Here is a 67,062-nt window from a genome sequence, read left to right on the forward strand (position 1 = left end):
AAAGAAAATGTGCTGGAAATCTCAAACTCAAAAATGATGAAGTCAGGGATTGCTCCTGAAGTAGTTGACAATACCAGTATGAGTAGGCATAGTAACAATGAATCAGTTTCTCAATCAAGTGGATCTGTCATTGCAAAAAGGATCACATCAAAGGGAAAAGTTGATAATTTTGATACAACTGATCTAGAATGGACAGATAAAATTCCAGAATGTCCTGTGTTCAAGCCATCAAAGGAGGAGTTTGAGGATCCTTTGGTTTATCTGGAAAAGATTAGTCCAGAAGCTTCAAGATATGGTATATGATGATTAAAATTTCATGATCATTTGTTATATACCGAGGCTTACTACAGTTAGCCACAAAGATTAAACATGATTTCTTTGGTAAATTGGATTTCCACCGAAAATTGAATCAGTCCATTGTGATTAGGATTTTCTGTCCCACTGCTCCACATAATGAACTTTTACTTCTCTTCTGGCTATTGTAATGAACTTTTACTTCTCTTTTGGCTATTGTGATTAGGATTTTCTGTGCTATTGTCAGTTTCTTGGATTAAATGTTTATGAACAACAGGGATTTGCAAGATTGTTTCCCCACTGAATGCTTCTATTCCTGCTGGCGCCGTACTAGCTAAAGAGAACACTGGTTTCAAGTTTACTACTAGAGTGCAGCCCCTTTGGCTTCCTGATTGGAATGTGGATGATAAGGTCATATTTTTCATGAGAGGAAGGTAATTCTCATACAATCAGCAAAAATCATTCTTCTTCTTCAGTTTTTGCCCTGAATGTCAAGAAGGATACTATTGGGATGCTAGCCTTTTGATGCTTTGGGCTTTTTGTGACAATTTCTTTATCTTGTTTTGAGAATTATTTTTATCATTTTACAGAAATTATACACTCCATGACTTTGAAAATATGGCAAACAAGGAGTTTTCTAGTAAATATTGTTGTTCTGGATCCCTTCCTTCCATGTATTTGGAAAAGGAATTTTGGCATGAAATGGCTTCTGGAAGGAAAGGAACAGTCGAGTATGCAATCAACATTGATGGTAGTGCCTTTTCATGTGCTCCCAATGATCAGCTTGGCAAAAGCAAATGGAATTTAAAGGTTTTGAATCTTAATTCTGTTATCTTCTTTGTGTTTCTCGCTGTCCCGGTACATATAATGTTGTAAAAACCAATCTTTCTGGATCTAAAACCTTATCTTAGGTAACTAATCACCTTTCTGGCTTATTAACCAGCTCTGTTTTCATGACATCAATATGAACCTTCATGTGTCAAAATGCATATGCCTAGTTTTATTAGGTTTACCATATTTTCCCTTCAGTTGAATCTAGAATGTTGGATGTTAATATTTTTCTTTTTCTATTCTCCATTTTCTAGGTTGTTTATACTTTCTTACTTTAATTTCAGACTCTTCCACAGCTGCCCAAGTCCCCATTGCGCCTGTGTGAAACTTCAATTCCGGTATTTTGAGGATTACCTAGTTTAGAACTGGTCAACATACATCTAACTATCTGTATTGATCTTCCCTGCAACTTCAATTCATTTCAGGGAGTAACCGATCCCATGCTTTACATTGGTATGCTGTTTAGTATGTTTGCATGGCATGTAGAAGATCATTATTTGTACAGGTAACCTCATTTTATAATACCCTGAACTGTCTTTTTTTTTTTTGAGCTGATATATTCTTCTTGTTCCTTTTTCAGCATCAACTACCATCACTGTGGGGCACCCAAGACTTGGTATGGCGTTCCAGGTCATGCAGCTCCGGATTTTGAAAGGGTGGTACAGAATCATGTCTACACTGATCATATTCTACCATCAACTAAACGAGAGGATGGAGCTTTTGCTGTTCTTGCAGAGAAAACGACGATGTTTGCTCCATGTACTTTGCTGCAACACAATGTACCTGTTTACAAGGCTGTGCAGATGCCAGGAGAGTTTGTCATCACCTTCCCAAAAGCATATCATGCAGGTTTCAGTCAAGGTTGCATACGTCTTCTACTAATCCCTCTGCTTTTCCAAAGGCTTGTTATCATTACCTTACCTATTTTCTTCATTGTGAAACTTCAGGCTTTACTTGTGGCGAGGCAGTAAACTTTGCAGTTGGTGATTGGTTTCCATTCGGGGCAGAAGCAAGCCAGAGGTATTCACGCCTTTGCAGGGTGCCAATCATTCCTTATGAGGAACTTCTCTGCAAAGAAGCAATGCTTCTCCATAATTCCCAAGAACAGGGGGGCTTAGCTCATTTGTCTGCAGACTTGGCCTCCTACCATTGTGCTAAGGTTTCCTTTATATGCCTAATACAATCCCATCACCATGCTTGCCAGTTCTTAAAGAAAATCAAAGGATCTCCAAGTGTGTCTCCAAATTCTCAAGGAACTATACTCTGCAGCCTCTGCAAGCGTGACTGTTATGTTGCATATATCAATTGCAATTGCTATTCCCGTCCTATTTGTCTATTCCATGGTACGAGAAACATCGCCTGAGCTCTTTTGCTACTCAATTTGGTTTTTCATTGCATTTGAAAATGAATACTCTTGTTTCTTTGGTACAGAGATTGAGGCTCTTAACTGTCCCTGTGGGAACAACCCCATTCTTTTTCTGAGGGAGGACTTGTCGAAAATGGAAAAAATAGCTAAAAAGTTTGAGCAGGACAAAGGAATCATGCGAGAAGTTCATCGATACAAAGATGACAAATGCCTGCAGAAGAATGAAACAACTTTGAAGGTCTCCAAACAGCAGGTGAAGTTTCAATGTTTTTTGTGATAAAATACTTGGAACTGTCCAATAATGGTGAGTCAAAGATGAACATGAACCATTGTTCATGGACAGGAGCTTAAACCCGGGTACAAGTTTCGCCGCCAAGGAATTGCAGGAACAAGGAATCCAAGGAGAAAGAATGATGTTGAGGAGAGAGTGGGAGAAACTGCAGAAACGAGAACAGAGTGCCATAAATTGAGAGGACCATCATTTTCCAGAGGAAGAAAGAGGAGGAAGATGAAGAGCAGACAACAGAAGTCTAAAAAGAGCTCTAGCAGACTCAAAACAGAAGAAAAGAAAGAAAGCCATATATTAAACATCCAAACAGAAAGCCTAAAAATAACTAGATTATACTAGAGGCCTCAAGTTCAAGTCTCTTATATGCGAATTATTTATTGAACTAATTTAACATTATGTGGTAGGAAATGACTGAATTTAAAACTTTCCTCTACAAAACATAGCATAATATATGTGAAAAGAGACAAAATTTTATTTATGTTCTATGAAAGTATTGTATAATGTAAAATTTCCTCAAATTTTCTTCATATTTTGTTTTAAAAATAATTTATTTTTAGACCAAATTAAAAAAAACCAAGATGTCTAAGACCTCAAATTAATAATCCACTATATGAGATAGTAATACATAGTTTTACTTAAATACTATTTCAGATTTACTCTTCAACACCAATATCATGATTCACGTCTACAACGCAATACCTTGAGTGCTCCCATTAATTTATGTTAGCTCCTGAGAAAATTTAGGTTTCTCCAATAACCAAAAATTCATTCACTGAATCTTTGAGAGAGCTTTTTAGGGATGGTAGGGTAAGTTAGGGTTTTTGATAGCATCAAACCCTAAAATACATTTAGATAGGGTATATATAGGCCTAAAAGCCTAAAGGATCGAAAATGAAATATTTTTAAAAAATAAAATCTCAAATTTCCAAACACCAAAATGCCAAAATTTGGCAGTTTTTAGATTAAGCACTTGAGTGCTTAAATTTGAGTGTTGGCTTTAGAGTTTGAGAGCTTTGGTCAACGCTTGAGTACTCCAATAATTTTCACTCACATAATTACATGTGTCTTGTATTGCAGTATTTACACATTCATGTGCCCTTTGTTATGAGTGTAGACTTCATCTTAATGGATGTCTGTCTATGATAGATATCGAGGGAGTGCATCATCACCTTTCAATCGAAAAGTTGCTTATTAAACGAGATATAACTCTTTTATAAGAGAGGGTTAATCCCTTTAAGGTTAAGCTCATGGATATATATAATATCATAAATTTAGTTGACACAAAATATAAACATAAACAAATAAATTAGAAAAGAGTTGAATATATTATAATAGAAATAAAGAAAATAAGAAAATAAAAAGTAGAAAAGAAGAGTTATGAAAAACTCTAAGGGGTGTATTTCATTTATTCAGGACGGAGTTGGAAAAATCATAATTAAATATTGTATTTAATTCTTTATTGGGAATATCATTCTTTATGGATAACTATGATGTCATTTACAATTATTTGTACATATTTATAACACTCCCCATTGAATGACCATTGCTACTAAAAAAGAATTAAGCAGACATCAATTGTTAGAATTGCCTCGTTAAAGACCTTACCAATAAAACCCAATGAGGCAAAACCTAGTTGAAGGAAAAAACAGTACAATATACTAACATTCTATAATGATGTTTGACCTCATAATGACATCATTATATTGTCTTTAATGGTTCAATGTTAAGATCCTTGAGTTGGCGCATTCTAATTTGATATACAAACTTCTCAAATGTTGGAGTAATTTTGTGAATGAGTCTACAAGATTATCACTTGATTTTAATTGTTAAACATCAATTTCACTCCTCTTCTAAAGCTTGTGAGTATAAAAGAACTTTGGTGAAATATGCTTGGCTCGATCACTTTTAATATATCTTCCCTTAATTTGTGCATTATTACATGTAACATTTTTTTTTTCATATAAAGTCGTCAAAGTGTCTTTGATAGAGGACAATTCACAGGACTCTTAAATATGCTTTATCATAGATTTTAAACATGCACATTCATGATAAACTTTATGAATTGCCAGTACTTTTAAATGATTTAAGGAAGTGGTGATCATTGTTTGGTTAATTGATCTCCATGATATTGCAACACTTCTCATAAGTAAAAACATATCCTATCTAAGATTGAGCTTTATGAGGGTCTGAAAGATATATTGCATCCGTATACCCAATCAATTACAATTTTGATTCTGTTGAATGATATAAGCCCATGTCTTTTGTTCCACAAAGATATTGCTATATATGTTTAATCCCATTCTAATGTCTTTTAGTTGGAGTAGAACTATATTTTGCTAGTAAATTGACAAAGAAGACTATGTCTAATTTAATACAATTTGCAAGATACATAAGTACACAAATTGCATTGAGATATTGTACTTCTAGATCAAGTAATTTTTTCATTTTCTTTTTTAGAATAAAACAGGTCTTAATTCACTTCAAGTGAACGAATAACCATCAGAGAATTGAGTGGATGCAATTTGTCCATATAAAAGCACTTTAATACGTTTTCTATATATGTCGACCGATTGATTAACACACCATTTTAACAATGTTTAATCTATAGGCCAAGTCAATATCTTGTTTTCCCAAATCTTTCATTTCAAATTCTTTTTTTAAATAATTAGTTGTTTTTGTGAGCTCTTCAAAATTTTCTATAAGATTCAAATCATCTACATATATTGCAATTATTGTAAACCCGATTTCTAATTTCTTAATGAAAACACATAGACAAATTGAATTATTCACACATCATTTTTTTAACAAATACTCATTCAAATGATTATACAACATGTGCTTGGATTGCTTTAATCCATGTAGAGATTTTTGCAATTTGATTAAGTACATGTTTCAAAGTTTTGAATTAGTTATTTTAGGATATTTGAATCCTTTAGAGATATTCATATATATGTTAGTATTTATAGTCTCATATAAATAAGTTGTAACAATATCCATGAGATGCATATCTCGTCTTCAATGACTATTAAGCTTATCAAGTATCAAAATATGATTGCATCCATTATGGGGGAATAAGTTTCCTCATAATCTATACCATGTCTTTGCAAGAAACCTTGAGCAACAAGTTGTTCTTTATATCTTCTGATTTCATTATTCTCATTATGTTTTCGCACAAAGACCCATTTATATTCAATAAGCTTTATGTTTTTAGGTGCTTGAACTACAAGTCCAAATACCTTTCGTTTTGTTAACGAGCTTAGTTATGTTTGGATTACTTCTTTTAAGTTTAGCCAATCGTTTTTTTTTCGACATTCATTCACAATTTATGGTTCTTAATCTTCATCATTTCCCATAATGTCCATAACCACTTGGAAAATAAATATACTGTCAATAATAGGGTTACTATAGTTCCATGTTTCTCCCATTTAACCAATTAAGATCTCTTTAGTTCTAAAGACATGTATTTTTTTTAGGGACACTTGACCAATTGGTGCCTTTTTAGAGGCTAATTATTTATCAAGTGGGGCCTCATCATTTGTTTTTATTAACTCTTTTGTATTTGTAAGCTCTTCAAGAGTACCAAGCTTTTCATATATTGTTTCTAGTGTTTTTCTTTTTTTTAGGAACTGTATCATTTGAGCCAATAGGTCTACCATGTTTTAGGCGTGTCTTAGATTCACTTGTCATGACATTCTCCAATTGTCCTACAGGGACACAATACATGTTGGGGTATTCACAATTGGTATATGTAACTTTGTTATTTTCTTTGTACTTATGAAGGCATCAAGTAACTGATTTGCAAGTTCTTGCAAATAAATAATCCTCTAAACTTTTTGTTCACACTACCTTGTATAGGGGTCAAAATGAGATAAGTAGGATACAATGTCTTGCCATTATTCTAGAATTGACTTACCCCCCCTCCCCTCTATTAATGGCATCGTAAAAACACTTTTATCAAAATGACAATCTACAAAGCGGGTTGTAAAAACACCACCAATTAAAGGTTTAAGATAATTAATAGTGCATAAAGAATTGAAGCTAACATATACACTAAGTCAATGTTGAAGACCCAACTTAGAACATTGAGGTAGAGCAAGGAAACATAGGCAACACAATAAAAAATATGTATATATGAAATATTTGGTTAGTAACCTAAAACAAGATGTAAAGGTGAGAATTCATAATTTGTTGTAGGACAAATTCAAATTAAAGTGACAACATGGAGAATAGCATGTTTCCAAGCAAACAAAAACAAATTTGTTCTTCAGAGTAATGGTCTTGTTATTAATTGCAAATGCTTAATAAGGGATTCAACTAATCCATTATGAGTATGAGTATGAGTATGAGCAACAAGATGCTCAACATCAATACTAACCAACATATAATAATCAAGGAATGTTTGAGAAGAGAATTCACTAGCATTATCAAAGTGAATTGTCTTAATAAGGTGGTTAGGGAATTATGCCTTAAATTATTTGAGCAAGTAACTCGACGAAGGCAACATTTATAATTAAAAGAAGATAAACATGGACCAACAAGTTGAGACATCAATTAAAACCATAAAATAACGAAAGGATCCACTAGGTGGATGAATTGGCCCACAAATGTCTCATTGAATGTGTTCTAGAGAGGTTGGTGATTTATATACAACCTTGGTGAATGATGGTCTAATAATTAATTTGTCTTGTAAACAAGCAAAATAATTTTAATCATTAGGCATTAGAATCTTATGGTTCTTCAAGGGATGCACAAAAAAATTATTGATAATACAACGCATCATAAAGAATCCCGGATGACCAAGGTGTTCATGCTAAATCATAAAAGTTTTTGAGTAAAAGAATTTTTAATTCATGATAACATATGACTTAATAGGTTTGATAATTGTTTGATATAGCCCACATGAGTAAAAATGAAGTTTTTTTAAAATATGTTTTGTTCCAAAAAAAACCATGTTTTGTTCCAAAAAAAACCAAAGTAATGAAAAGGTATTCACCACTACCATTATTCATAGTTTCAATATGATGTCCATTTCGGCAAATATCCTTTAAATTAAGAAAATTTCAATTGGATTTAGAAGAATAAAGAGCATCATTGATGTAGATTTTAGTTCCACTAGGTAAAATAATAATTGTTCTTTCGAAGCCTTGAATCAAGTCGAAAATACCTAATTTTGTATTAACATTAAACTTAGCTAGTGTTAACTTAGAAAAATATTTTTTACCATGAAGAATTGTGTGTATTGTGACACAATTTACAAGATATGCATCTTTATTGGATGTCATATGATTTATCAAGGCGTGAGAGGGATCCATATACTTTCAAATATAAATAAAGAAAAAAAAATAGATATGAAATGATCATATGTAAAAATAAAATTTGAAATAAATTGTAAAATATGTGTATTATAGATAATGTGTTCAAAAGAGGATAACATAGTAAAACTATTTGTAAGGAACTAAATAAGAACATAAATTTAAGCATAACAAACATTTCCATCACCAATTAGATGGTCAATTTTTCCACTAAGATTCTCAAAGAAATCTGAAACATCTAAATGGGTTAAGTCTACTACACCATCACCATCATTGAAGCTTATTTTAACATCCTTTCCTTTTACCTTTATTAAGGGTTAATAAAGGTCAACCAAATAATTTGAAGTACGAGAGGTATATGACCAGTGTTTTTTCATGCCATATCTATAACATTTATTCTCACGAATATGTTTATTTTGTGGTGATTTGAATTTTTTTTCTACTCTGAAAATGACTATAACCACCACGATGCCGAGAATTGTGTCTACCATGATGTGAGTGTGATCACTGATTAAAATATCGGTGTGTCGATACATATGGATATGATATTTTCAACTGATATATCGGGGGTTAAAGCTCAATAAAATGAGCTATTGTGCTATTGTCGAGAGTTGAACCCCCAACCAAAAGGTTGGGGCCAACATCCACTTACTATTAGGGCAAGTTTGTCCTTTGTTAATTATCATGCACCATACACACACACACACACACACACAATATTAAAACAATCCTTTAAACAACGAATTAATTATAATTATTTTATAAGTAAATAATTTTTTTTCATTTAATTAAGTAGCAATTTTTTTTAATGTCATTAATATATTAATTAAATATTAGAAAATTATACATTTATTATCATTTAATACAATTAAATTAAATATATCCTAATTTTATTATTAAATATATTTTAAAATTAAACATATTATAATCAAATATTACAATATTATTATTGAATAATATTTGATATAATTTAATAACCAATGTACACTTATATATATATATATATATATATATATATATATATATATATATTAATTTTTTCAACAAAACAACTTTAAAATGTCTATTATACTTCTAATTTTATTTGTAAGAGCTTTGTTTTATATTTTCATAAGTTTTGATTAATTTTAGGCCAATCGATATTTTGTATCAAAATATCCATTGATATATCTCCAATATATCTGATATATCTCCAATATATCTGATATATCTGTAAAATCGAACTACCGATATATTCATGATTACCAATATTTTTATCCTTGACCGTGACCATGTCCTCTACCTTAGCCTCGTCCATATCCACATCCTCATCCATGTCTAGGAGTTTGGATAAATGTGGCATTGGCTTCAGGCAAAAACACAGACCCAATAAGACAAGATTGGTGGTTTTTTTTTTATTTATAATAAAAGCTCATTATTATGTTCTACTACAAGAAAACATGAAATCAATTATGAATATTTGGTGAAACGACGTTCTCGATATTGCTACTGTAGGAGCACATTTGAGACATGAAAAATCACATTTTTTTTTCAAGCATATATTCTTTAATGACTTTTTCTCCACATAACTTTAATCGTGAGTTAGTTTTGAATAAAGTCGGCTACAGTCATTGACATACTTGAAATCTTGTAATCGTAAGTGCATCTAATCATAGTGGGCTTTTGGAAGAATTACAATCTTTTGGTGGTCATATCGATTATTCTAAAGGATGAAAAGATCTTTAATTATAAGGTATTCAACTTTTAATCCTTCATCAATGTGATGGTAAAAGAATATTAAAGCTTTGGTGCGATCCTACAAGGATGTGTCATTTCCTTCTTTAATTGCATTTCCAAGATTCATTGTATGTATATAATTAATTTTAGCATCAAGAACCCAAAATAAGTAGTTTTTGCTTAAAATAACAAAAACAACAAACTCAAGCTTTGCAAGGTTTGACATTATCTAAAAACTATATATGTAATAATTTAATTAGAAAACTATTTCAATTTATTGAAATAAATTATAAATAAATTACTAAAATTATTTAACAATATTTCATCAAGTAAATAATATTTAATGAATAAAAATATAATGATCTAATATTTTGCTATTGTTAATTATAAATATGGTAAAAATTCATGAACATTAGGTAGTATATATTAATGAAATAGAAATTAAGAACTCATAGTTTTTATAGCTTCAGGTTATTGATAATTTTGTCATAAGAAAAATGTGCAAATTTGTACATAGTTTTAGGTTATGAACTATTTATTTTATAGCTTTTGCCTATACATTTTTTTTTTTTGTATAACTTGTAGTTTTACAATATAATTAAAAAGAATTAGGAATTATGTGCATAACTTTTGACTATGTATTTTTAATTTTGTAGTTTCTCCCGTAACTTCTAGTTATGAGGAGTTTACATATTTTAAATATTTTTTGGTTATAATTTTTGTTCATAATTTTTTGCTAGAAAAAAAAAATTTCTAAATAATATTTGCACATGTTTATACATTTAAATAAAATAAATGAAATAAAAACTAAATTACATGAAATAGAAAATAAAAGGTAATTTTATCACATATCTTTTATGTGAGAAAGAAGAGATTTTTTGGTAACAAGTTTATATTTTCAGTGTTGTAGTCTTTTACAAACACTTTTCTTAGTGTTTTAGTCTTTCACAAATACTTTTCTCTGTATTTTAGTTTTCCACAAACACTTTTCTATAGACTAAAGTGATGTTTGTTTTTTGATCGAATAGAAAAAACCAAATGTTTTGGTTTTTTCTATTCAACTAAGAGTAATTTGTTGATATTAACCAACATAATTAAAGTGAATTTGTTAGTAATAAATTCAATCTAGTCATTATAATTCATATCAAAATCTTAGTTTTAGCTGAACAGAAAAAATCGATTTTTTTTTTCTTTTTCTTTTCAATAAAAAAAAACAAACACCGCCTAAGACTTTTCTCAGTGTTTCAGTCTTCTACAAACACTCTTCTACAAGAATTTTCTTTTTCAGAGACTCCTTGTTATCAGAGAGTTTTCTTTTGACTTAGAAATAAAGAAAAGAAGAAAAGAACTAGAAAAGAAGAGTTTCTTGTGTATTTCATTCATTCAAGTCTCCAATTTATCGGAGCTAGAAAAATTAGAATTAAATATTGTATTTAATTGTTTATGGGAAATATAAAAAATCTTTAAGGATAACTCTGAGGGCATATTTATAATATAATTGAATATCTTATTTTGCGGAAAAATCTATTTTTTGTTAAAGAAAAAACAAATTCTTACCTTACGAAATATAATTGGATTGGATATATATCAATATATTAAACTACTTACAATAGCTCTGCATCTGCAATTTTCTTGCTATTGATTATTGTTTGGGCCCGGCCCAACTCCTTACATTTCAGCCTAGGGTTCCAAGTCTGAGCCCAGCCCACCAGTACCATGACTTTCGTTATTGGGCTCAATACAACAATTTCTCACATTGAATGGGCTGCTTGGGCCTTTGTTTTTATACCAGCCCCCGCCCATTTGGGGAAATTTTCCATAATACATTTTATTATAGGAGAAAATGTTGTGCTCTCATTGGTTCATATTAGACTAATAAGAAGATCAAAACCCTATATTTATATTTTGTTCATTTGAAGCTTATGTCTAAAAAGAGCAAATCAAACCTAATTTTGCTTTTGAAAAAAATAAATTAAAATTCCAGAGAATTTGAAAATTTTTCTCTTCAAAGAGATATAGTGATTGAATGTTCTTAGCAAACGAAAAATTATATCATATTTCATTTTATTTATTAAGAAATATTAGGAAAATAAGTTTGGAAATTTTATCAACTTGTTTCAAAAATATATGCCATAAACTTTATCATTTTCATATCCAAGGAGAGGCAAGTCCCAAGAGTATTTAGGTCCATTTGGAAATGACATTTAGTATTTTTTTTTGTTTTAATTAAAGGCTAAATTTAAATAAAAACCATAATTTGCAAAAAGAAATATTAATATTGCAGAAGTTTTATATAATATAATTTTTTGCATAAATTAAAATATTTTTTTTTCAAAAAATAATATTTTCTTAACTTTCATATTAAAGTCTTTTTTTTTTTTTTACAAAATTATCTAAATAAAAAAAATATATTTTGAACTTTTCAAGAGTGATTCATATATAACATACAAACCCATGTTTAATCCCTTATAATTTTATTTTTTTTCCATTTGCAAAAAATCAAAGAAATACAAAAAATAAGAGGAAGGGTTATACATGTAGTTTTTGGCTAAATTTTTATCCACATGTCAAATGATGACCTTGGTTGTGTGAAACTTTGTATACCCTATGGTCACAACATGCATCCTCCAAAAGAATGAACCAAAAGAAGACCCACATATCTCTTCTAAAAGTGAAAAAGTAAAAGGGGAAAAGGAGGAGAAAAGAAAAAGAACACTGGGAGATATCAAATTGTAATGAAACCCACAAAATAAAATAAAATAAAATAATAATAAAAAATGTATGAAGAAAAAACAAATAAATAAAGTGTACCATGTCTCAAGGGTATCACATGACTATATACATATACACACACAAGACAAGGTTTTCTCAATACACAACTCTCATTTCTAGACATATCAAACCATTTTTTGAGGTTAGCTTCACATTTTTGCAGTATGGTTCAAGTGGGCTCTTGCTCAACTCCTTTGTCCTTAAGCCTATTTTGTGGCAAATGGACAATTTTGTTTTCCCAATTGTCTATTTTATAGGATGAAAATATTTCACCTATTTTAAAAAAATAATAAGCTTTAATTTCAAATTAATACTTTTCCAATTAATTTCTTCTAACAAATCCATACAATGAAATATTTTGTATTTATGTCTCAAGGTTTTAGCTTAATTAAAATTTTACTCTCTTTTTCTCTCTCTTTTGACTCTTTTATCTCGAAATTTATTTTGTGTGATACGAATAATTTTTTTTTCTTTTTAAATGCATGTTTCCCAAGATTTAAAAAAAAAAAAAAAAAAAAAAAAGAACCCTTTCTCAAAAAATGATAAACGTTTCAAATTAATATTTCTCTAAATTACTTTTTCCAAGAAATCAATTTAATCAATATGGTGACATGTTAGGTCTCAAGGTCCTTTCTTAAACTTTTGGTTTCGTATGCTCTCCTAGTGAACTCTTTTGCCTGCAAGCCTATTTTATGGGATATGAACAATTAGACTTAATTGACAGGCCTATAATTAAGCAACAATTGCAGCTTGAAAACAGTGTGTGAAATTTACTCAAGGGTGATTATTTTTATACCTAGAAAATTACCCTTGAACTTTCAACAAATTAATACTTATTCATGTACCAGTTGTCCTCAAACCCTCTAACATTTATTCATGTACAAGCCCTAACTTTCACTAAAATGGAGAGAACTTACCAAACTCAAAATTTATAGGCATTGTGCAAATTTGAATGCTCTTCCATAAATGAGATTCAGTATCAAGCATTTTTCTAGGTTTGAAATAATAGGTAGCTAACCCTAAAATCATGCATTTTATCTATATTTTCATGATACATACATGCACACCAATGTACTTACTGTACATCAATGGAGTATATTGGGAAATCTTGCTGTTTTAGAACCTCCTATAATGTGTAGGACTTCGAAGGGATCGTGCCTGGATATGTAACAATGTACCATGGCATGCCATTATTGAGCACATGGCCATTGCTGGCCTTTGAAGCATTGAGCTTGCGCGCAATCTTAAACTTTCATGAATGGAGTATATTTTGCAGATTTGTTACAGCAATCTGTCAACAAGCCAAAAGCAAGTTTTGATTCATGTATATATATATATATATATATATATATACATATGCTTTCTCTTCCATTCATTTCATGTCTAGTAATATAGGTTACATCAAAGCAAACACCAAAGTAGTGATTTGGACATACCTTTTAGGGCCTCTTTGGATGGGTGGCATTTTTTGTGACAATACTGAAAGAAATAACAAGCTTTTGCATGTGCCCACTTCTAGGGCTTATGGCATTGCTTGAGGCCCCATCAAGCTTGAGGTGCGGTTAGTCGCTGTGCCACTCCATGGGGACTCAGAAGTATGGGTGTGCAATACTTATTAATGGTGAAGAAGACATTATCTATGAATTTTGACAGAGAAAATGGCATTCAAGAATCTGTCTCTTCAACAAAAATGAAGAATTAATTTGAAGTGGTAGCTACTCTTTGGATAATGGGATGGAATATATACATATATGGTCATATGAAAGGGAAGTTATGGTTCTTGTGATGATTTTTGTGAAAGGTGATGTAGGGCCATGGGATGATCATGATATGTTTTTTTTGTTTATAAGTTTTAAAAAGAAAAAATAAAAATAAAACTTAAATCAATCTTGAAGATGAATATTGAAATTAAGGTTCTTGATCATCCTGGTTGTTCTTGTCCCAACAACCACTTGTTTCTATTAGTAGTACTGATTGGCATAAGAACCTCTCAAGCAGTAAAAACAAACAACTTCCAACCTTAGTTTTGATGTCTTATTTTCAAATTAGTATGTAACAAAATCAAATATATCTAAATGAAACTATGGTCTTTGTCAAGATGGCAAAACAAAATAATGAAAAAACATTGTTTTGACAAGGGTATTTCTTTTTTTTTTTTCTTCTTCATTTTTAAGGGAAATCGATAATGAGATGTCATGCTAGCTAGACCCATATAATGTAAATACATACAAACTCAATGAAGCTTATATACTCAACGACAAATGGAATTAGTAATGATGACGCATTGATCATATCGAGTTTCAAAAGCCCAGTATTACTTTCCAAATTCTTTTTAAGCTCATTTATGAATTATGTCTTATTACCAACAAATAGAAGGATATGGTAATGTCCTTGCATTGAGTTTCAAAAACCTAACATTGTTTTCTGAGTTAATTTTGAGTCCATTTATACATTATGTCTTACCTTTGACAAATAGAAAGATGTGGAGATGCATTTACATTGAGTTTTAGAATCCTAACAACATTTTCTAGGTTTATTTTGATTAAGTTCATTTATGTATTATGTTTTTATTAGAAAATATGATAAAAAAAATATAAAAATATGTCGGAGTTACTAGGCCATGGACTAGGGCAGCAATTTGATTCCTAGTCAAGGGTTGGCATCGGAGTCCGAGTTTAAAGCATGGTAATATGGTAACAAATAAAGGAATGTGGAGTGAAAGCGATATGGGACAAAAGGTACAAAAAAGATAGAAGAAAAATGGGAAGTGAAGGTGAAAAAAGAATTAGGGTTGGAATGATGAGAGTAATGTGTGATAAAAAAAGGGAAACGAAGAAAGGCAGAGCAGTGTAATTTAGGGTGCCATCAAGTCAAAACCCTAAAAATGGGGAATTAGGGTTTGGGGAAAGGAGCACCAACCAAACTTTAGAATTCAATGAAGAGAGGAAGGCATGGGAAGATGGTAAACATCCTAAAGTGGGTTGAGAGACAAACTCACACGTTAAAGCTTACACTAAAATTTTCCTTTCCTCGCCAAGGAAACAAGCAAAAAAGGAGTAAAAAGGAATCAAGTCTCAATTCAATTTCCTCTTTTTTCCTCTTTCTCTCCACCTCACGGTCCCTACCCCACGTCCACAATAAAGAAAGAAAGGAAAAAAAGACCATGTCTCTCCCTCTTTCTCTCTCCCCCATCTCTCTCTCCCCCTCACTCTCTCTCAAAATAGTGCCATTCCCCTCTATCTCTGTACCTCTCTCTCTCTCTCTCAAAATAGAGTGTCATTTTCTCACATATACTTCACACAAACAAGCAAGAGACTTAACTATTCACTTCTCACCTTTTCATCTCTCTCTTTCCATCTCTCTCTGCAACTACTCCCTCCCTTGATAAACTGTCTGAACAAAACCCAGAAATCTTACCAGAGAATTCATCACCAACACCACCAAAAACCCTCATACAAACAGCTTCACAACCAAACAAAGCCCAGAGAAGAAGGTAAGAGAAGAGAAGAATGGAGCTTTTTCCAGCACAACCTGATTTATCCCTCCAAATTAGCCCACCAAACACCAAACCCACATCAAGTTGGAGTAGAAGAGATCATCAAGAGGCGGATTTAGGGTTTTGGAGAAGTTCCATGGATTCCAACAAAGCCACTCCTTCTTCGCGAAAACCCGACACCGCCTCCGACCTCTCCCTCGCAAATCCAAAGGCCTTGGAGCCCTCCTCCAACCACATCCACCCACTCCACCCCAAGTATCACACACTCTTGGCTCCATCGCAACTACAACAGAAATATCATCATCATCAAGAAGGCCTTCACCAACAAATTGGCTTCCTTAGACCTATCAGAGGAATCCCCATATACCAAAGCACCCCTCCTTCATTCTCCTTCCCTCACCAACACTCATTGGACTCATCTCCATCTACAATATCCACCACCTGCTTCAACTCCAATGGACTCCAGCGATCGCGATTCATATCAAGATTTCCCACCAAGAGAAGCATGAGGGCTCCCCGAATGCGGTGGACTACCACCCTACATGCCCGCTTCGTCCACGCCGTCGAGCTCCTCGGTGGCCATGAAAGTATGTTAAATTTCCCACTCTTTGTTTCCTTAATTGATTTTGATTCTCAGTCTCCCCTCCAAACAGTAGTTGGTGAATTACCCAGCTTGAAGAAAACCAAGAAATGATTGTTTTTGTGGTTTAGGAGCTACACCCAAGTCAGTTCTTGAGCTCATGGATGTGAAGGATCTCACTTTGGCTCATGTGAAATCCCATTTACAGGTAAGAAAAATGAAAAATCAGTTCACTCCAAATGGGAAGCTTCTTCAAATTTGGTGCAATTTCCATTGTATTTTATTTTATTTATTTTTTATTTATTTGTTTATTTATTTTGGGTGTGTATGTGTGAAGTTGAACTTGCATTTACAAATCCCAATGATTTTCTCTGTGGGAAATCTCCTCAAAGCCTTCACCACCCCTTCTCTCCTTTCTCTTTTCTTTAGATCTGATGGTCCTGCAACACAACTATCAGCTTTTTGCTTGGTAGAAGGAAGCCACCAAAAATAGAAAAGAAAAAAAAAATAGAAATTCAAAAAAAAAATACAAACCCCAAGGAATTCCCAGATTAAAATACCCAAAAAAAAAGTACAACACTGCCATCATTTCACAATGATTTTCTCCTTCTTCTTCTTCTCATCCTTCTTCATTGAGTTCTGCTAACCACACTCCCTTAACCATGGTTAACTGCATACATCCATATATGTACCCATATCTACATGCCCATAAATGCATTTATGCTGTGTATACTGTCTACATACCTCACAGATGGACTCAGATTGTAGACTTTTCTTAACAGTGTGTATACATGTACCTTCACTTTGTCAGTAGGCCACAATGCCTCTATAAAGCAACATATCCATATTTAATTTCCATCTCCTCAACCTTCATCTTTTAATTTGATGCTTAATCTTCATGATAATCCAATTTTTGTAATCATTTTTTATTTTTTATTTTATTTTTCTAGATGTATCGGACCATTAAAACCACCGACAGGCCTCCAGCTTCGTCAGGTAAGAGAATTATAGGGTTTGTAGGACCATTTTTGCTCCATTATTAGTAGAGCATGAATCCGTCCTATCTACTTTGAAGCTAACAAGACAGATAAATTTAATTTTCGAGGAATTATACTTTTGTAGGACAATTGGATGGATTAGAAGGGAGGTTAGCAGGCGAGCTTTCGGAGGACAACATGGTGGATATCGAGAAGAACCCGCAAAGATGTGAGCTTGTTCATCAGAGCAGACTGGGTTTTGATCAAGATTTGGACTCCTGCAGCCTCTGGAAAAATTCTTCAAGGTGAGATTTATACTATGTAGCTTCCAGATTAGTCACCTAGTTATTAGTATATTTTTTCATGTAATACTTCCAACAAAAATTATTGGAAATGAAGACTTGGTTTCCATTTTCCACTAAAGTTGATATTTATTAATAGTTAAACCTTTTGTGAATATGGCATGTATGCTTAATATGTCCAATATTCCAATGATTACAAAAATTAATGGCTACAAAATTTATCATCTTGTGAAGTACAACTTTTTGTCATTTTTTTTTCCATTGTTAGGATGGGGAATTAACCATTTATAAACTCATCAATTCCCTATGGTTGTCTATATATAATTTGTCGTGCATTGCATAGTAACATAGGATTTAGTTTTTTCTTCTTTTAAAACCACATTAAATTCTTACCAAAAGAAAATTAAGTATGGTCCAAAGCTATATATATATATATATATTTAAGTTGGCATTTGAGCTACACATATCACCTTTCAAGAAACTAATACAAGCCAAAAACAATAATGTGAGGCTTCTATGTTTGCTTATGGATATGAAAACGACACATTACATGCAAGTGTGATCACGAAAAAGCGATGCATTGTTTCTTTTTTTCTTTTTTGGTTTGTTGAAGTTCATGTGATGACCATTGAAAACTAGGTAGCTCTATTATTGAAGGATGAATATCAAGATTTATATTTGTAAAGAATGTTGTAGGGAACAATGAAGCCCTACAAAGCCCTAAAAATTCAACGAAATGATCCTTTGGGGCATAAAAAAGCAAAGCAAAATGAGGGCCATGATGTTGAAAAATCTTGGTTCAAAAGCTGAGTCATTTGAAGCTTCCTTGTTGTTTCTTGTTATGGATAATGGGCTATCACATGGGATATGGTGAGATCTTCATCTATATATATATATATATATAAAAGCTAGCAATGGAGTTCTAAAGAAGTTATCAGTAAAAGATAGCTTTATTTTCTTAGTATATATGTATTTTATATTATGTTGCAGAGGGGCCTTTTCCTCTTCATGCATGGCCTTTACTGAGATAGAAAAAAATATTCTCTTCTTGTTGTTTCCTTTGTTGCAGGGATGATGCTTGGTTGCATGGAAAGCCTAGAGATTCTAGAGGAAGCACAACCCCTTTTGAGGTAGCTCTACTTGAAACTACTCATTTCTCTATATAAAGGAACTGCAGTGATAAGTGGTTGTTTGGCAATATATGCTTTTGTTTTTATCCTCAAACTTTAGATTTGTCCTAGTCTATGTTTCACCCAAACAAACCCCAATAATATTATTCCCTTTGGAATAAACCAAAATGAGGGCACTATAGTTCTATTACTTTCTTTATTAAGGATAACAACATGAGGAGGCAAAAGAGGATCCACTTTAAAAAATGTTATGCTTAATTTTGAAGCCTATCGTTATCCTCTTTTACCAATGTAATTAGCTTTTTAAGGGGCTTTTACCAATGTAATTAGCCTTTTAAGGGAAATTTTGAACATGGAATTAATTAACTATAGAAAACCAACATGAAATTAAATAACTAATCGAGTTGGCAATTGAGTTCTCTCCATTTCAATATACTGTTTTGATAGGATTTTATTTCTTGTTTTAACCAAAAGATAAAGTTTAAACTAAAGTTATGATTTTAAAACGACAATATCAGATTATATAAATATTCTTAAATATAGAATGACTTCCTGAATAAGATAAAACAAAGTTTTTACGAGAAGTAACATGTTTTTATTTTTATATTAAATTCTTTTAATGAAAATATCTATCTTAGAGCTTAATTTTTTCTTGAGATTAATAAAAACTTTTTGTCTTTTAAAATTATTTCAAACATAATTTCACTCGATTTCTTGAGATTAATAAAAACTTTTCGTCTTTTAGAATTATTTCAAATATAATTTCATTCAAAGGACAATCTTTTTATTTTAAAATAAAAGAGAAAAGTAATGAATCAAGTAACTTAAAATAGAAGTAATGTTACTCTAATTTAAAAAAGGAAAAAGAAAAGAAAAAAGGGAGACCCAAATTATTTCTTAAAAATCCCAAGCTATTTACCTATCCAACAATTATTTTGCCTTCATGATTTGATTTTTTTTTAATTTTAATATATTGTTTTATTTTGCAGGATACTGCAAGCCATGAAAGAGTAGTGATGGATGTGAACTCAACAAGCTTTTCAAGAATGAGCCCCAAGAAACCCAATTTGGAGTTCACTTTAGGGAGGTCACAATGAGCATATTTCCTAGGAACCCTAAGTACTCATTCCAAAATCATTATATTTATGATGTTTTGAAGAGAGTGATGGGAAATGGGAATCAGGTACCCTCTTAAAAATTGAAGAGAAAGAAAGAGAAAGAAGATGAAGAAAAGAAAAAGAAAAGAGAAGAAAGAAAAAGACAAGGAGACAAAAGAGACAGAAAGCAGATAAAGGAGTATCATTCTGTGACACCCAAATCATAATCTTATTATATTCATATATAGGTATATACATATATTTATATATATGAAATCTAATTGATTTTGTGTTTTTCTTTTCCATGGCACTTTAAGGGAGAGTGAAAGAGAAAAGAAAGAGAGAGAGAGAGAGAGAGAAAAGGAGATTGAACCTTGGTAATTGTGAATCTTCTGTTGTTTGGGCCCCCTTGTACCTAATACAACTTGTGAGTGTGTGACACCCATTATTTCATTTTCATTTTACACTAAGATGATGGTGGCATGCATCATCCCCATGGGTGAATATGAAATATAAAGTCACTTTACATGCTCATGAAAAAGATACAAAAGGCATAAAAATAAAATATAAAAAGTAGGTCTATATCACCTACTCTTGATTTTTTTTTTTCTCTTTTTTTTTTTCCTTCCTTTAATATATGTGGGTTTAAAAAAAAAAATGGTAATATTTTGTACCCATAAACTTGATCTTAAAGTCTTAAAATTTATATGGCTGTGATAGATTTGAAAAAATAAAAATCAAGGGTTAAGATTATTGGTCTAGCCAAAACTCATTGTAACAAGGCAAAAAGTAAGAGATTTATTTTTATGGGTGGAACTCAAATTTTAATTAAAGTCTTAAGAGATTTAATTTGATGGAAGGAAGTCAAAATTCAATGAAAGTGTAAAATAAATCACATTAAAAAATTCTAAGTAAATTCAGAACTTTTCATTTTATCAAACTCATAATGTTAATTCTAATTATTCATTACCCTAAATCCCTAGTTAAAGAGTTCAGACATTCTACATTAATAATAAATACCTTTGTCTAATAATTTTATTTGAATATGTGTAAAATAAGAATGGGGATTAAAGTAAAAATAAATAAATATAAATAATATAGTCGGAAACTTCGATGCTATATATTTAGTCTAGGATAAAATTTGAAGTAGAACCCATGAAAAATGTTTAAATTTTGCACCAAAAGACAAAGTAGGATACCAAAAAGATGTGTCCCTTTTCTTTTAAGGAATGATCCCCAATCCCATTAGGCAAAAAGAATAGACCCATCAATGTTGAATGAGCACCACTTATTGGCCATAGATGTGAACCCAAATTATCTCACAAATATATACAACAATCATTTTCATCAACAATTGCTCTACTATTCATGGCTGCATTTTTTCCATGTCCTTATCTGCAGGCCTCTTTCCCTCTATGGGGTGTCACTACAATCACTAGGATATATGTGTGGCTCTCCTTGCATGGGACTTAGACTTTGGTTCTCTATTAATTAAGCTTCTATATTGGGTCCATTTTTTCGAGGGAAGCATCGTCTCTAATTTATTGTGATGTTTGAAAGGTGGATAGAATGTCATTCTTGATGTGCCATATATTAGTTACATGCAAACCAAGTATATGTATCAATAATAAATGTTCTCTTTTATTTCTTTTGGTGTTCAATTTGAATGAAAACTACTAGAAATAGTCCCACAAGATTGATAGTTGAAATTCAATGAATGAACTACTCCATAAACAAATTAACAAGAATTAATGATCTCGTTTTAAATCTGCAATTGCTTGTATCGATTCTTAGGGTATGTTTAGTTTTCAAATGTTATTTTTGCTTTTTATAAAGTATTAATGATAGGAAAAAGACGATGAGGAAAACATTTTCTTATGTTTGATTTACTATGAAAGAAAATTAAAATTAATTAGAATAAGTTATAAATTTATGTATTTTTAAATTATTTAGTTTCTACATGGAAAATGAAAAAGAAGAATTGAATTGAAGATATATATATAAATAATTTATTAATTTTTATTTTTTAAATTTCTTTTCTTTCCTTTTTTTTCTATTTCCTTTCCTTCATATCTTTCCTCAAATTTTCAAAAGCTCGTGTGATAATGAAAGAGTGAAGAAAAGAAAATAACAAGGAAAATTATAAAGAAAGAAAAATATAAGAAAATTTTACAATGTTTCTCTCTTGTTTGGATATTGATGATAAAATTAAGAGAAAAATAAATAAATTATTATGAAATATACAACTTTTCTCACCTTTATTTGAAGAAATAAAGAAGGAAAATTTGTAACATTTCTCCTTCTCTTTTCTTTAATATTTTGTTCTTGACCCTTTTTTCGTGAATTCTAAAATAAGAAAATAATTCTTTTAAAACCTTTTTCCTTCCATTTCTTTAGTGTTTTTCAAAAACCAAACATAGTCTTATGATATATGATTCTTGAAAATTTTAAGAAAAAATGCAAAGAAAGAAAATAGGAAAAAAAAATTAAAAATAAAATATAAATTTAAAATTTATATAATTTTTTTACATATTTTTTTTAAATTCATTTCACTTTTTATATTAAAAATTAAATAATTTGACAATATATAAGTTTTTAATTAATTTTAGTTATATACTCACTATATTCCTTAAACCAAACATATTATTAGGGTTGGTGTATTATTTTATATCTAGCTTTAAAAATAAGTCATACTCCTATGTATTGTCCTTTTCATTCCTGGTTGGAATATACAGAAATCATTATTAAGTGGGATTTTACAGAAAAAAAGAAATTAATAATAATCATTAGAACTTGTTCGGTTGTTGCATGCCTCTTCATGGCAACGTTCTGTAAAATAATGACTATGAGAAGGAAAGATTAACCTTGAGCTTATTTTTGTTTTTGTTTTTTTTTTAATTTTCATTTTTGAGTTTATATAAAATTAATTTTAAGAGGGAAGTTTTTTGGTATAAGTTTTTTAAATAATTATCAAAAAATAATTTTTATATTGAATTCCTAAGAGATACTTCTTTATGAATTTATAAATGATTAATTTCAATATTTTATTTCTCTTCTTATTTTTATTTTTTTGCAAAATTAGCTCAATACAAAGTTCTTTAAAAGAGCTTTAAGACGCAAAATTTAAGTCATAAAAAGGTCCTTTGATATGTAAGTAAACATATAAAGTAGTACATCTAAAGTGGTGTTAATTTGGTTTGTTTCAAATAGAAAAAATCAAATATTTTCAACCAACATAACTAAATTGAAATTATTTTTATATTTAATATCTGATTTTTATTACATTTAATCAGCTTCTAACAAGTGAGCAAATATATATATATTAAATCAATGAAAATTAATATAATATTACTTTAGAACCAAATTAAATGTTTGATGTAATTTTGAAAATTATAGTTAAAATTTAAATAATTAGTTAAAGTGATTTTTGTATTTTTTTCTTTTTTTAGAAATTACCTTTTTTGTTGTAACACATTATAAAATTGTACCATGGATAAGAAATATTATAACAAGTAAATATTTAATATTGAAATATAAAAAATTTTACTTACTAATAAAATGAAGAAAAATTAGTGTAAAATATCAAACATAATTTTTATATTGAAGAAAATATGTTCTCTTTTATTTTCTATAACAAATAAATTAATGATAAAAAGACTTGATAAAACTAAAAGTTGAAGTCATTAACTATGATTTGAAGCAAAAGGTAAAAAAAAACACATTCAATGACCCATGTTCTTAAGGAAAAAAAGTTAAAACTAAGCGGATGTTTAATAAACCACCTTAGTAACTTAAAGTGGTTTAATAGCTTAATTTAAGTCATTAAATAAATTAAATATATTTAGTAAAATAACGTATAACTTAAAATAAAAAATAATTTTAAGTAATAAATGAAAATAATTAATTTATTATTAACTTCACGTCTTTATTTTACCATTTTATTCTTATTTGTTATAATTACCTCAACGATCTTTTTTACTATTTTACGACTTCTATTATTACTCGATCTTCTTTACTCTAATTATAATTTATGAGAATAAATATATCAATTTAATTATTTAAAATAAATTTTATTAAACAACCTTAATACTTAAATTAAGAAATAGATAATAAGTTTTAAGTCAATAACTTAAATATATTTAACTTAAAATTAAATTAAATTATTAAATATTAAGTTTTATTAAATACTCATAAAAATTATAATAAATAATTATAATTTTAACATAAAAAAAAGTTTAATTACACTAACAACTTTATAAATATTAAAAACACAACCAATCAAGTCTAACACATATATTTAGCTTTTATTTTTTCATATCAGGTCGGATGTCATTGATTTGTATCTTATTCATTTTCTATCTTCAGTGTCATTATCTGAATCATTATTATTAAATAAGATTTTCAAGTAGATATCATCCGTTGCGTGATTCACCGATTTATCCACCGTCACTATGGCTGCTACAAGCCTACGCTCTCTCGGATATTGAGTAGGTTGACCCGGGAAGAGAAGCTTACCCTCTCTTTGATGGGGAGTGGGTTGTATCGGAAACAGATCCAAATGAACCTCAAAAAAAAAAAAAAAAGGAATACGCTAATGAGACCAGGGGGACACTAATTTGATGGTTTTTTTTGTAAAATAACTTGATCTATTATTATTATTATTTATCAAAATAAACTACTGTTTTGCCAAATTCTAGGGAAAGAGGGGCCATTATGAATGAGAGGCCAGAGAGAGAGAGAGAGAGAGAGTGAGAGGCCGGAGAGAGAGGTCGTAAAAGAGAGATAGGGGGCCGTACGGAGATTGGTAGAGTTGCAGAGATGAATGGAGACAATGAAAGAGATGGATGGGAATGGTCAAAATATGTTGTTGTGTGTATTCATTCATTCTCTTATCATTTCACCTCTCATCTTCAAGACATTGACTTCTCCCCCCATTTCTACTCTGCCCTTTTTTTCTTCAATTCCCATGCCCTTGCATTTATTCTCACTCTACCTAACTCTTCTTTCTATTAAATGAAGTTAATTCAAATTATCCCATACTCTCTCTCTCTCTCTCTCTCTCAACCATTATTTTGAAAATTATTTTTTTAATATTAGTATTTTTACTATTTTAACATGTCCTTATATTTTTTCCATATGCCAGAAATACATTTTTTTTTTAAACACAAGAATCAATCCCACAACAATAATAACTATTTCTACTCCCCTCCCAAGTGGGCTCATATATCTTTAATGGAAAAATAAATTCATTGATGGTGATTAGCTTAATAACTATTCTCTTCATCACTCTTAACACAATATGATGATGATTAGACTTTGTATTTAATGTGTATTAATCACAACATTTTTTTTGTATTTATTGTTTATTGATCACTTTTTTAATGTATTTAATCACCATTTACCATGTGTAATTAAGCTAATGATAAGCAATAATAGCTTTGATAAAAAAATAATAATATTAAGGAATATGTTAAGGTACGGTAATGGTATCCTACCGAATAAAAAATCTGAATTTTCGAATTTGTATGAAAATGTTTAGATCGTGGAAAGAGTGTTCAAATAACGAGATTAAAGTACGATGATATAAACAAATAGAATTAGGATACAAACAATGAGACATAAAAATATATGTATGACACCACTTGATTGGTGGTATCTTTCCAATATCTATTGAAAAAGGTATATTTTTGTTTTATAGTTGAACCCTAATATTGATTTTGATAATTGAAATTATGTATTATTGTTATTTTTTGAAGAAAAATGCTATTTACATTTTCGAGAATATAAGTGCACTTAAGAAAATGCCCCTAGGATAATATTGGAATTGAGAAAATACTCTACAATAAAAGTATGACTGATTGTATAGAAAGCAGAAATTATGAGTATTTACATTTAGCATATACTTAAAATTACCATTAAGTATAAAAAGAATACTCTTTCAATTAATAATTATGAGTAATGAAGAAAATAACAAAGACTTCAAAATATGCTTTTGGAGGCCTAAACAATCCAAAATACATTTCTACCGTTTCCTTGGTTTGCTCTACCATTTTCATCATAATTTTTACCATTTTTTAGTGTGAGAGGCTCTAAAGAAGTGATAAATCATAAAAATAATATATTGGGCATATATTATTTCATTTATTATTATATCTTCATAATGTTTTAAGGAAAAATTAAAAGGAAAATGATAATAATTTTAAAAGACATAAGTTCTCTATTTGAGACGAATTCTTCAAACTTTCAAAAAAATTTCACTTCCCTATATATTTTATTAACACTTTAAAGAAGGCCCATATAATTCTCAAACATAATTTTATTTGTAGTATAATTTAAACGTTTTCTTTAATGTTTGGGAGAATTTTTCTTATTTGGAAAATTAAAAAAAATTAAAGGATCTAATACTTAATAGATCACTTTTTATAGAATTTTTAATACTTAATAGATCTAATACTTAATAGATTTTTCTTTTTTTTCAAAAATCACTTTTTATATGTAAAAAATCACTAAGAAGACTATTAAATACTTCTTTTTTTTTTTTTTTTTTTTCATATTTGAACATTTATGCCATGTTCGGCTCTTGAAAAATTTGAAGGAAAATGCAAGAGAAAGAAAATAGAGAGGAAAAGTAGAAAGAAATGAAAAATTAAAGAAAAAAATATATATAAAATCCATAAATTATTTTGATATATTGCCTAAAACATTTTTCATTTATTTAACTCTTCTATATAAAGATTAAATAATTTAAAAATATATAAATTTCTTAATAATTTTAATTATGTTTTACTTTATTTCACATTTTCCATAACAAAACTAAACATGGAAAAATAATTTTCGTTAGTATTTTTTTTTCTTTCCCTAGTACTTTCCAAAAACCAAATATAACCTAAGGTCATATTTAGTTTATGGAAAGTATTAAGGAAAAAAATGTTAAAGAAATATTTTTTTTTCTCATATTTGATTGTCTTATGAAAAATAAAATAATTTGTAATAAGATAATAATTTTATATCTTATATTATATAAATCCCTTCATTTTCTTTTTCCTTTTTAATAAAATTGAATAAAATTTTTGTTGATTGACATCAACAATAAAATAAGAAATTTTAAAAAAACTTAAAAAGCTAAAAATATAAAAACAAAACACTGACTTTCATTATGTTGTTAAAGTACACTAGTTAAAAATATGGATATCAAGAAAGAAAAATATAATAATAGTCAATAATTTAATTTTAAAATTTTTAAGTTTTTTATTTTATTTTAATTATATTTAATTTGTAAGTATTTTAGCTTTAATTATATTTTTAAATTTCTTATTTTATTGTTGGTTAATATTCTAAGAATGTTTATTTTCAAAGAGAAAAAAAAATTCTTAAATTAGGTCTTAGAGTGAAAAGAAAAAATAAAACTAAAAGGGAGATTCATTCTTTACAATTAAGTACTTACATTTCTATTTATTAATTTGTATTATTGACATAGTAAGTAAAATAATTATTTTAGGAAATAATTATATTACATATATTTTAAAATATTGATAAATGAATGAAGATAAAACTAATTTATAAAATTTTGAATTCTTTATATATATATATATATATATATATTTAAAAATTAGCAAGTCATAACTCATAACCCATTTTCCCTATTTTTTTCCCTGATTTTCCTTTTCTCCCATTTTCCTTCAAAACTTTCTAAACCAAACATGGGTGTAAGAAAATTCCTATTTTCTAAGCAATAATAAAATAAAATAAAGAAAAAAAAGAAGGAAAAAGTCCTAAACCACTTGGCCTACACCCACAATGAGGTTAATAATTAATGCATACATGCATATCAACCATTCTTGACATGCCATCAAACAATGCCCAAAACCAAAACAAACAAACAAGTCAAGAATATATATATTTGAAAATTCAGAAAAAAATACAGAGAGTGAGTCAGAGGAAATAAAAGCGAGAGTACGGAGGGAAAAGGTGGGGGAGAGAGAGAATGTATGAGGAAAGAGGAAAAAGAATAAAATGAAAAAAAAAAAAAGAGGAAAAGAGGAAACAGATAGATAGTAGATGCCCACCCACCAAAAACCCCCCAACACACCAATGATTTTGCACTCTATTACTCTATGATTGATTTGTGGTGCTTTCACTCCTCCTCAGTCCTCAGTCCGCGGCCCTCACATGTATTATTTATATATGTTATATATCATTTTTGATATTTTCCTTCTGGGCATGAATGAATAGAATGATGGGAGAGATGGTGGTTAAGGGAGAGAGAGAGAGAGAGAGAGAGAGCGAGAGAGAGAGAGAGAGGGGAAAGAAAGAATAAAGACGGCATTGGGAGGTGGGGAAGAGTGTAAGTTGATTGAGACGAGAGACTGCGGCAGCTGTCGCTGTCTCCTCGCCCGCGCCATTCAAGGCATACTTCACGGGCACTGTCTTCTTCCCCATTCTTCCATTGGGACCATTTTTCACCCTCCTCCCCCCACCTCATTTTTTTATTTAATAATTTTAAAATTTAATGAAAAATTATATAATAGTACCCGACTTAAGTGTTAAGGGAAAAAAAAAAAAAAATACTAAAAGAATGATTGATTAAAAAATTAAATATGATTAAAATAAGTTTAAAATTTATGAATTTTTAACTTATTTAATCTTTATATAAATAGTAAAAATAAGTCAAAAATAATAATAATAAAATTATTAATTTTTATTTTCATTTATTTTATTTCCTTTAAATTTTTTTGAACCAAAGGTGGGTCTATAACAAACTTAATTTTTTTTTAGATAAAAAAATATGTTTTGTAAAATAAAAAATTAATTTTTTAGGAACTTATTTTAAAAATATTTTAATTATTTTCACTTATGAATAAAAGTTCTCAAACTAACAAGCATTATAAAAAAAATATTATAGAATTAAAAACTGTTTTTAAAACCTCATTTTTCAAAATTGATTTCCAGAATGTCGGCATTTATTAAATGTTGGATCTCCACCATTGAAAATGCAAAAAAAAAATTAGGTTGTCAGATGAAAGTAAAAAAGAAAAAAGAAAGAAAGAAATAAGTGTGCAATATGATCTAAATGTATATATGATATGATCTGATCAATTATTTTTTTTTTATAGGTATATCTTTAATATTTAAGAAAAATTATCTCATATCTAATTATATGGTACGGTTTTAACTGACAAGATGGGTTGAATATTTAGTAAAAAATAATGTTAAAAATTATTCAAAATGTATAATTTTTCTTATAAATAATTTTTATTATGTTTGATTTTACTTGATACTTTTGGTGATAAACCAAACAAAAGTACATGATTCTTTTCTACCCTTTTTTTCCTCTGATCCAAACAAAGCTAAAGTGTTAAGCAATGGTTTGTTGGGCCTCAATAATAGAAGGCCCATTGAACCCAAAGATGGCCTAAATAGAGTAAAGGCCAGAGCTGGGCATAGATTAACATCAGGCCCAGAACCAAACCCAATCCTCGTTGGTGCAGCCCAAATCCATTCAAAAGATTTATTATTATTTTCTATGTTTCAAAAATAAAAATATAAAATATTTCAAAACGCCATCTTACTTATATTTTAAAAATCTTTTATCCAAATTTTCTATACATATATTTTTTAAATAATTTTTATTTTTTAGAAACTAAATTTTTAAGGAAAATCTTTACTATTTGTATTAGAGTTATATTTTATAGTGGAGTTACTATTATTTTAAGCCATGATTGAAATTTAGTTATGTCTAAAAAACTTTTGTAATGTCAAATTTGCCCCTTTAAAATTTCGACTTTGACTCTATTTAGGATCATTTTTTGCTCTATATTTTACTTCACAAGTTGAAGATGAAGTTAAAGTTATGATTTTTAAAGGACAATATTAATAGAATAAAAGTTTTATTAAACATAATATAACTTCTTGCATGAGTTAAAATAGAACTTTTACAAGGGGTAAAAATTCCAGACTTTTATATCAAACTCTTTTTAAAGGTATAAGCTTTTTATGAGAAACCACATAATTAAGTTTAAAATAAAAAGTCGTTAAGGTTTTAGAAGTCAATTCAGAATTCTCAACTTCTAATACATAGCTGAAACTAAAAAAAAGAAATTAAGGGGATGTTTAGTAAAACTTAATACTTATTACTTAATGACTTAAGTTAACTTTAAGTTAAATTATAATTAAGTTGTTGACTTAAAACTTCTTATTTTAACTATTAAGGTTGCTTAATAAAATTCATTTTAAATCATCAAATTAACATATTTATCCTCATAAATGACAAAGGAGGTCGAGTAATAATGGAGGTCATGAAGTAACAAAAAAGATTGTTAAGATAACTAGGATAAGTGAGGGTAAAATAAAAAAAACGAAGATATAGACTTAAGAATAAATTTATTATTTTTACTTATTACTTAAAGTTATTTTTAACTTTAAATCATTTTATTAAGTTATTTTACCAAACACCCTTAATTTACTTAATAACTTGAATTAAATTATTAAGTTACTTTAAGTTATTAAGTTGTTTACTAAAAACTCACTGAGTTAAATAAAAACTTATTTGAAAGTGATTTGGGAATATTAAAAGCAAGCCATTTTAGTGCTTGGATATAGAAGGCGTTTGACCACATTTTAGAAATTATTTTCAAACATTTAAAAAATCACTTTGTAGACCCCTTCTGTGGGGGGCCCCTTTTCTCCCGGGAAAGGGGCTGCATGGGCATGGCAGGGGCCATGCTGGTGGTAGAAAAAAACCATATTGGTTGATGCATGAACAGGAAGGTGGGTGATGGCTTGCTGAGGAAGGAAAAACAGAGAAGGAAGGACCAAGAGGGTAGGGGTTTTTTCTTTTTCTGGGAGGCTGATGAAGATAGAGGGGGGCAAAGGGGGGAGATACCGTGAAAAACGAGCAGAAAAAAAAGGAGATAACACAGGTATGGATTCTGAAAACCGGATTCATTCATTTATTTATTTTTTTGTTTGTTTTTGATGCCATGTTATGATAGTTTCTATGCATGAGGATTTTCATTTTTGATGTCTGAACATGCATATTGTGGATCCTTGTAATTTATTTATTTTCTTCTAGAATCTGAGCTTACTTACACCCACCATACTCATTCTCTCTCTCTCTACCTTCAACCTCATTCATGCCTGCCTAACCAAACCCACTACTCATTTCTCATGCGGACGTGGGCACCATGTATGGGAAATAATTAACCCATTCTCCATGTGCTTCCAGGCCTTTCTCATGCCCTACCCATTGCACTTAGCAGACGTATCCTCCTAGCCCCATGCACAAGGGCACCTCCATATCTTTTCACCTTTCATACCCATCTCCTCAAGCTCGCTGCTCATTCCTTTGCGTCCATGGAGGACCTACCGATCATCTCCGAAACCCCAATCTTAGAATCAGACTCTGATCCACGTCCACGTGTCCCAAGGTTCGCCGGAGCATCCTGCTGCCCGTGCGCTGAATCGAAAGCAACTGAGCTTCTTAGAGCTCTGAAGGTCGCGGAAAGAGACTCCGTAACCATCGCTGAGAGCTCCACTTCTCTCTTTGCTTCGCTGTGTTTGGCTCTCTCTGAGGTTACTGGCAGTCCTGTCGATCATATGCGGTGCTTCAGTGATGCTGCAGGCCGCCTCCAGGAATCAGCACTTGATGCAGCTACAGGGGGTAGCCGGTGAGGAAGATGGTTTTTTTTTTTTCTTTAGCCCGCCCATGTTAGTATCAGATATGGGCTTGTTTTTGGAGCCCAGCCCAAGTCCATAATAAGTGAGCCCATGTAGCTACCTCATGTCCTAACAAGTTTTAAATCTTTAATTTTAGTAAGTTATTAACTTATTCATGCATTTTCATTTCTTTTTTTTATTTTATCTTCACAAATTTAGTTAGCTCAAACTTAAAGACAAATTATTAATTATATTTTTATTTCAAAATTTATACTATTCAATTTCACTAGCTTAAACATTATGATCATTAATTATTATTATTATTTCGTATGAATCTATTTATCACCTTTTAAAAATCTCATTCGTTAAAACCTAATTCTAATTCTTCAAAAATCCAAAATCCCAAATTTAATTTTCAATCTCGGAATTTACACTATTCAATTTCGTTCATTTAAATACCGTGTTTGTCAATGAGTATTATTATTATTTCGTATGTATCTATTCATCATCTTTTAAAAATCTTAGTCATCAAAGTTAAATTCTAATCCTTGAAAAATCCCATATCCTAATATAATCTTTCAATAATCTATTTAAATCCCATTTTCATCAATTAAGAATTATTACCATATATTATCTACCTATTTAAAGTCTAAAGCTTTCAAAGAAATCATGTGTCTTAATTTAATTCTTCAATAATTAGTTCAAATCTCATCATCATCCATTAGAGTTAGTATCCCATATTTATTTACTAATTTAAAATCCAACCCTTCAGAAATCCGATGTCCTAACTTAATTTTCAAACCCCTAAAAATTCCACTATTCTTTTTATTCCGCTTTAAATGATTATTTTCGTTAATTAGTATTATCATCCTATATTAGTTTATTTATCCAAAATCCAATCCTTTAAAAAGATCCAATGTCATAATTTAATTTTCAATCCTAAAATTCTACTATTTGTCTAAATGTTATTTTCTTTAATTTGAATTAGTATCCTATATTCATTTACTTATTTAAAGTCTAATCTCTCAAAGATCTAACTCCCTAACTTAATTTTTCAATTCTAAAAATTCCACAATTCACTTAAATCTTATTTTCATTAGAATTATCATCCCCTATTTACCTATTTATTTAAAGTCTAATCCTTTGAAAATCCCATGCCTTAACTTAATTTTTCGATAATTTGTTTAAATCTTATTCTCATAAATCGAATCATTATCCTATATTTATTAGTTATTCAAAGTTTAATTCATCAAGAAAATCCCATGCCTTAATTTAGTTCTTCAAATATTCGTTTAAACCTTATGTTCATCAATTGGAATTATTATCCTATATTCATCCATCTATCTAGTCTAATCCTTCAAAAATCCTATGCTTTAATTTAATTCTTCAAATACTTGTTTAAATCTTATTCTCATAAATCGAATCATTATCCCATATTTATTATTTATTCAAAGTCTAATCCTTTAAAAATCCAACACCTTAATTTAATTCTTCAGGTATTCGTTTAAATCTCACGTTCATCAATTGGAATTATTATCCTATATTCATCTATCCATCTAGTCTAATCCTTCAAAAATCCTATGTTTTAATTTAATTCTTCAAATATTTTTTTAAACCTTATTTTCATCAATTAGAATTATGATCCCATGTTTATTTAGTTATTCAAAGTCTAATCCTTCAAAAATTCCCTGTCTTAATTTAATTTTTCAGTAATTCGTTTAAATCTTATTTTCATCAATCAGGATTATTATCCCATATTCATCTATTTATTTAAGACCTAGTTCTTCAAAAATCCCACGTCTTAATTTAATTTTTTAATCCTAAAAATTCTACAATTCATCTAAATTTTATCCTCATCCATTAGAATCATTATTTCATATCTATTCAAAGTCCAATATTTCGAAAACCCCTTGTCTCAATTCAACTTTCAATCCCAGAAATTCCATTATTCGTCTAAATTTTATTTTTGTTAATTAGGATTCTTGTTCCACATCTATTTATTTATATAGGATCCAATTCTTCAAAAATCCAATTTCTGAATTAAAATTTCAATCCCAAAAATTCTACTACCCATCTTTACTCGCCTAAATATTATTCTCGTTAATTAGTATTATAATCTCATACCTACCTATTTATTCAAAGTCTAATCATTTAAAAATCCAACGCCTTAATTCAAATTTTCAATTAGAAAAATTCCACATTTTTTTTATTCGTTTAAACATTATTTTTGTTAATAAGTATCAGTATTCCATATTTGTTTATTTATTTATTTAAATCATTAAAATTCAACTCTTCAAAACCGGATTTCCAAATTTAACCTTTAGACTAAAAAATTCCACCATTCACTTTTATTCATTTAAATATCATCTTTGTTATCATTATTATAAATTCCACGTTTACTTATTTCTTTCTTCTAAAAATTTCAATAATTAGAGTTCAATTATTCAAAGATCCGACTTTCAAACTTAATTTTCAAAATCCCACTATTCACTTTCATCCGCTCAAATATCACTTTCGTCAAAATCCGATTTTCCAATTTAATTTTTAATCTCACAAATCTCACCATTCACTATTCATCGGTCCAAATATCGTTTCGATTAATTAATAACATTATTCCATATTTACCTATTTATTTCTCTTAAAAATCTCAATCATTAAAGACTAATTCTTCAAAATTCCGATTTCTAAATTTAGCTATCTAAAATTCCAAGTGTCCTACATCCGAACTTAATTTTCAATTCCTAATATTCCGATTATCATATTTACCCAGTTACTCATTTGTTATCATCATTATTTTTACTACCATTTTACTTGTTCATTTCTAAAAAGTCCGCCTTCAAATGATTTTTCGAGATTTCCAATTTTCATAAATCGACTTTCATAATTTCTACTTCTCAAATAACTTACGATTCTGATTTCTTTCAAAATTCAATTCCCAAAGTCCCAATTTTCGCAACTTAATCTTTCTTTAAGATCCCAAACCCTCAAATCGTTTTCAAAATTCTAACCTCTTTCAAATTCAATTTCTAAAAATTCTCATTTTCACATTCAATCTCTAAAAGTCTAATCTCCAAATAAACTCTAAAACTCCAATTTTCTAGTGATCTTCGAGATTCCAATTTTTCAATTAAATTTCAAAAATCAAATTTTCTCCCAAATAGTTTTAATTCCGCTCTTGCTTTCAAACGATCTTCTGCTCCTCTTGGTTTTAGTAAGCGTGAACGAATTTTTCATAATTCCAGAATAATGGGATCTGTGACATTAAGTCATGTTAAATAAATGGGCTGTGGTGGGGGCCCAGCATGGGTGACTTTATGATTGATTGATTGATTGGATTATCATACATCCTGCTCTCTGACATGCATGAGATTATTCCTTAATTGTGTATTAATTCCATTTCTATGATAGCGCACTATTCGTTCGTGGCCCAGGTACGCTTCCATTCCTATTCTGCTCATTCTCTATTGCATGTTTCGATTCCCATATGCGCCTAATCGATTTGAGTATCCATTGATTTTCCTATTGATTGCCATGTTAACTTCATTTTATTAGTAGAGACCCGACTTTAGGGGCTTAGAGGGGTGCTATAGTCTTTACCGTACCTTCCCGATAAGCAACTTGACCCCCGGGCCCGATCCGGTTTTTCGTAGATCATCTTTTCCCAAAATAAAGGAGTCGCACTTAGGGTTTTCTTTCTTATTTTATTACCCTTTAAAAATAAAACAAAAATAAGTGGCGACTCCAAGTCAATTTTTCTTAATCAATAAAATTCATTTTTCAAATAACAAAAATTGAGCTCACCATGGAGTGGGAAGCGCATGAGCCGAAATGCGGGGTCCACACACTTCAAGTAATTTTTTACTAGTACTAAATAGGTACTTCTTGTACAATATATTATCACTCACAATCAAACCCTAATACTCCTTTAAGTAGCTCGCATGGTTATGCTTTGTCAATTCAAGAAGAACAAGGTAAGGAAAGAAAAAAATGGTAAGAAAAATGTTTTCTTATGTTATGATGAAAAATATAATTAAATTAAATTAATAAAAAAATAATATATTTTTAAAGTATTTAATTTTTATATAGAAGAAAAAAATTAAGTTAAATGAGTTTAAAATAACACATAAAAATAGCTTATTAACATTAATTTCTTTCCGATACATTTTCTCTCAAAATTTTCAGGACCAAACATAACATAAAGATCAAAGTCTCGCTAAGCCGTTGGGTCAAATCATAGACTAAAAAAAAAAAATATCAAAACCTTGATTCTTCAAGATAATCATCAATGGCCAGTACTTTATCCTCATCCCATTAATTTATTAACACTTCAACAATGTGAATAACATAATATTTTAGGCCCCATGAAAGCTTAACCACTCTCACATGGCTGAATTTTCCTGGTTTCCAAACAAAAAATTTTTGCCAAAAAAATCAAGAATAGATATTATTATCAACCCTAATAACAATAGTGATATATTGAACAGAGAATACTAACCTTTGAATCTTTGATCCATCTAATCAATGATCTAAAAACCAAGTGATTATTCCATCAATGATCTTATCCCAACCTTAATTGAAGATGATGGAATGAATTGATCATCTGAAGAATATGTGAAATCAAAAAAAGATTCAAAGAAAAAGGAAGAAAAGAAAATATAAGGTTTCTTATTATAAATACTGGTATAATACCATTAAAGTTTAAATAGGTCTAATAAAAGGAAATAAAGTTTAATTTACCCTTATTCCTAAAAAGAAAGAGAGTAATTATAATATAACTAAATAAGGATTATTATCCCTTTTTTTTAATAATAATCTCGATTTTTTGGAAAAACATTATGAAATGACTATTTTTTCAAGCTATTAATTATTGGATTAAATATAAATACTTTTAACATTTTTTTTATGAAATAAATTTCACTATTCCATGTAAGGTGAATACAACCAACCAAGATAAGGTCATATGTGAAAATTGATTTTGAAAACAGTTTTCAAACTGAGAAACATGTTAGACATTTTTTTTTTTTTTGAAAATATGTTATTTAAAAAAAATAAATTTAAGGTATTTTTGAATAACAATTAAAAATATGGAGAATACTGTTGTAATTTTTTGTACTATGGATAGTACCTTCATGTTCTTGCTGAATTCGATCATACTCATGAAGCCATTTTCTATTGCAGTTGAATATGTCAAGATCACATTGTGAGTAACAACCTCTGCTTCTCTACACATTTTACTATCTAAAATTTTAAGATTGTTGAAAGATTTTCAGGCTGTATTTCTTGGAATTATTCCAGAACATTACCAAGAATGCATAGTTAATGTTATTTACTTTTGTTTCTTCTATTGTTTTTGAGGTGGATTGTCTTTTGAAAAATGCACATTGAATTAGGTAACAATTTAGAATCGGGCCTGATTCAAGAACTATGGAAATGTATATAAAAATATTCAAGGCTCGACTTGGTTCTTGGCAACTATAAGATTATGTTTGGTTCCTAAAAAATTTGAGGGAAAACTGTAAGGGAAAGAAAATAGAGAAAAAAAAATAGAAAGGAAGAAAAAGTAAAGGAAAATAAAAATTAGGTTTAAAGTCAATAAATTATTTTTATATAATTCTTTGTGCTCAATTCACTTATTTCTCCCCATCATATAAAAATTAAATAATATAAAGATATATAATTTTCAAAGAATTTTAATTATATTTGGTTTTCTTTTATATTTTTCATGGTAAAAAAAAATTAAGAAAACCATTTTCCTTGATTTTTTTTTCTTTTCTTGCTATTTTTGTGGAAACCAAACATAGTCTAAATGAAAGAATATGATTTTATTGGTATTTTTTGCTAACATTTTTTTTCTCCTGACTAGCTAATGATGATTATGAAACTTTCAAAATCAGGGAAACATTGAATTACACTCACGAAAAAAAAAAAAAAAACCATTGGATGTGTGGATTTTTTTTTTAATGGAAAAATTGTAGATACTTCGATTGTATTTGGTTTTGAAAAATTCAAGGGAAAATGAGTAGGAAAGAAAATAGTGAGCAAAAGCATAAGGAAACAAAAAGTGAAGGGAAATTAAAAATAGATTTAAAGTCAATAAATTGTTTTTATATACTTTTTAAAACTTATTTCACTTATTTTCCTTTGTTATATAAAGATTAAATAATTTAAAAATTCATAAATCTCTAATTAATTTAAATTATATATGATTTTTTTTTTCGTGTTTTCCATAATGAAATTAATCATAAGAAAATCATTTTTCTTAAAAGTTGTTTTATTTTCTTAGTACTTTTTGGGAACCAAACATAACTTTCCTATTTTTCTGCCTACTTGGTTAAAAAATCGATGTCTTGGGTTGCCCATTGGCTATATCATTACGGATAGGGAAGGCCACTACTCAAAATTGTAAGCTCTCATCACATTATTACCACCATTTCTACAATCATGTTGCTTATTGATCACTAGAGGTAACAAATGCATCTTGGGAGGAAAGGTGATAGCCTAGTTGTAGATAGGAGAAACATCAATATAAACAAATTAACAAAACAAATATAAAAATAAAACAATTCACACATAAAAGCAAATAAAGTTTTAATGGGGTTCAGTCAATCATGACTACCTCCATAGATGAGAACTAATTGATAACATTCTATAATACGAAAAAAAAAAATATATTATGACATAAATAAATTAAACTATTAGATCTTGAAACATCTTATGTTTTCTCATTCTTTATATTTCTATCTTGAAGTATGAGTTATTTTACTCTATCATGTGTCTCTTATTATTCGTCCAATTTTAAAAAATTCCAAAAATTCCCTTACCTAACTTCTCAATTTTCTTTTAAATTATAATCTAAATTAAATTATTAAGGTTTGGTTTACTAGACACTCACAAAGTGTTCTACTTAAGTTGTAAGTTGTTCAAAATTAGTGCAATAATAAAATAATAAATACAAATGCCTCAGTATTTTCTTTTTTAATCTTATGAGCAGGGTTCATCTTCTGTTTTGGGATGGAACACAACTACTCAATGCAGAAACACTTCAGGATGCTATTTTTCTTCTAATTGATCCGTCCCTATAAATTTTGTATTCCTTTTCTACTTCAATTCTTTTCCTTCTCCATAAAGTGGGGATCATAGTTTTTGTCCATCTTAAACATGGTTCAAACTCGTGGTATCGGTCATTGACTCGGACGATCTTGAGGCACATTGATCTCGATGTATCGGCTTGGTATCAGACGATACACAAAATATGATAATTAGGAAGTTTTAAAAATTATAAAAATATTATGTAAATTATTAAAAAAATAGGTACAAGTAAATAAGGTAATAAAATAAAATAAAATAATCTCATAACTAACATCATTTAAATAGTTATAAAAGCATTCATTGATTTCCTAATATAATTAAAATTTACAATATTATAAGATAAAAAATTTATATGATATAATAAATTAAAAATAATTCAAGTATAAATGTAATCTTTATAACATATAAAAATAATTATTGATTCTCTAATATAAACATATTATTAAAATGTTGTTTTTATAATTATGATTCTTTTAAAACTATATATTTTTAAATAATTATTGATTTTCTACTTTAATTTGGAATGTTGTAAGACAAAAAATTTAGATTATATAATAAATTAAAAATATTCAAATGTCATCCAAGTTATTCTCGTTAAATCTCATGGTGCATACAAATCATAACATTCCAGTTTTACTTTACTTTCCCAAATATGGTTTTCACTGTCCCATGTCCACCTTACTGCAAGTTTGCAAACCCACGATAGAAGCTCTCCTCGAATGGTCGTTGTCAACGAAAAAAGGTATCCAATGCTTAATCCATTGAAATCGACGCTAATGAGTAACCATCCATCAGCCCCAAAACTCCCTGCTCCATCGATTGTGGTGAGGTAAGTGAGCCCTCATTTGTCTGATCTCTCCTCTTCTAGACTTAAAAGGAAGTCACGGCTTGGTTAAATTTCAATGTTTTTTCTTCCTTTGATTTTTTTGGAAAATTTTATGATCTTTATGTTCTAATTTGAAAGGGAAAAAAAAAATCACCGATTTGAATTAGAAAAACTTTTGTAATTTAACCAATTCAATCAAGTTAACTCGGAATTTGAGTCGAGCCAACTGAGTCCTACCGATTTAGTGCTGAGTTAGTGCATAGGATTGTACTTGGTATCGGACTCGTTGCAGTAAGTGTCGAGGCGGATACGACTCGGCCAATACTTTGAACTCTGATCTTAACACCTTGGCCTGGGCCTTGGCTCTGCTGATTCGCTATTGCATCAGGAAGTGTGTTTGCATTCCGTTGCTATGTTCCATCCCAATACTGAAGATGAGATCTACGCTTGGATTCTTGAGTCGACACATAATATTAAGGCTATGTTTGGTTCTTGGAAATTTAAAATCAGAAACAGAAAACTACTCTCAATCTGATTAAAGAACTAATATTCTTTCAAAGTAACAAGAAACTATGTGATGCCATGTTTCAAAAGGCAACCCACCTCAAAAAAAAAAATACAAGAAATAGAAATAAATAGTATTAGTTATGAATTCATGGTAATGTTCTTGAATAATTCCTAAGAAATAAAGCCCGAAAACCCTTAAGAATCTAAAGATTTTAGACGCAAAGGCATTCTTTCTCAGAAATTTTTAGTCAATAAAATGACTAGAGAAGCAGAGGTTACTTTGAGAGAATTCTGGGGATAAGGCCATGAGAGCTTGGCATATGTGACAAAGAAGAAACTGGCTTTAGGAGTTTGATCAGATTCAACAAGAAACAACCTCCCCATTGCGACTTTCCAAAAACCGAAGAGCTTGGTTTGAAGCTTCAACTTGGAGAGAAAGTTGAAAAGCTATGGAATTCAAGGTTGGTGAGACCAGATGACAGGAAAATGGCAGAAAGTGAATTAAAAGTTGGAGTTGAAGAAATTAAGGAATGGTTGAAGAGTGGTTGAATAGTATTTTAAAGCAAGAAGGGAGGTCCCTTGGAATTTATACTAAAACTCTTATTTCTAAATTCATACTAAAACCGTAATTTGAAATAGAGAATTCTAAATAATTTTAAAAATAAAAAATGGAGAGGATTAGTTTGGAAAATAGTTTGCAAACACGCCTACAATGTAGATTTTATTTGGTTCAAGGCCTAATTTGACTCAAAATTCCTATTCTCGAGTGTGCATGACATCAATGCTTACAGTTGAATGAAGATTACATATTATCGCATTTCTTGAATTCTATCTCACCGATTAGGGTGATGTATGATTAAGTAAGACCTATACACGTTGAAGAATAAACTCTTGTTGGCCATGAGCATTTCTAGTTCCTCCTCACTTATTTCTTAATTACAAAATTAATTAATTTGTATAAGCATTTCCAACCTCTCTCTTTAAAATTATTTATAACTTAAAAATTAAAAACTAACTTAAAAAAAATAAATGCATGTTTGTGAATATTTTCGAAAACAATTCTTAAAAAATAGTTTTATATTGAACATTTCTTAAAAAATAGTTTTCAATTTGTTTTAAGAATAAAATTTTATTTGGGAACTCAAATATGAGAAATAGTTATGTCGACTCGTTCTCCATGAAAGTACTATCTATAACACAATTTTTTTGAAGTATTCTCCATATTTTCAATTGTTACTCATATTCTAAAAAAAAAAAAAAAGAATTATTGAAAATACCTAAAATTTATTTTTTAAAAATAATGTATTGTCAAAATAAATTCTCAAAAAATTGTCAACCATGTTTCTTGAGTTCGAAAACTATTTAAAAAAAACAATATTCAAATAGTACCTTAGCTCTGGTAGTTGTGTTTGCATTATATGCAGTAATTAATAGGTTGGAAATAGAGTGGTTCCATAATGTTTTTCCATAAATCAAGATAAATCATCAATTTTCATGTTGTTTGACAATCATTCAAAATATGGTGATGTTGCTCTCACATGAATAATGAAACTCACTTTTAGAAATCACTTTTTTTGCATCTTATTTACATAAAGCAGACATTTAAACAAGTATAATAGTGGAATATAGTTGGATCTACGAAAGTAGTGTATGAGATTAAACTCTCTTGAATAACATTATAGATAAGAAATTTCATAACATTCAATTGTACTCCGATATCAGGTGAAACCCAAAAACAAAGAAAAAGGAAGAAAAGAAAATATAGGGTTATCATCAACACTCTTAAAAAATAGGTACAACATCGTTAAAGTTTAAATACATCTGATCAAAGAAATAGAAACTAATTTACCCTTATTCCTAAAAAAAAAAAAAGAATAATTCTAATATAGTACATTTTCCGAGGAAAGAAAATCTCAGTTCTACCATACATGTAGCAATCAAGGCTCATTGATCATGAACTTTGCCCTCCCTACCCAGCAAACCAATAAACTCAACCGCAACCCTAACTGCATTTGTAGCTGCCAAAGAAAAGATTGAAGATGATAGTGTTCCTCCATCCCCCGCTGTGTCCGATATGCCTCGAAAAACAACACTAGGCACTCCATTGGACATAGACGCCTGCACATGATATCAACCATTCCAAAGGTTATAGAGCTGAAGCTAATAAAGAAACCTAAGTTTGTTTGGTAACTGTTTTTTAAAACAAATATTCAAGAAACATGTTTAAGAACCAAAAATAAAAAGCATAGTGGTTTAAGAGAGCATCTTTTAGGCCTTATTTGAGAAATGTTTTCAAAAACAGTTTTAAAAAACAATTTTTGAAAATTATTCTATGGTATTTTATAGAACAAAAGTCTCTTTGGAATCTTGAAATGTTTTTACTCTATTTTCCATATTTTTAAATATGCTTTAAATGTCATTTTCTATATTTATATAATTATTTTTTAAAACAAAAAGTCATAAGAAAATAAATGGAAACAATTGAAAACAAATAAAATATGTTTTATGAAAATATTATATTTCTATTTTAAGAATAGAAAACCGTTTCTTATTTTTTTAGTTGTCAAACATATTTTCCTATCTTTTTGTTTTGAAGAACATATATTTGTTTTTTAAAATGGTTGTCAAAGAGGCTTAGTTGTTTTTTTGTTATTTTCATTCTAATGACTGTTCAAAAAAAAAAAAAATATAAATATAAAGAATGATTAAAAATAAAGCACTAAATATATAAAAGTCATTTTGAAAACATATTTAAGAGTATGAAAAATAGATTAAAAACATTTTAGTTTCCAAATAGAATTTTGTTAAAATAATTTTAAAAAACTATTCTCGAAAATTGATTTTGAAAATACTTCCCAAATATAACACTTGTTTTACCATTACTACAGCAGCACTCTCCTCATCCACAGTCGAGATGTTTAAGGTCTTGAAAAGGAATTCATTGTATGCTGCATTATCGACGAATATATCTGCAGAAGAACCTCTCAATCCGTATGCAACTTTTGGTTTTTCCGGTAGGCAATATGTCTCGTTTAAGCACTGCTGCAAATCCACTTCCTGGGAAATGGAAAATACCGGTGAATTCACTTGGAAACAGGCTTGAATTCACCATAAATGGTAGTTCAAATTATCAAGCGAAAGTTTGAAGAGTTGAAGAAGATGGTGAACCTGAAGTTGAGTGGCCAGGTTGAACCATTTTGGATCGGTTTCAAGCCAGAAGAGCTCTTGCATTGGCCGGCCGGTGGAGTATAACTGCACCTGCGTAAACTCTATTTCTGCCAAAAGGTTTTCTCCCTTGATCGGTAAGTTGTAGTCCCCAAATTTCAATTCCGGTAATTCTCCTTTCTTGGATTTGAATTTCTATGCGTGACCAAACATCAGTATTCAGTTGGAAAAATGTCAACCTTAAACCCAACTGTAAACCCAAAACCCAATCCAATATAAAAGAGATGAAATCCAAGAATGGGGAAAGAGAAATATGTCCACAGTTCAAAACTAGTTCTAATGGTTGAGGCTTTGACTCTTTCACTTCCAAGAACCTGTTAGAAGAAAGTTAGACCCCATGCATGCAATGACCAAGAGAGATGAAATCCAAACATTGAAAAAAGAAAATATGCCTGCAGTTTAAAACCAGTTCCAATGGTTTATCATTTGGATCCAGCTACCATACCGAAAAGCATAATCAATCAAATTGCACTATAATATACTTGGTCACATTGTTACATGGTCTCGTTATTTGGTGCCTTGGTTCATTGTTTGTACCCTCATTCAATGATTTAGATTTTATCATATGCCTTAAATAAGAAGCAAAATTTGATAGTTATAGAGTTAGTAAACTTAGTTTTTTCCTCATCATTTTTTTTTTAAAAAAAAATATCTCAAAACCATGAACCCCAAATCAATATTAGTACAAAAAAGTAATGAAACATTTTTTGAAAAATTGTCCCTCAATCCAAAATATAAATTTAAACAAAAAGGGAAGTATGTCTATATATAGTTCAAAACCAGTCTTAATGATTAGTTATTTTTTTAAAATATCATAAATAAACTCTAGACCCTAAATTATAATCCTAACTATTACAATAATAAAGATCTATGAAATTCAAACATTGGAAAAATGGATATGCTTGTGGCTCAAACCATTACTAATAGTTGATATAATAGTAGAGAGTGATGAAATCCAAAAATTCTAATAATAAAGGAATGTGCCTGCAATTTCTTAGGTTGTTTTTGGTATTTAAGCTAGTCAAAGTTTCCCACTATAAGAAATATCACTTTTAGTCATGTTTTATAACTGTGACTAAAAAAGGTAAAATTGTAGTTAAAACTTATAGTCATGGTTCTCTAAAACCGTGACTTAAACGTCACCAAATGTGGTGTGACTATAGCTTCTAGTCATGGCTCTGTTCATAATTTTCATTACTTGTTTGAAAAATGCCGAACCTTAAACCCTAATCGATAGAATAATAAAAAGTTGGAAAAATGAAATACGCTTGCATGTACTTCAAAACAATTCTTGATGGTTAATCATTTTTTGTTTTAAGTGAAGTTAATTTAAGCTAATACCTTCCATTTCCAGGAACTTGTTTGGGCAACATATTTGGGGACACTAACATCACCAATGAGCAAGGAATCATTAGTGCTTCCAGCAATCCCATAATGAACGATTCCCACAACATCAAATGTGTCAATAAGAAGTTGCACGGTTATACCTGCATTTAGCTGAAGGTACCATAAAAAGGCAAAGTCACAACAAAAGTATACGATAATTTATGTGAGAAAAATGATGATGAATTAGGTATTATCATCTGACCGGATTTCATTTATTATACAAGGAAAGTTTTACAATATTGGTGTCATTGGAGTTTAGGGTTTAGGGCATAGGGTTTATTAATGTGAGTTTGATATGCATTACTCAATTATGGACCAAAAAAAAAAAAAAAAAACCTTAGGAGAATAATATTAGCAATACATCTTGCTTCATCAAACTTATCATGGGTCTACTTGAGAGTCATTTTCAAAAAAATACTTTTAATAAAAAATTAGGTGTTTAGTAAAATTTTAAAGATCATTTTAAAAAATTTAAAGAATGAAGTGATTCTTGGAGCAATACTTAGAGTGCATTTGATAGTGATTCTAGAAAACGTTTCTAGTCTTTCAAATACTTGAATGATAAAAAATTTAAATATTAAAAATGTTACAAAACACTTTCTAAAATCATTGTCAAACGGACTTTTAGAATGCGTTTGGTGGTTATTTTAGGAAGTGTTTCTAGTATTTTTAATACTTGAAAGATAAAAATTTTCAAGTGTTAGAAAGATAAAAATACTTCCTAAAATCACTACCAAACGCATTCTTAATATTGTTTGGTATGGGACTAGAAGGTTTTATTATTTAAATAAGGTTATTAATTTATTGAATATTCTTTTATTGAAGTTTTACTCTAATTGGAAAATCGATTCCAAATATGATAAATTAATTCTAAATCTTTCAAAATCCTCCACATATTTCAAGTAAAGCAATCAACTTAATGAATGAGACTTTTAATTTTATTATTTTCCATTTTTTATTTAGCCATAAGTGAGATTTTAAAGAAATTGATATAGGGTTTGCAAATTCCACAACTTGTTTTCTTAAACATGAAGTAGAACTTGATGCAACTTTCTCGAGAGGAAGAGGACTAAGCAACCTATTTAAAGATCTAAGACTCTTAAATGGTTGGGAAATTAGTGGTCTTTAGGATCTTAGGATGGTTTGAAGGGTCATGATAAAGTGTTAAGAACTTATTGGAAAGTTGAATGGTATGAATAGGACCACAAGGAGAAAAATATTAGCAAAAAGCAGTGTTTTTACTTCTTCTTCTAGTTTTGCCTTAATACTCCAAGGGAGTTTTCTGATACTTGAATTGTTAGATGATTCCTTAGAATGCTTTAAATAGCTCTAACATCTCTTAGAAGATTGGGTTGATTAATTTAGAGGTCTAAGTTGCACTTTCAGGTGCTATGATTTCATGAATCCTATGAAAATTCATGAGTTAGGAAATTATGAATGAGGTTGTTTTCTCCTTTAATATATTCCATCTAAAAATAAAAATAAAAATACTTAGAATTTCTTGTCCATTGGTGAGACTATGCTTATAAGCTATATTTTTAATATCTTTTTGTGGAATTAATTGTGTTGATTTGTAGTCAACATAAACTAAAAACTTTTTATTGAAAAGATTATCTTGAAATTTTTAGATGCACAATGTTTAAAATTTCTTTTTTGATAGTGTTATAATTGAGTTAGGCTTTGTTCCAAATCCCTGAGGTGAACTATTCTAATCTTTCCTTATCACCATCATTTTGCTTAAGAATTCCACCATAACCTATTTTTGAAGCATCTGCTTTAACAATCTTAAAGGCTTTAAGATTATCTAAGGCATGACAAGGTCTTAACTTTATCTTAATGTTGCACAAATATGACTTATGTCCATGAAAAATTCTATAACATAATTAAGGCTTCCTAAGAAATGTTGTAATTGCTTCTTATCCTTAATCTCATCAGGAAACTTATCAATAAATTGAATTGTTATCTAAATAGAAGTTATAAATCCTTGATAAATATGAAAACCTAAAAATCTAATCTTAGTCTAGAAAAGGTTGATCTTAGAGGCTAATAAACTTAAATCATTTTCCTTGACAATCTGGATAAACTTATTAAGATGTTTCTCATGTTTTTATATGGATGAAACAAATACTAAAACATCATCAATATAAACAATGAGAATTTCTATATATATATAAAAGAAAAATTAAAGATCTTATTCATTATATTTTAGAATTCTAAGGGTGCATTCTTAAATTTGAAGGGCATGACATTCCATTTATAAGGTCCAAAAGGTATGGTGAAAGCTATCTTATAATGATCCTTTTAAGCAATTTGGATTTGCCAAAATCCTAATTTTTATATCAAACTTACGAGAACATCTAAGATTTAACTAACCTTTGGAGAAGATTTAGGAATAGAATAATCCATCTTAATGTGTCATTAAGAGATTTGTAATTAATTACAAGCCTAGGTGTTCTTCTTTCCAACTCTACTTGTTTTTTAACATTAAATTTATAACATCTCCATAGATTTTCTTACTAAAAAGTTCTTGAATTTCACTTTCGCAATATTTTAATAATTCTTGATTTATCTGAATTGGGCTTGCCTTAGTGTGAATATCCTTTTCTCTAAATTTTTTATCATAGGCCTATGCCAAAATGTATTTAGGGAATTTTGAAAAGACTTCTTTAACCAAATTTTCTTTAAATCTTTTGATGGCTTCTTGATTCTTCTTAATATTCGAATGATCCTCAAGATTCTTATTTCAAGTAATCTTATTTTTCACAAAATTCATTTACTAATTACGAAAATAATTTTAATAAAATTTTCCATTTTCCATTAGAAATTAAGGAATCATGTAACAAAAATCATATATAAAAGCAAACACCCAAAATGCTTCATATCAATTTTGAAGTCATGTATTAACACATTATACAATTTAAAAATGTATAAAAAACCAATTAAGTAATTAATTATATTAAAATAGAGAAAAAAAAAGGAAATATATGATCTTACCGTTTGCTCCCCGGACATCACATAAATTACATCTACACCCTTAATCTTTCCAATGTTGAATCTCCTCCCTAAGCATCCAATACACCAAAATTCAAATCATATTAGGGTTAAGAAGGGTAATTACAATCAAATGGTTGCATAAGAGAAATATCAAATTGTTGAGACAAATAATTGAATCATTTTTTACATAAGATATTAGGTACTAATAATTTCAAATTGCATTTAAATTAAAATTTTAATACAATGAGACTCAATCTAGGAACACAACGCCAAGACCTATTCTGGGCTAGCATAGCCCAATCCATTAGGCCCGCCCTAAAAAATAGCCCATTTCTCCGTTTACAAAGAGGCTGGCCTAATTGAGGAAGTTATGAACCTACCCAACTATGGGCCGAATTTAAGCTACCGAGAGTCGGAGACCCAAATAAAGTGACTAACAATGAAAGCTTCGGGTGCCCTAGTTATGGGTCTAAATTGGCCTAGAGAATCCAAATTAGGAACCCAGGGCCCAAGATACGGGCCTAGTTCAGGATACCCAAACTAAGAACACTTTTGGGCTACGTCAGACTGTCCAAGTCCAACTACATCTCTTTAGAATTAGCCCATTTCTCTATCTACAACATTTCTAGGCGCGATTTGGAATGCTTTTGTTTTTTCCTTTAACTAAAAGCTGAAACCAAAACCGAAGCCATAATTTTCAAAAAAGTAAAAGTTTTATTAAATCTAAATAACTTTAAGCATAAGCTAAAATCAATTATGGGCCTAGTTTGGGCTACTCAAATCATTTGCCTAATTTGGGCCAATTTCAGCCCATTCCAGGCCCAGACGCTGCCATTAAACAGTCCATTTGGACCCAAAACTGCCCCTACAACGTTTATACACGTGGCATTCTTAGTCCATTCAATCAAAGATGGAACACTTGGGGCTCCACAAAGCATGGGCCACGTTTGGGCTGAGCCCAACCCATAAAAGCCCAAGCTCTACCCCATCTATACAAACGCTATTCTAGTCAGTCCCATCGTCACCCACTATGGAAGAGACACATCCCAACTAGAATGACTCTAGTTGCCACAGCTTATGGGCCCAATTTTGGGCAACGCATATTATGGGCCTAAGTTGGTCCAAGCCCAAATGCTACTAACAACTCCTCCCTTGTTGGGAATAAAATTTAAAGCTAAAGATAAAGCTAAAATCACGATTTTAAAGAAACAATCTTAGTATTACTTTTCTATTAAGTGCCCAGTTTGAAGTTAAAAGCTCTTTCATTAAAATTACTTTAGAACATATCCAAAAACCCTTATTGAGTTAATACCCATGCAAGTGAGCCACCCAAACTCTCCACAAGTCATGGGCTTAGTTTGGGCCACTCAAATTATGGGCCCAAGCCCATAAACCCCATATCCCCAAACTTCAACCATCCAATTGAATCAAACAGGAAGAACCATGGGAAGAGAGAGAGAGAGAGAGAGAGAGAGAGACAGAGGTAGAGAAGCATACCAGCAAGTTGAACCAGAGGAAAATCAGAGCTAGGAACAAAGAAACCAGAGACTTGAAGAGCAATTTCTTCAGTGGGATAAGTCATTAAAAGCCCAACAAAAGGCCCATTTCTCTCATTCACTCTCTCCACAACCCCATGGAGATGGTGGCTTAGCTTCAGCTCCACGGTCTCCTCCACCATCACCGCCACCACCAGCAAGCCCACCAGATCAACGGCCCACAGCCCCCATCTCCACCCACCCACTACTCCTCCCCGCCCTCCGATCATCGAACTCCCTGCTGCTGATGGTGATCGGACGGCTGTGGAGGCTCCTGGAAAGAGGTAGACAGTGAAGGCTGGGGAGAAAGTTGGGAGGGCTGTGATTGGTGGGTGTGGGATTTGGTGTGCGACATGGTATCTTTTAATGTTGTCCATGTCCGGAGACCTGTTGGTAGAAACGTGCATTCGCTATTCCATCACGTGACTTTATAATTGTCGGTACCACATATATATTGGATTAAATATAAATACTTTCAACATTTTTTTTTATGAAATAAATTTAACTCATGAGATAGGTATACAAAAATTGAGAAAATATTTTTTCCCAATAAAAGGAATATATTTTTCATATTTGTTTGGCATTTTGAGAAGTGTTTTTAAAAAACGATTTTGAAAACTAACTTTTTCAAAATTATTCTCATAAACTTGAAATATTTGGAACCTCTTTTCTATATTTTAATTGTTTTTTAAATATAGCTTTTTGCATGTAATATTTTATTTTTAATAGGTCATCATATTTATAACATTATTTTTAAAATTAATTATCATGAGACAATTGAAAAATAATAAAAAAATGTTTTCAAAAAATAAGTTATTTTTGTTTTTAAAAATAAAAAATTATTATTTATTTTTTAATTGTCAAACATATATTTTTTTCCTTAATATTTTTAAATCTAAAGCTTATTATTTTATTTAGGAATTATTTTTATTCTTTAAATATCTATTTATATTAATTATTATCAAAATTATATTTTCTTGCTTATTTCTTTCCCTTAATCATATCTTTTTTTTTTTTGTTTTATCACTTTTTTTTTTTTTTTTAGTTATCTACAATGGCATTTAATAAAATAATCATCTTTGTCTAATAAAATTCTAGAAAAAAAAAAAAATTAGAAAAAGAAATAAAGAAGAAGAAAAAAACAGTAAGAAAGAAAAATGAAAAATATTTAATATTCAAAGACCAATATTGTTGGTTGCTTTTAAAAATCATAAGTTAAATATAAAAGGCATATATAAATTTATAAATATAATTATAAATATTTTAAAATAGAAAAATAATTATACATATGTCATAAAGTAGATAAATTACCATTTTAGTATTAAATGTATTTTTTAATTCTATATATTATTATGAAATACTACAAACTATATTATTCATATATTTAAATTTGATTAAATAATTTTAATATATGTATTGTGTTGCTTCTTTTATTTTGCCTTGTTATGATTATTATCGATATTTTTTCAATCCACTATTCTCATGAAACCACATTGATCTTAATTTTAATAGTAAAAGAAACCATTACAAGACAATATGTATAAATTATTGACACGATATTTAATGAAATCAAATGCTTAATATTACGTATATATTTCACAAATTTATATTTCTTATAAACACACAAGATATTATTATCAAATATTACATATTATATCCCACATAATATCAAATTTTTTTTTTTTGTCAAAATAACTTTAATATGTATATTATTATTTTTATCTATCATTTTTTTAAAGTTTTTTTTTTCAATATTTTTATGATTTTTGATCCATTTATTTGTCATCTAAATTTTTGTCATAATTTTCACTAATATTTTCAAATATATAATAATAAATTTGTAAAATTCAATACTGATATATCTGTAAAAACTGATATTTTTATCCTTAATAATTTTAAGATTGTAGTTATTTTAAATTTTATTCTTAAAATTATTATCTTAAAATTGAATACTTTCCATTTGAAGTCAACATTTCATTTTAACCACCCTTTTATATCTCCATTATAAAAAAATTGCAACATAATCTTAAATATTATGTTAATAATTATTACTCAATATATATATATATATATATATTTACTTAGATGGTTCAACTTTCTCATTCCAAATGGGGCTACTAAACAAAATTATCATCATCATCATCAATATCATAAAAAAATGTCGATAATAATTGATTAAAAATAAACTTAAGCACAACATATGATAGGATCTAAAGTGAAAATTAGGTTTAGACCTTGCATTAGAATCATTTGAACTGATCATGTTGGATGTATTACAAAATCGGACATCAAGAACTATAAATCTCAAATGCAGTAGCCAACCATTACCAAAGCTTCCGCTCGCTTGGCAGATTTTGGACGACCACTCGAGCACATTTAACCACTACTCAAGTGTCTAAGGCGCTTGTGTGTTGGATAATCGCTTGAGCAGTTCCAACGCTCAAGTGTCCTTTGTTTTTCTAAAACATCAATTTAAGCATTTTTTTGTTCATAGAATAAATATCAATCCACTTTAACCCTCCAATAACCTAATTTGCCACTAAACAAACCTTTTTAAACTTACTTATGACTTTTCGGTTGAATCAACAACAACCTTGAATATTCAGTAGAGAGTAAGTCACTGTCTACAAAGTTTCCTAAGCCATGATAAACAGAAACAAAATTGCCAACAAACAAAAATAAGACTCAATGTCCTAATAATCTATCTCTTTGGTAATTTTGTGATAAAACACCGTTACATAAACTCCCTAATACTCTCAAATGGAGTTTACATACACTCAATTACTCTCTACTACGCCTAAACATTCAAACATATGCTGATACTCTCATAATACATCATGATTTGGTACACTCTTTCAATACTTGTAATTTGCACACACTAAAACATAAATACTCAGGGTAAAAAAGTGTGTGGGAGAAATAAATAAATCTAATAATGTAATCAAGATATAGTGATAGAGAATCACTTAGGCAAATCGAATTGTTGCCTAAAAAGGATAGCATGAATGAAGCTAGCCACGACATTCAATCTGAGTATGATAGGACAAGGGGTAGAAAGAATATGACAAATATGTAGCAATGACCCAAGTTGACTTGGTGAAGTTAGCAATGGAAACATAAGTCGGCAATGGATGAGACTTGCCATACAAAGTGGCAAGAATAGAGGCAAACTCACCTCTAGTGAGTGCATGAACATTTAGAGAGAAGACTGGAAGCTGACCAACAAAAAGAGGCATGCCTAGTACACGGCTTATAGACAAAGTACGTAGAGACCATGAAGGTTTGGCCATACATAGTAACTTGAAACATGAGAGCGCTAACTACCAAATAGATGTTTGAATAGAATATGAGAACATAATGAGGATGTGGAGTCCCTCGAATAGTTATAAGAGTATCTTAGCCCCTAGCATGAAAGAGAGTAGGGAGAGAGGTGTCTTGAAAAGCCCTGAGGTCAATAGGGAGCTCTACCTTGACTCGGCGACCTCAAAGGACAAAATAGTATTCATCACAATCCTTCTCTAAGTGAAAACACTCTAAGAGAAAATCATCTAGGTTGAAAGGACCTTAAATGGGAATGCCATGTATAGGTTCAAGAGATTGAGGCATGGGAAGAGTCACCTCCTTGGGACGACAATGTTCTGCCATACTACTAATACTAAGAAAATATAACAACATGAAAATCGAGAAAAATACCTTAAGAAACTAAACCACTAGAAATGCTCAAAAGATAGCCCTAAACAATAGTATAAAGATGAAAAAAAGAAATAGGACACGAACTGACCATGAGAAGATGAAGATAAAAAACCTAGGGGACTCAACTGAACTAGAAAGAAGATAATGAATAAAATGGCACATTGGAATGCATTATATAGGTGCTTGGGTTGTTGGATGCAAGATTAGTGCTCGAGTAGTTTAAGTGTTGGATATAACTTAAGCAGCACTCAAGCGCTCATATCACATGAAGCAGTGCTAGAAGCAACTTATGGATGCTCAAGTGCTTTGAGTGCTGGTATTGAGTGCTCGATCGATGAAAGGAGCACTTAAATGCTAAGATAAGCGTTGAAGTTTGATAGAATAAATGAAATGAAGAAAAATATGAAAAATGGATAGAATACTCAAAGCTTCACAAAACAAACATTGAAATAACAAGTAATTGGCAGGCTTAAAAATAATGAGAACAATTTGAAAATCATCTCAGGGCATGATTTAATCCAAAGAACTTACATAATTTAAGAGAGTAGTAATAATTCAAGTAGAAAGCCTAGAGAATATAATTCAATCAATGGATACTCATAGTACTATGCTTAACACCATAATCACTAAGCATCTGTTTCATCCAAAAGAGTTAGGTACAACAACTCCCTACAACAATGCATTCGGCTTTTACAATGGACAAAGATATTAAATTTTGCTTCTTACTTAGCCAAGTGACTAAACAATTCCCAACAAAGAAACAAGCACAATAAGTGTTTTTCCTATGCTTTATGTTTCCAATCCAATCACCATTGAAATATCTAACAATAACACAAGAGGAACCACAAGGGTACCATAACCCATAATTTAAAGTCCCACTAATGTAGCAAATGATTCTTTTAACAAAAGTTAAGTGTGACTCTTTGGGATTTTCTTAGTACCTAGCATAAGTGTTCACACTAAAAGAAATGTTTGGACGACTCACAGTAGAACAAACTTCTTATAATACTCCTATAAAGCTTTTGCTCAACATCTTTTCCAGATGTGTCATTGCAAAACTTAGTAGTAGTGCTCATGGTTATCCTAGAGTGCTTGGTGGATTCAAGGCCAAATTTCTTTACCAACTCCCTAGCATATTTAGATTGAAACAAAAAAATGTCATCTTTAAGTTGCCTAATCTACAATTCTAAGGAGAAATTGAGTCCACCTACCATATTCATTTTGAACTCTTTTTCATTTCCTCAGCAAAATTAAGGGTAAAGTCACTTGAGGTGGCTCCAAAAACTATATTATCAACATAAATTTGAGTTATCAATAGTTTGACTTAGACCTATGAATGAAAAGCGTTCTATCAACTCCCCATCTCTCAAAACCTTTTTTCAAAAGGTAAGTTGTAAGCCTCTCATTCCAAGCCTCTCATTTAACAAAAGAATGATTCCAATGATTTTAGTTAATTTGATCATTAAGGAAAATGAGTTCGGTTTTATTATTAAGAAAAATGATTTTAGTTTTATTATTATTATTAAAAAAATCATCTCAATATTCCTTAAAAAATGTTTCAGCTTACATTAAAAAAAGAGTTCAATTAAGGAAAAAAAAAAATGATTTCAAATTTTATTTTATTTACAAGTTTGATGATTGAAAAAATATATAAAAAAGATTACTGATAAAATCAAACTGGTATGTAATAGAAATAAACATATAATAATAATAATAATAATAATAATAATAATAATAATAATAATAATAATAATAATAATAATATGATGATGATGATGATGATGATGAAGATGATGATGATGAATCAATGGAGCTAAATAAATCAATGTGGCCAATCCAAAGCAAGAAAAGAAGTAACTATACGCTAACCCATAATCCAAACGAAGGTCAAATACAACCAGGGTTCAAAATACCAGCCGAGTCTGGTACGACTCGGCCAAGTCGTATCTGCCTCGACGATGACCGCGACGAGTCCGATACCAGATACATTTTATACCTAGACTTGGCCTTGAATTGGTTGGACTCGGATGACTTGACCTATATTCTGAGTTAACTCGGTCGACTAGAAAAAAAAAAAAACAATCAACAGATTCCGAAACCCATCACAACAAGAATCAACATTTTCAGAGAAATCAGGAGTGAAGATTTTTCATCTTTGGTGCGCTACTGGTGCCGCAACGGTGACTGGACGCTGGCTAGACAACCCTCCTTCCGAGTTTGGGAGTAGAGAAGAGCTTTGTGCAGTGAAAGAAAGAGGATTTGATGGCACCACCGGCGGAACCAATGTTGTGAGCGTCCACGGTGGAGGGCAAGATAGGAGAAGAGAGAGGTGGCCATGGCGGTTTCACTCTCTGCAGATCACACTCTCTACTTTCAGTGGAGGGCAATATAGGAGAAGATAGGTCTTGAGGCTAAGGATTGGTGATCCTATGTGGCTCAGCACCATGACATTTTTTTTATGGGTTCAGCCCACCAGATTAGGCCCAACCCAAGTTCAATTCATGAAAGCCCGTGGTCCATGTATTTCTGTATAAAAAAAATAAATAAATAAAAATTTGGTGTTTTAAGCTTATGAAAAAAAATGATTTCTTCAAAAACATATTAAGAAAAATAAAATTTTCATGCATGATTTTTTATAAAAATATAAAAAAAAATCAAATATAATTAAAATTAATTATATATAAAAAAATTAAATTAAAATTTGTTTAAAGAATCATATAAGAATAATGTATTAATATTACCTCGGAAGGAGATTGATAATTTAAGTAATTGCTTAAAATAATAATTATGTTGATATATTAGTTTAAATTGATAATTTTGTTTTATTTATGCACCCTGTCTATAGATCTTACCTCTAGAGGTCATATTGATTATAGTTGACTTCAAGTTAATTTCAAGACCGATATATTGATTATGTTGATGTATTATACAACAAAGACCAATTTACGAGTGAATGCCATGTGGTCGGTAGCTTATCTCCGATTAGAACAAAAGATGGAGACATGGATAAGCACCATTTCCGTTTGGCGCCGGTTTGGCGTCGGTTTGGCTTCAAAGGGTGCTTCCTGTGCACCTGAACTAGCTTATCTACGATTAGAACCAAAAGGTGATGGAGACATGGCTGCACCATTTCCGTTGGCATCGGTTTGACTTCAAAGGGCGTTTCCTGTGTACCTGAAGATGGAAAATATAAATTTATTAGAAACTTACTTTTCATCAACAGTGTTTCGTCTTGAGGTCCACCTTTTCAATTCTACTTCATAATGCTTGGTTGGTGCTAGTGAGAAAATTTGGACTCAAACTGAAAATAATTTTTACAACTCTTATTTGGAAATTTATTTTTACAATTTTGATGATAAAAAAATATATAAAAAGGATTACTAATAAAATAAAACTAGTATGTAATACAAATAAACATAAAATAATAATAATAATAATAATAATAATAATAATAATAATAATAATAATATGACAAATCTGTAGCTGATCGCCTATTTGGAAAAGGTGCTTGATGGAGGAATGCACCACCGTCTTCCGTTGCCGCATGCCCATTTCCGTTTGGCATTTTGAAACTTATGTTTCGACAGCTCAAACGGAACTAAAGGCAGATCCCCTCAAGTCCGATGGTGGAAAAGGTGCTTGATGGAGGGATGCACCACCGTTTTCCGTTTGTCATTTGGCTGCATGCCCATTTCCGTTTGGCATTTGGCTTCAAACAAACTGAGCTTATTTTTCGTCAACTCAAACGGGAACTAAAGGCAGATCCCCTCAAGTCCGATGGGGTGGTTCAGTTTGTCTCACTGCTATAAATAATACACCACCTGAAGCTTAGCCATTCACAATATTATTTCTTCAAGCTCAGTCATTGTAATGTTTCTTTATTTATTTGTTTGTTTTCTTGTTGTATATTTCATGGAAGCAGCTTTATTGGGTTCATTTCTTCCATCTTTGCAGGGCAATTCATAATGGCAAGAACACAGCAGAAGAAATCGCTATGGACCCCAGAAGAAGACAATAAGCTCAAAGAATTTAGGCGCAAATACCCCAATCTATCTTGGCCAGCTATCGCAAAGCAGGCAAAGCTGAACAGGACTGGTAAGAGTTGTTGGGAGAGGTGGGAGAACAATCTGAATCCTGATATCAACAAAGATGAATTCTCCCGAGAGGAAGATGACATCATCATCCAGCAAATGTCGCTTCCTCAGAATAGGTAATGAGAATCATCCTCATATTTTTCCATTATCATATGATATGATATGATAGTGTGGTGATCAGCTTGAGTCTGAGGTGGAGTTCCTGTGTTGTGTTGTGTTGCTTGCAGCTGGGCATCTATGGCAAAAAATGATCTTCGTGGGCGAGCTGCTAATGCTATCAAGAACCGGTGGAACCACCGCTTGAAGAAGAGACATGCGACTATAAGTGACCTTAGGCGACACCTTCTCTACCTAGAGGAACACCTCATGGATGATGAGGCTAGTGATCACTCTGTCCGGGGAGGTGACCTTGAGGCTTTGATGGCCGAGTTTGCTTCTTTGATTCCCAACGTCGATCCAAGTGAGACTAGTGATCACTCTGTCCGGGGAGATGACCCTGAGGCTTTGATGGCCGAGCTTCCTTCTTTGATTCCCAACGTTGATCCAAATGAGACTAGTGATCACTCTGTCCGGGGAGATGACCTTGAGGCTTTGATGGCCGCGTTTGCTTCTTTGATTCCCAACGTATATTCAAGTGCAATTAGTTCGATTCCTGAACACACCAGCTGAAGAAATCGCCAAGTTAAAGGGTAATGAGAGTCCTAAGTACATGTCTTTGAAGTTAGGGATAATGAGAGTCCAAAGTACATGTCTTTGAGTGTCATATATATATATATATATATATATATATATATATATATATATATATATATATATGTTTGCTGCCAAATTAAGCATCATCTTCTCCATGCAGCTTATAATAAAGCTGTGTGTATTGTATTATGCTGATGGTTTTGTAGGTTGATTTCTGAGTATTGAGCACTATTCTCATATGCTAATACTAAATCCCTCTCATCACCATCTACTGCATCTAACTCCATACTCCAATCTTCTTACCTTAACTATTAATTAACTCCACCATTTCAATGGGTTTATGTGTGAAAGTCAAATTTTAACTAATATTATTCTTCCATGCAGCATGCTTGAAAATTATTTATTTTTGAATTTATATTATGCAGCTCATAACTACTTCCAAGATTAAGTCCTAAGCCATCAGTGATTCAACTATCCTTCTGATTATTATAAACAAAGAAGAGACAATAATGTTAGGGAAAATTGTGTTTTAAATCCACTTGGACTTGATAATTAATAAAAAGTACTTCACACATTCATAATTGATTAAAAGGATTGACATAGAAATAAAAAAAAAAATACCCTTTTGACTACGGCCATTATTTTTGTCTTTATACCATCACTCTTTACATGTCACTTCCATAAAATTTTCCCATATTTAATCACTTTTTTTTATTGTTTTTCTAAACTCTTTTAAAAATAATTAAAAAATCAACATTATTTTCTATTTTTAAATTACAAATAAACAAAAATTATATTAATAATTCAAAAACTATTTTGTAAAATACTTTCGAAAAAAATATTAATTTAAATGAAAAAAATTATCTTTTACATTTTAGAAGTAAATAATTTAATGATTAAAACACTATTTAAAATAAATATATTTACTATTTTTTTTCTTTTATACTAAAAAGTATTTTAAAGTTTTTTTTTTATTATTATACAATAAAAAATTTATTTTTTTTAATCTTCTTCCTTTCTTATATTAATAATTTTTTGAACATAGACTTTTGGTAATAAGTTATATGAAATGTTGCAAATTTTTTATTAAGGAATTTTTTTTAATGATTTGAATTAATTGAAAATTTATTGAAATAAGAAAAAAAAAAAAAAAAAAAAAAAAGAGCAAGAGGATGGATGGAGGGTTTTTATTTTAAATATTCAATTAAAATGTTTACATATTTAGAAATGGATTATATCAATACATAGTACAATAGAGATTGAATTTTTCTCATATAAAAGGGTTGAATGATATATTTACTCATTTTAAATGAAAACAAATAATTAAAAATTATATAAATTATGTTTGAGTTTGGTTTTAAAATATTTTTCTAGTTATTATTTTTTTATTTTTAAAAATAATTTTTATTTTCTATATTGTCTCTTTTTGAAAATACATTTAATAAAAAAATGAAAACTATTTTTAAAAATGAAAATTGAAAACCTTGTTTAATACTAATTTTTATATGAAAATAATAAAAAGAATTAAATTTCATTTATTGATTATTTTTTTTTTCTATTAATTATTTTAATAATAAAATAAAAATATAATATGTTCACAATTAAATAAAGGAATCGGTCAATTGTATATTTTTTTCACAAAAATATAATATGTTCACAAAAAAAAAAAAAAAAGATTTAAGTTTTTTGTTTTTTTGTCTTAATCAAACTACTGAAATCATGTTTAATTTTTGCCACTATACAACGGTATTCACTAACTTAATAAAAAAAATTTAGCACTAATTTATCCACCATTTTCTCAGCCAAATCATTAGAAATATGATTAAGATGTCTACGTGGACACGTAACTTAATAGGGATATACTGTGTCATTGTAATATGGTTTTACACTACTATACAATGGAAATGTACTAAGTGTGCAAGGCTACCATTTGTGAAATATTTTAATTGATTTTGAATCACTTCTTTATTTTTCTTGTCACCCACGAATTGTATATAAAATTTGCACTACTGTACAAGGGTGTTACACTTACTATACAAGGCAAATATACTAACTGTATAAGACAAATATACTAACTGTAAAAGGGGTGTATAAGGCTACTTTTATGCAAAATTTTAATCAATTCTGAACCATTTTTTTTCTTGTCACCTAAGGATTTGACACTTTCCCCCCACACCTTCCTTCACCTAAAAATTGTTTCAATTTGAATTTTTAAATTTCATCATTCAAAATTTGTAATTGCATATTTCGTTTGAGTAGTTTTAACTTTTTTTTTTTTGGTACATTTACATCTCATATAAAGGAAAATTAACCACAATATTTAGGTGCTACCTTTTTTGTGAAATCAAATCAATATAAATGGATAACACAATAGTGTCATTGTTTCAAATGACTTAAGACAATACAAACAACATATAATAATTGTTTAGGAAAAATTATCAATATTTTTTTTTACCAAACTATACCATTTAGATCTTTCCTACCAAAATTAAAACATAGGAAATAAAATTAAAATTAATCATATTTAAAGTGTTTATTACAAGTAAACCGAATGAAATATATATTTTTACTATTTTACCTTTATAAACATAATGTCAGTAGAGATTAAAAAAAATCATATTTAAATAGAATTAAAAATGATAAAAAAAATTATCTTTATAACATTTGTAATTTTTTTTAAAATCATTAATTTAAATTATCAAGTTAATTTAATATATATATATATATATATATATATTGTAATTATAGTTTTGAAGGTTCTATGATTTTTATATTATTATTTTTAATTTATTTTCTTTGATCCTTTATCTTAAATTTCATCTAAACTTGTTTTTTCTCACATTTTCATGTTTTCTATTATATTCCTATTTAAGGTGATTTTCATCTAATTTGTGCTCCATTATATTCTCTTTTTTTTTTTTTAATTTTATTTTAATGTGTTTTTATACCTCTTTGCATAACAAAAGATTTTGTCATTTTTCATCTACGAAACTTTATACAAAAGATATCATATATGAGGAAAAAAAAGAAGAGAAAATTATGATATAATTATATGCACATCTCTTAATATGATACATTTGCTTGACTTGATGGTATTGTGTTTTAATAATTTAAACCATGCCAAGTCCACTTCTATTTCGGAATTAAAAGGGTATTTTAATATTTTTCAAATTATTAAATTATATACATTATTCAATTAAAAATTAATTATCACCATTAGTTAAAAGATGGTCATGTTACAAAATAATATATTAAGATAATGTCTATGTATTGTCCATAATATAGAGAAAATATTCAAATAATTTTTTATAACATTAAAGATATTTATATAAAAAATAGATTATATATATATATATATATATATATATATATATATATATATATATATATATATATATATTAGATAAAAAAGAATAATAATATTTTTTAAGGTGTTTAAAAAATATTTATTATATATTTTGTAAGTTCGAATTTTTTTTTATGAGGTGTTTAAAAAATATTTACTTAAAAATGTAGTAATAATCATTTTTAACCATTGATTTCCAATATTCAATTTATTATGCATGGTTTTCGAGAAAAAAAATAATTGGACATAGTGACACCTCTCTTGTCAGGAATTAATTTACATTATCCGACCAATTAATATGTGAGAGAAAGGTAAGGTGAATGAAGAGAGAAAGAGAAAGGGAATGAGAAAATGAGAGAGGTGGGAAGCCAATTATTATTATTATTTTTCTTTTTGGCAATTAAGGGCATTTTAGGAAATTTTAAAAAGTAACGTTCTTCAACTCGATTTTTACTCTTCCATTAGGTCTTAGGCTCAAATATAAGGGATATGAGGATCTTGGCCAATTTTCAAGCCCAAGTGGGTGTAAAACACAATTCTCCCATAATATTATTCTCCAGGATATCGTTTTGATTGGCATTTGACCCCACTTTTGTCTTCTTCCTATCTTGATTATCCTCAATTGGTCAAATATGTTCTTGAAGAAGAAAGTAAGAAAGAGAGAATAGAATGCACATGAAAACTCAATAGAATTTCATTAGGGATCCTTTTATTTTATAGGGAATTACAAAATATATTTATGGATGATCATCCACAAATTGCCATAATGGTACAAAATCTCATATTTTATAACACTCCTCCTTGGATGATCATAAAAATATGTTTCATTAAAACCTTACTAGGGAAAACCCTAGTGAAGGAAAAATAGTACAATATTCTTTTGGATTACACTAACTGCCTCGTTTAAAACCTTGCCAGTAAAACCCAGTGGGATAAAACCTAGATAAAGGGAAAAATAGTACATCATAGTGATATTCTTATCCATTAGTTCATCCTCATGTTGACAATCATATTTTCTCTTGTAGCACAACATGGAGATCTTTGAGTCAACGTATTCCAATGAGCTTCTTGAGTATTGCAATTGACAATGTCTTTGTGAATAGATCTACTAAATAGTCACTTGATCTTATTCATCAATAGCAATTTCATCATTCTTCTAGAGTTAATGAAAGTAAAAGACTTGGGTGATATATGCTTAATTCTATCACCCTTAATGTATCATTTTTTAATTTGTGCAATGCATGCAACATTATTAACTTGGTAGCATTACCTCTGATGGAGGGTAGTCCACATGTTTCCATTATTTTCTTGATTGATCTCTATGATATTGTTGTACCACCATAGATAAATACATACCTCATTTGAGATCAAGCTTTGTGGGGGTTTGAAAGATAGTCAACATCTACATATTCAAGCAATTAAGATTATGATCCTTCGGAATAACATAGACCCATGTTATTATACTACATGATTGATTTTTTTCCAATGTCTCCGAGTTGGTGCAAAACCATATCTCACAGGTAAATTAACAAGGAATGCAATATCTGGTCAGGTATAATTTTCAAGATTCATTAGTGTACCAACAACATTATAATATGGTACTTCTAAACCAAGTAGTTTTTCATTATCTTCTTTAGGACATAAGAGGTCATTTTTCACTTCAAGTGAATGCCCTACCATTAGATAACTTAATGAATGTGATTTATCCATATGAAAGTGTTTCAAGACTTTCTTTGTATATGTTGACTAATAAACTAATATTATTTTTTGAAAAGTACTTGATATATAGGACGAGGAAAAATTTTGTTTTCCAAGATCTTTCATTTCAAATTTACTTTTCAAGTAGTTTACTATTTTGTAAGCTCTTCAGGTGTGCCAACAAAATTCAATGTTCCATATATACTATAATAATTGCAAATATTCAACATAATGAATATGCATAGACAAATAAGGTAATACATACATACTTTTCACTTCAAATATTCATTGAAGTGATCATACCACATGTCTTTGGATTACTTAATTGATACAAGGATCTTTGTATCTTAATTGAGTATATGCTACAATGTTTTGAATTAGTTGCTTTAGGCATTTGAAATCCTTCAGGGATTTTCATATATATATATATATATATATATATATATCTATGGTATTATCTAAAGATCCATATAAACATGCAGTAACAACATCCATGAAATGCAAATCCAGTTTTTCTAAGGCTGTTAAACAAATTAGATATCTAAATATACTTGCGTCCATTATAAGAGAATATGTTTCCTCATAGTCAATACTAGGTTTCTACGGGAAACCTTGAGCTATGAGTCACGTTTTATATCCTGTGATTTCATTTATATCCAATAAGTTTGACAACTTTAGGCATCTAAACTACAAGTCTGAATACTTCTCATTTTTCTAATGAATCTAATTTTTTTCGGGATGTATTCTTTCCATTTTGGCCAATCTTTTCCATGTTGACATTCATTCATAGTTTCTACTTTGGGATCCCGATAATTTCTTATGATGTGAATAGCTATTTGGAAAGGAAATACATTGTCAATGACAAGAGTATTTCAATCTCATTTTTCTCCATAAATAAGTAAATGATTGAAATCTCATCAATATCAGGTACTTGTACTTTTTTAGGAGCTAATTGTAAAACATAAGTCTCTCATAGGGCTATTTGTTTAAATTGTGCCTTTTTAGGGGTTGTTTGAGACTAATCAATCATTTTAATAACTCGCTTTATATGCAACTTCTTCAAGAATGCCACATTTCATGTATATTTCCTTGTGTTTTACTACTCTAGGGAATGTGTTTGCCTTTTTAGGGACATCAACACATTATTTTATCATCCTTCAAGGACATCAACTCGTACTGGAATATTCTAGGTCAGTGAAAATGATTTTGTCACTCTCTTTGCATCAATGAAAGCATTTGGTAGTTGATTTGCAAGTTCTTGCAAATAAATAATCTTTTGAACTTCTAGTTCACATTGATTAGTATGAGGATCAAGATAAGTCAAAATCAATGCATAATTTCACGTTGTTCTTCTGGAACTGACTCTTCTCCCCCTAACAACGAGAAAATTGTCTCATTAAAATGATAATTTGCATAACATGTCATTCTATCTTTCAAGTGTATAGGTAGACTAGTCACTAAATAAAAACTTCTGGTTTTATAATGTACATTCATACGACCTTTTACCCCGGGGAACCAAGTTGGTCTTATAAGATTCTTCTGGATCTAGCATCGTATAAAGTGTCATTCGTATGGAATCAAATACTACTAGTGACATAATATAAACTCTTCTGGAGCCTTTTATCAGGTTTCTATCACTTGATGTAATATTAACATTGTCTATAATCAATGTTGTGTAATTAATGAGACGAGTTTCGTCAAAATAACAAGTCATAAAACATGCCATAAAGACCTTGCCTTTATAGAGTTGAAAAAATATTATCATAGAGACAGAGTTAAAATCAATAGAAAAATATTAGTCATTAATGATGACTTAACTTAATAAGTTGTGTAAAAGCAATGAGAACATATACAACACAATAAAATAAATATGGAAAAGATAATTTAAAGCTATATATTTCTTAAATATCTCACACATTTGATTTTGTAAGTGTGGAGGAATTTATACATGAAATAACTAGGAAGTATTTCAATAATCAAACTAATTGTTGTGATAGATCAATAATTTTATTCAAAATAGTATTATGATCTAAATCAATGTACAAAAATTAATTCATAAATCAAAATTTCAAGATAGCATATCATGATTTAAAGCATCTTGTTGTCTCAAAACTTTAATTGAAATACTACAAATCCATCTAAACATATATGTAAAGATATAACATAATATATTGAGAATAATAGTTGAACCAATTGTAATTTCAAAATTATTTTTGGAAAATGAAATTATTGCATTAATAAAAATACCATATGTAGCAACAAGCAATAATAATATATATTATTTCAATCATAAAAACATGTTATAAAGAAAATTGATATGCAAAATCAATTTACTAATCATATGACCAAGTCATATATTTCACATGTATCCAAAAAATCTCAATTTTCTAAATCAAAAGATTATTGTGTATTAAACAACTAGAAAATAAAATAAAATAAAATAAAATTCCAAACTATCACTTCTAATACAAAAATATCATACTTTCCATGTAATCCGAAATTTCACATCTATATGTAAATTTTTCTATTAATGACAATATAACTTCTAATAATAGAAATTTATAAAAACTATCAAACACTTACCTATTTGTATAACTTGATGTACAAAATAATAATATTTTGATAATATGTAAATATTATCTATATGCTTGTTATCATGGCTTCAAGCTATAATATATTTCATTATAACTTTTGGTTATATAAATTTTATAAAGTTATACAAAATTGTTAGTTAACAATTTTGTTCTTTATAGCTTCTAGCTATAAGAAAGTACATATTAACAACTTTGGCATAACCTTTTATTAGCACAAAGAATATTAATTTTCTTATTTTCATAACTTTAGGTTATGAATAATAATATTTATATAACTTATGGTTATATATATATACATATATATTTTCCCATAGCTTCTGGCTATACAAGTTTTAACAATTATTAATTTACTAACTTTTTTTTCATGGCTTCAGGTTATGAATAATTAAAATTTAAGTAATGTTATAAAAACATTAAACAAATGATAATTATGTTATGATATAACTTCTGGTTATATAATAGAATTAAAAAAAAAATTATGTATCTTCTAGGTACATAGTTGTTCATTGACAATTTTGATTTGTATAACTTTTGATTATACAAGAGAATTAGAATCGTATGCATAGTTTCTGACTATGAAACAATTGTCAATAAAAATTATTTTCCATAATTCTTATTGTGAAAAATAAGTGAATATGAAATAAAAATTAAAAGCCAATATTTTTAATAACTTTGAGTTATGATTATTTTGTCAAAACAATAAAATATGCAAAGTTGTACATGCCTTCAGGTTATGAACTATTTTTTTTATGTAAATTTATGCATAACTTCAAGTTATGAACTATTTATGTATCACTTTCAGTTACACGATATAATTAAAAAAAATTAAAGAAATTAAAGAAATTAAAAGTCAATATATTTCATAGCTTCATGCTATGATTATTTTGTCAAAATAAGAAAATATTTAAATTGTACATAACTTCAGGCTATGAATTGTATTTTATGTAAATTTGTGCATAGTTTCAGGCTATGAACTATTCATTGTATAGATTTGTGCATAGCTTCACTTTATGAACTATTCATTTTATAGTTTCTGACTATATAATATTATTTTGTATAACTTCCAATTATACTATATAATTAAAAACAAATAATTATGAGTTATATACATAGCTTTTGGCTATGTATTTGTAATTTTGGATTTGTACATAGCTTTAGGTTATGAACTATTCATTATATAACTTTTGGCCATATAATGTTGTTTTATATAACTTCAAGTTATATAATATAATTAAAAAGAAATTATGGATCTTATGCATAGCTTCCGGCTGTGTATTTGTAATTTTGTAATTTACCCCATAACATCTTGTTATGAAGATTATGCATATTTTTCATAACTTTTGGTTATGAAATTTTTTTTATATAACTTCTAGTTATAAAATTTTTTAAATCTATAATTATATGAAATATGATTCATATAGTTTCTGGCTATGAGATAAAATAAATAAAAATTATAATAATACAACGCATACTATTCATATTTCATTCGAAGAGAATAAGGCTACATACCTATAAGAAATTTTGTAAATGAATTCTTCTCTTTTTCTTTTCTACCTCTAGTATTT

General features: G+C 29.4%; 4 protein-coding genes across 6 annotated transcripts in view; 3 read left to right on the top strand and 1 right to left on the bottom strand.

The window, feature by feature from the left end:
- The window catches only part of LOC117934013 (lysine-specific demethylase JMJ706-like), a 4,109-nt gene extending 872 nt beyond the window's left edge, over window positions 1-3,237 (top strand). For 2 of the 3 annotated variants that reach the window (XM_034855601.1, XM_034855602.1), the window contains 9 exons: window positions 1-295; window positions 572-728; window positions 885-1,104; window positions 1,410-1,463; window positions 1,551-1,630; window positions 1,706-1,986; window positions 2,073-2,468; window positions 2,557-2,744; window positions 2,835-3,237. The exon at window positions 1-295 is cut by the window's left edge and continues 27 nt beyond it. In XM_034855601.1, coding sequence (XP_034711492.1) covers window positions 1-295; window positions 572-728; window positions 885-1,104; window positions 1,410-1,463; window positions 1,551-1,630; window positions 1,706-1,986; window positions 2,073-2,468; window positions 2,557-2,744; window positions 2,835-3,119 — 1,956 coding nt within the window. In that variant the 3' untranslated portion in view covers window positions 3,120-3,237. The remainder of the gene's footprint in view (window positions 296-571; window positions 729-884; window positions 1,105-1,409; window positions 1,464-1,550; window positions 1,631-1,705; window positions 1,987-2,072; window positions 2,469-2,556; window positions 2,745-2,834) is intronic. The other variant, XM_034855603.1, reaches the window with a different exon arrangement.
- A 12,536-nt stretch (window positions 3,238-15,773) lies between these two features.
- Window positions 15,774-20,268, top strand: LOC117933044 (probable transcription factor KAN2). The gene is made up of 6 exons (XM_034854396.1): window positions 15,774-16,663; window positions 16,788-16,864; window positions 17,607-17,652; window positions 17,779-17,938; window positions 19,005-19,065; window positions 20,055-20,268. The coding sequence occupies exons 1-6, from the start codon at window positions 16,090-16,092 to the stop codon at window positions 20,160-20,162; spliced, it is 1,026 nt and encodes a 341-aa protein (XP_034710287.1). The 5' UTR covers window positions 15,774-16,089; the 3' UTR covers window positions 20,163-20,268.
- A 21,717-nt stretch (window positions 20,269-41,985) lies between these two features.
- On the bottom strand, window positions 41,986-49,786 carry LOC117933949 (bark storage protein A-like). Its single transcript, XM_034855536.1, has 6 exons — window positions 49,342-49,786; window positions 47,845-47,912; window positions 44,806-44,961; window positions 43,408-43,599; window positions 43,117-43,296; window positions 41,986-42,357 (listed from the first exon to the last, which is right to left on the bottom strand). Exons 1-6 carry the CDS (start codon window positions 49,784-49,786, stop codon window positions 42,184-42,186), a joined length of 1,215 nt encoding a protein of 404 aa, XP_034711427.1. The 3' UTR covers window positions 41,986-42,183.
- Window positions 49,787-56,592: 6,806 nt separating this feature from the next.
- On the top strand, window positions 56,593-57,835 carry LOC117933950 (myb-related protein B-like). The gene is made up of 3 exons (XM_034855537.1): window positions 56,593-56,939; window positions 57,027-57,282; window positions 57,394-57,835. The coding sequence occupies exons 2-3, from the start codon at window positions 57,038-57,040 to the stop codon at window positions 57,833-57,835; spliced, it is 687 nt and encodes a 228-aa protein (XP_034711428.1). The 5' UTR covers window positions 56,593-56,939; window positions 57,027-57,037.
- The last annotated feature ends 9,227 nt before the right edge of the window (window positions 57,836-67,062 follow it).

The sequence above is a fragment of the Vitis riparia genome, chromosome 16, assembly GCF_004353265.1.
Source record: "Vitis riparia cultivar Riparia Gloire de Montpellier isolate 1030 chromosome 16, EGFV_Vit.rip_1.0, whole genome shotgun sequence".
Lineage (NCBI taxonomy): Eukaryota > Viridiplantae > Streptophyta > Magnoliopsida > Vitales > Vitaceae > Vitis > Vitis riparia.

What these genes read in the sequence shown, in the direction of transcription:
- LOC117933949 (XM_034855536.1), bottom strand. Translation starts at nt 49,786, where the DNA reads ATGCACGTTTCTACCAACAGGTCTCCGGACATGGACAACATTAAAAGA. An exon ending in TCCTCTGGTTCAACTTGCTG is followed by an intron (nt 47,913 to 49,341) that starts GTATGCTTCTCT and finishes TTGGATGCTTAG; the next exon opens with GGAGGAGATTCAACATTGGA. An exon ending in ACCTGGCCACTCAACTTCAG is followed by an intron (nt 43,297 to 43,407) that starts GTTCACCATCTT and finishes TCCATTTCCCAG; the next exon opens with GAAGTGGATTTGCAGCAGTG.
- LOC117933044 (XM_034854396.1), top strand. Translation starts at nt 16,090, where the DNA reads ATGGAGCTTTTTCCAGCACAACCTGATTTATCCCTCCAAATTAGCCCA. An exon ending in GCTCCTCGGTGGCCATGAAA is followed by an intron (nt 16,664 to 16,787) that starts GTATGTTAAATT and finishes TTTGTGGTTTAG; the next exon opens with GAGCTACACCCAAGTCAGTT. An exon ending in GAAGCACAACCCCTTTTGAG is followed by an intron (nt 19,066 to 20,054) that starts GTAGCTCTACTT and finishes TTTATTTTGCAG; the next exon opens with GATACTGCAAGCCATGAAAG.
- LOC117933950 (XM_034855537.1), top strand. Translation starts at nt 57,038, where the DNA reads ATGGCAAGAACACAGCAGAAGAAATCGCTATGGACCCCAGAAGAAGAC. An exon ending in ATGTCGCTTCCTCAGAATAG is followed by an intron (nt 57,283 to 57,393) that starts GTAATGAGAATC and finishes TGTTGCTTGCAG; the next exon opens with CTGGGCATCTATGGCAAAAA.